The sequence below is a fragment of the Coregonus lavaretus genome (assembly GCF_964263955.1).
Source record: "Coregonus lavaretus genome assembly, chromosome: 29".
NCBI classification, from domain to species: domain Eukaryota; kingdom Metazoa; phylum Chordata; class Actinopteri; order Salmoniformes; family Salmonidae; genus Coregonus; species Coregonus lavaretus.
The window spans coordinates 17,339,539-17,411,627 of NC_140016.1; the positions used below are offsets into that span (position 1 = coordinate 17,339,539).

The following is a 72,089-nucleotide window of genomic DNA, read 5'->3' on the forward strand; positions in this document are numbered from 1 at the left end:
GCGACTTGTGACGGCAGGCCGCCCAACAACCTGCCCGCTTGACCCTATCCCCTCCTCTCTTCTCCAGACCATCTCCGGTGACCTTCTGCCTTACCTCACCTCGCTGATCAACTCATCCTTGACCGCTGGCTATGTCCCTTCCGTCTTCAAGAGAGCGAGAGTTGCACCCCTTCTCAAAAAACCAACACTCGATCCCTCTGATGTCAACAACTACAGACCAGTATCCCTTCTTTCTTTTCTCTCCAAAACTATTGAGCGTGCCGTCTTTAGCCAACTCTCTTGCTATCTCTCTCAGAATGACCTTCTTGATCCAAACCAGTCAGGTTTCAAGACTGGTCATTCAACTGAGACTGCTCTTCTCTGTGTCACGGAGGCTCTCCGCACTGCTAAAGCTAACTCTCTCTCCTCTGCTCTTGTCCTTCTAGACCTGTCTGCTGCCTTTGATACTGTGAACCATCAGATCCTCCTCTCCACCCTCTCCGAGCTGGGCATCTCCGGCGCGGCTCACTCTTGGATTGCGTCCTACCTGACCGGTCGCTCCTACCAAGTGGCGTGGCGAGAAGCTGTCTCCGCACCACGTGCTCTCACCACTGGTGTCCCCCAGGGCTCAGTTCTAGGCCCTCTCCTATTCTCGCTATACACCAAGTCACTTGGCTCTGTCATATCCTCACATGGTCTCTCCTATCATTGCTACGCTGACGACACAGAACTAATCTTCTCCTTTCCCCCTTCTGATAACCAGGTGGCGAATCGCATCTCTGCATGTCTGGCAGACATATCAGTATGGATGACGGATCACCACCTCAAGCTGAACCTTGGCAAGACGGAGCTGCTCTTCCTCCTGGGGAAGGACTGCCTGTTCCATGATCTCGCCATCACGGTTGACAACTCCGTTGTGTCCTCCTCCCAGAGTGCGAAGAGCCTTGGCGTGACCCTGGACAACACCCTGTCGTTCTCCGCTAACATCAAGGCGGTGACCCGATCCTGTAGGTTCATGCTCTACAACATTCGGAGAGTACGACCCTGCCTTACACAGGAAGCGGCACAGGTCCTAATCCAGGCACTTGTCATCTCCCGTCTGGATTACTGCAACTCGCTGTTGGCTGGGCTCCCTGCCTGTGCCATTAAAGCCCTACAACTCATCCAGAATGCCGCAGCCCGTCTGGTGTTCAACCTTCCCAAGTTCTCTCACGTCACCCCGCTCCTCCGCACACTCCACTGGCTTCCAGTTGAAGCTCGCATCTGCTACAAGACCATGGTGCTTGCCTACAGAGCTGTGAGGGGAACGGCACCTCCCGTACCTTCAGCTCTGATCAGTCCCTACACCCAAACGAGGGCACTGCGTTCATCCACCTCTGGCCTGCTGGCTCCCCTACCTCTGCGGAAGCATAGTTCCCGCTCAGCCCAGTCAAAACTGTTCGCTGCCCTGGCACCCCAATGGTGGAACAAGCTCCCTCACGACGCCAGGACAGCGGAGTCACTCACCACCTTCCGGAGACATTTGAAACCCCACCTCTTTATGGAATACCTGGGATAGGATAAAGTAATCCTTCTACCCCCCCCACCCCCCCCCCCCCCACCTTCACTGTATGTGTTTGTGTCTACGCCAAGCAATGACACAAACAGCGAGAGAGAGAGAGAGAGAGAGAGAGAGAGAGAGAGAGAGAGAGAGAGAGAGAGAGAGAGAGAGAGAGAGAGAGAGAGAGAGAGAGAGAAGAGAGAGAGGAGAGAGAGAGAGAGAGAGAGAGAGAGAGAGAGAGAGAGAGAGGGGTGAGAGAGAGAGAGAGAGAGAGAGAGAGAGAGAGAGAGAGAGAGAGAGAGAGAGAGAGGAGAGAGAGAGAGAGAGAGAGAGGGGTGAGAGAAACAGTGAGAGAGAAAGAGAAGATAGGGGTGGAGGGACAGGGAGAAATAAATAGAGAGAAAGAGCAAGATAGAGGGAGAAAGAAAGAAGCAGACGGGCAGTTATATACAGTAAAGCTTCCCAGAAAGTATGTCTGTGTGAGTATGAGTCCATATGAGAGAGAGAGAGAGAGAGAGAGAGAGGAGAGAGAGAGAGAGAGAGAGAGAGAGAGAGAGAGAGAGAGAGAGAGAGAGAGAGAGAGAGAGAGAGAGAGAGAGAGAAACAAAAAATGGTAGTTCACAGACCAGTCTAGAACACTGACATTTTGATAATGAACCCATGGCAGCACACAGTAGGGGAGGCATTAGACATCACACACACAGTACACAGAGACTTAATCACCTGCTTGTTATGACCACTGAGGAGCTGTGAACAGACAGAATGAAAAAATAACGACTAAAAAGAGAGGGGGAACGAGAGAGAGAGAAGACAAACAGGTTGGTTGGACTGAGTTGCCATGTTGGACTGAGTTTCCATGTTGGACTGGGTTGCTCATGTTAGACTGGGTTGACGTGTTGGACTGGGTTGCCATGTTGGACTGGGTTGCCGTGTTGGACTGGGTTGCCATGTTGGACTGGGTTGCCGTGTTGGACTGGATTTCCGTGTTAGACTGGGTTGCCGTGTTGGACTGGGTTGCTCATGTTGGACTGGGTTTCCGTGTTGGACTGGGTTTCCGTGTTGGACTGGGTTGCCGTGTTGGACTAGATTGCCGTGTTAGACTGGGTTGCCGTGTTGGACTGGGTTGCTCATGTTGGACTGGGTTTCCGTGTTGGACTGGGTTTCCGTGTTGGACTGGGTTCCCGTGTTAGACTGGGTTGCCGTGCTGGACTGGGTTGCCGTGTTGGACTGGGGTGCCGTGTTGGACTGGGGTGCCGTGTTGGACAGGGTCGCCGTGTTAGACTGGGTTGTCATGCTGGACTGGGTTGTCATGCTGGACTGGGTTGCCGTGTTGGACTGGGTTGCAGTGTTGGACTGGGTTGCAGTGTTGGACTGGGGTGCCGTGTTGGACTGGGTTGCCATGTTGGCCAGGGTTGCCATAAAGATGTGTCTCTTTTTAAGTGTCTCTAAGTGTCAGAAGTGTCAGAGAACACACCAGTGTTTGACTAATCACTAAATCAACACCTATAGTCTGTGAATGATCAACTCCAACTAATGCTGATGGTGAGAAAACCTGAGAAAATACCAGATAATGAGTTAGAAACATAAATAAATAAACAGCTAGGCCTGTCTGCAGGAGCAGTAAGATGTCTCCAACCCAACATGGGGAGCAGACACCCTATATGAAGAGATACAACTCAGACACCACAGCCATGTCAAGCTTGTGGTTAACTTTTAATTGGTAGATTTGGTGTTGGGTTTATAGGCACAGCACACTAACATTATGGCACATGCGTTAATCCTGGCTCCTTTAGTCGCTGGTGCTGCATGGGGATAGAGGACAGGTATGGAGTATACACAGTACAGCGAGTCTCTACATGTGACTTTCAGATAAACGCATGCACACACACACACAAATGAACACACACACAAACAAACACTCAAAAACATACAAGAGATTGGAGGTCACAGGTCATAGTAAGAGTTGGCCCTTATTGTTTGGGTTCTGGCTATTGGGAAATGGGAAAACAGCGTACAGCTTATTTGAAGGAACAGGATATACACATCATTGAAATAGAATTGCCTTTGTCGTGGGAGGTGGATTCTATTTCTCTGATGCACAAGGTCTCTCTTGTAAAGTCTACAGGGTCTACTGAATATAATCTGAGATATCCAATGTATGTAGAACTTTCTGGATTCATCTTTCTCAAATGTGGATCATACCAGTTATTTACAAATCTGTGTCAGGTGTCTTGTTACACGTAAAAGGTCATCATCATTACAATTCCATATTGTTTAGCCATATAAACTAAGGCGTGTTACTATGATAGATATATAGATGTGGTGTGTTACTATGATAGATATACTGATACGGTGTGTTACTATGATAGATATATAACTACGGTGTGTTACTATGATAGATATATAACTACGGTGTGTTACTATGATAGATATATAACTATGGTGTGTTACTATGATAGATATATAACTACGGTGTGTTACTATGATAGATATATTACTACGGTGCGTTACTATGCTAGATATACTGATACGGTGTGTTACTATGATAGATATATAACTACGGTGTGTTACTATGATAGATATATAACTACGGTGTGTTACTATGATAGATATATAACTACGGTGTGTTACTATGATAGATATATAACTATGGTGTGTTACTATGATAGATATATAACTACGGTGTGTTACTATGATAGATATATAACTATGGTGTGTTACTATGCTAGATATACTGATACGGTGTGTTACTATGATAGATATATAACTATGGTGTGTTACTATGATAGATATATAACTACGGTGTGTTACTATGATAGATATATTACTACGGTGCGTTACTATGCTAGATATACTGATACGGTGTGTTACTATGATAGATATATAACTACGGTGTGTTACTATGATAGATATATAACTATGGTGTGTTACTATGATAGATATATAACTACGGTGTGTTACTATGATAGATATATAACTACGGTGTGTTACTATGATAGATATATAACTATGGTGTGTTACTATGATAGATATATAACTACGGTGTGTTACTATGATAGATATATAACTACGGTGTGTTACTATGCTAGATATACTGATACGGTGTGTTACTATGATAGATATATAACTATGATGTGTTACTATGATAGATATATAACTATGGTGTGTTACTATGATAGATATATAACTACGGTGTGTTACTATGATAGATATATAACTACGGTGTGTTACTATGATAGATATATAGATACGGTGTGTTACTATGATAGATATGTAACTACGGTGTGTTCCTACACACACATGATCCTAGGATCTCTCATTTACAAACATACCTGTCTTGAACATTATCGCCTATTCACCCGCTTCACGTTTCCATGGGAACCAGCAGGAGCAGCAAGGGGGCGTGTGTGTGCATGTGCGTGTTTGTGTGTGTGCATGCGTATGTTGCGTTAGCACCTCAAAGATTCTACATTTTTCATGCTACGTTCTACCCATTTTATCTGGGTTTCTCTCTGCAGATGAGTATCTTCACACAAATAAAACAGTTAGAAAAGTAGGAGTAAAATGTAGGCTTTTGTTATTAACCAAGTTATTATAGCACGACTTACCTAGCTACATTTTAAGCGACATCGTTAAGTTTATATGGTATGAAATGTAGCCAAGGTTTTAGACAATCCTTGACATAAAAGTTAGCGTTAGTCTTTTCCCGGTGACGCACCTATCAACCAAAGTGATTCCCATCGTTTGTTTATGAGCTGCAGAGACAAGGTCTGGTGAATTTTCAATGACAGCAGTGTTTGAAATTTTAAACGAGCTCAAATTGGTTCATGACTTTTTAATGGGCCGTGTGGAAGCCCCAGAATCCGGATAGTTTTCTCGTGGTGAACAAACATGCTCTGTTCTGGATAATGACTCACATTGAAACTTCTAACCACGTCAGCACAGATCAACATGGCAGCTTTTTATACTATAATATCCTGTCCAGACATTCCATCCTATATTAAATGTAATTTGACACCTAGCCAAGCTATATTCTCAGGAGAGTACTAACGAACTGTTAGCAAACACAGAACTGAGCTGGCTACAGCACCTCATCACTCGTCCCAGAGTGGAACTGGACTGAGATTTAGATTGGAAATACCAGCAGCCTCTCTCCAAGGAATGATAACTTCTTTATGTTATGGAAATGTACCCTAACATGGCAAAATAACTTTGATAGCTTTGTCATTCTGCCACACAGAGCTTTGGAACATGGCTCCAAGTGAGCAAGATGAGGTGATGTCATCCTACCAGGTGCTCTAGTAAATCTCTGTAGGAGTTACTGATACAAAATAAAGGAGTTTTATGAAAATATCAATGGTATTGTAAAAGATAGATATTTACAGGGAGTTTGCATGGTGTTTCTGTATGTGTCTCTGTGTGTGTGCCTGTGTGGAAAGAGATTTTTAAAGAGACACAGATCATGTCCTACCTCTTAAATGTCTGAGGAAACCAACAATCTAAACAAAATTCTAAAGAATCAGAATAGTTTCCAGAAAAACATAAAAACATGAGTCACAACAACAATACGTTTTCCCTAAGTCATAAACATTGGATGAGGGCCTCCCGAGTGGCGCAGTGGTCTACCTGTGCCTCTAGAGATCCTGGTTAGAGTCCAGGCTCTGTCATAGCCGGCCGCGACCGGGAGACCCATGGGGTGGCGCACAATTGGCCCAGCATCGTCCAGGGTAGGGGAGGGTTTGGCCGGCAGGGATGTCCTTGTCCCATTGCGCTATAGCGACACCTGTGGCGGGCCGGGCGCAGTGCACGCTGACTCGGTCGCCAGGTGTACAGTGTTTCCTCCGACACATTGGTACGGCTGGCTTCCGGGTTAAGCGGGCACTGTGTCAAGCAGTGCGGCTCAGTTGGGTTGTGTTTCGGAGGACGCACAACTCTCGACCTTCGCCTCTCCCGTGTCCATACGGGGGTTGCAGTGATGGACAGAGACTGTAACTACTACCAATTAGATTCCACGAAATTGGGGAGAAAAAGGGGGTTAAAATACCCCCACAAAAAAAACAGCACAGCGCGACGCAATAATTTATTAATAAAGTAGCTGTGGTTTACGAGACAGGAGTACCAAGTTTCTGAAAGCTCTCTTTATTCTGGAGTCTGTCAGGCCTATAATATAGATATAACATAGATATATAGCTATAATATAGATATAATACAGATATATAGATATATAATAGATATAATACAGACATTTCATTTATATAATATCGATATACTATAGATATAATAGATATATAGATATAATATAGATATAATATATTTATCATATAGATTTACTACAGATATATACACTACCAGTCAAAGGTTTGGACACACCTACTCATTCAAGGGTCTTTCTTTATTTTTACTATTTTTTACTTTGTAGAATAATAGTGAAGACATTAAAACTATGAAATAACACATATGGAATCACGTAGTAACCAAAAAAGTGTTAAACAAATCAAAATATATTTTATATTTGAGATTCTTCAAATAGCCACCCTTTGCAAAGCTGTCAGCTGTGTGCAAAGCTGTCATCAAGGCAAAGGGTGGCTATTTGAAGAATCTCAAATATAAAATATATTTTGATTTGTTTAACACTTTTTTGGTTACTACATGATTCCATATGTGTTATTTCATAGTTTTGATGTCTTCACTATTATTCTACAATAAAGAAAAACCCTGGAATGAGTAGGTGTGTCCAAACTTTTGACTGGTACTGTAGATATAATATAGATCAAAGATCGTGGCCAGGGTATAGATCAAGAGTGTGGGTGGGGATGGAGACATGTAAATGGAGGTCTGTATGAGAGTATGGTTTTTTATTTGTGTTTTTAATCAATACTATATTGTAGATGGTCACTTTGCACATACTGTAAAGACAGAATACAGTCCCTGTTACTACATAGAGCAGATGGAACAGGTGTGGAGAAGGGTTTATAGGAATTGAGGAGAGTAGTTAAGTCATTCTGTAGCATTAAGGAGATATTACATGTTTAGAATGATCATTATCAGAGCATGGGGAAATGACACAGGCATGTCTGTCTAACAGAAGAACTCAGATCTCCCTCTCTCTCACTCTCTCTCTTTCTTTCTCTCTCTCCTGATCTCTCCCTCTCTACTTCCCCTTTGTCTCTAACTCTCCCTCTCTCTTTCAGGAAAACCAACACCAGCACAGTATACTAGCGGTATGATGAACACAAAGGCCACAAACATCAGTCAGAGAGCTGGAAGATATTTCTTCTGCTTCATTCTGAGCAGGGCAGGAACACTATTAGGCTACTTTAAGCCATCCATCACCCTCTCCGCGCCGGGCGGTAGCTCCACGTCTCCTTTCAACTATGTGGAGGTCATAATAACAGACAAGGGGTGAGTGATTGCGATGTTCACTGACATTTCTACTGGGCCCACCAGCCAGACTTAGACTGGCCGTCGGCAGGGAAACTTGACATTTCTGACTGGGGGGACGGGAGGCGACAGGGGGGACACACTCGGGTCAAACCAATAGAGTTCTGACAACCACTGCTGCTCAGGTGTCAGCCAGCCTGGTTAGCAGACGACGGGAGCTACACAGGTGTTACCCGCTCTCAGTTGTCTAACAGTGGGAGGCAGTTCAAAAGCCTGGGTGGTTACGCAACTCACATTACTGTCCGCTACCCTCAGTCGTAATACAGTTCACTGTACATACAGTGGGGAAAAAAAGTATTTAGTCAGCCACCAATTGTGCAAGTTCTCCCACTTAAAAAGATGAGAGAGGCCTGTAATTTTCATCATAGGTACACGTCAACTATGACAGACAAATTGAGGGAAAAAAATCCAGAAAATCACATTGTAGGATTTTTTATGAATTTATTTGCAAATTATGGTGGAAAATAAGTATTTGGTCACCTACAAACAAGCAAGATTTCTGGCTCTCACAGACCTGTAACTTCTTCTTTAAGAGGCTCCTCTGTCCTCCACTCGTTACCTGTATTAATGGCACCTGTTTGAACTTGTTATCAGTATAAAAGTCACACTCCAAACTCCACTATGGCCAAGACCAAAGAGCTGTCAAAGGCACCAGGCTGGGAAGACTGAATCTGCAATAGGTAAGCAGCTTGGTTTGAAGAAATCAACTGTGGGAGCAATTATTAAGAAATGGAAGACATACAAGACCACTGATAATCTCCCTCGATCTGGGGCTCCACGCAAGATCTCACCCCGTGGGGTCAAAATGATCACAAGAACGGTGAGCAAAAATCCCAGAACCACACGGGGGGACCTAGTGAATGACCTGCAGAGAGCTGGGACCAAAGTAACAAAGCCTACCATCAGTAACACACTACGCCGCCAGGGACTCAAATCCTGCAGTGCCAGACGTGTCCCCCTGCTTAAGCCAGTACATGTCCAGGCCCGTCTGAAGTTTGCTAGAGTGCATTTGGATGATCCAGAAGAGGATTGGGAGAATGTCATATGGTCAGATGAAACCAAAATATAACTTTTTGGTAAAAACTCAACTCTTCGTGTTTGGAGGACAAAGAATGCTGAGTTGCATCCAAAGAACACCATACCTACTGTGAAGCATGGGGGTGGAAACATCATGCTTTGGGGCTGTTTTTCTGCAAAGGGACCAGGACGACTGATCCGTGTAAAGCAAAGAATGAATGGGGCCATGTATCGTGAGATTTTGAGTGAAAACCTCCTTCCATCAGCAAGGGCATTGAAGATGAAACGTGGCTGGGTCTTTCAGCATGACAATGATCCCAAACACACCGCCCGGGCAACGAAGGAGTGGCTTCGTAAGAAGCATTTCAAGGTCCTGGAGTGGCCTAGCCAGTCTCCAGATCTCAACCCCATAGAAAATCTTTGGAGGGAGTTGAAAGTCCGTGTTGCCCAGCGACAGCCCCAAAACATCACTGCTCTAGAGGAGATCTGCATGGAGGAATATGCCAAAATACCAGCAACAGTGTGTGAAAACCTTGTGAAGACTTACAGAAAATGTTTGACCTGTGTCATTGCCAACAAAGGGTTTATAACAAAGTATTGAGAAACTTTTGTTATTGACCAAATACTTATTTTCCAACATAATTTGCAAATAAATTCATTAAAAATCCTACAATGTGATTTTATTTTTCTCATTTTGTCTGTCATAGTTGACGTGTACCTATGATGAAAATTACAGGCCTCTCTCATATTTTTAAGTGGGAGAACTTGCACAATTGGTGGCTGACTAAATACTTTTTTTCCCCACTGTAAGAACGTGCATTAGGAAGTAAGAACGTTGCAAAACAATTTTTCCCCGTTTTTCCTGTGTTACTGGTGGTCACTCACATTAAGTATAGGCCCACTGATTCTCTGTGTGTCTCTGTGTTCAGTCTGAGGGCCACAACTACCACATTACAAAGACTTGATCAGACAGCAGACAGATGGAAAAACAGACAGCCAAACATAGGCACAAACATACATGCATATAGACAGGCAGATAGTTGCCAGACATATTATGTTTTTCTGTCTAAGGCACAAGTGAGTGAAGAAAACAATATTATACTAATCAAAACACTGTGAGCTTCTGTTACCAGAACTCTTGACCTTGGTTGCCATTACAATAGAATATCGTCATGTGATTGCCACCTCGGGACACAAGAACGCTTTACCAGCATCCTAGGGAGCTCACATGCCAGCTGCGTCATTATTTTTCTTCCTCAGCTATCTTCTCTCTCTCGTTCCACAACAACCGTGTTTCGGTGATGCATTCTTTAACCAACTGTTTTGTCAGTGGATGCTAAACAAAAGGCTGAGCCCTTGAACCAAGAGTGGATGAAACAATGTGAATAAGATGATGGAATCTGCATGGCTGTCTATAATAACTGTCATATCTTTTTGGGTTTGTCTTTTGTTTTCTTCATGGGTGTGATTGGTTAGGCTCTTTTGTTGTGCAAGGCCTTCTCAATGTTTCATTATCTTGAGATCTAAAGATTACCATGTTATTATAATCTTATCGTCCTTTTAGATCAATAGCTAGTCATGGAAAAAAGGCAAGGGAATTAAGCTGCTCATGAGAATTGGGACGAGGCCTTTTGTGTGAGCAACAGGTATAGTTACTTTGTAAGCCACTTGGCTGGTGCAGATCATGATAATTTCATCACCTATTAGTCTTCAGATCAGTGGCCATGAAAGAAACATTTCCTCAGTAAGCAACAGACACTTATAGGAAACACTTATCTCCATCTATATTTTTTACTACAAAACATAGAAATTCGCAATTTTAACATATGTTGATGTTGGGGTCGTGCTTGAGATGATGAATATGAAGTTGACATTTTTTGAAATGTCCCTTTAAAGAATTGGGACAAGGCCATATTCATATAGACGGTACATCTCCTGTGTGTGTCTCCACACCACGGACTGGAACAGAGAAGTGGGCCAGGGTGAGAGTAGATGTATCAGTGTGGCGCCAGTAAGACTGGCAATGCCCACTTAGGCTTAGCCCACACGCAGGCACACACACGCACTCACCACTCACTCTCTTTTTCCTTCTCTCTCTCTCTCGCTCTCTCTCTCTCCCTCTCCCTCTCTTTTTCTCTCTATAGGGCCCTACCTGGCAGCATACCACACCTGCCTCGTCAGTCACAACCCTGGCAGTGAAGCCCAGGATTAAGCCCAGGATTGTCAACTGGCATTAAATAACCTTCTGCTGATTCCAGGTAAATGGGTGTCTTTTGGACCTGTATGAAGGGTGTGGTTGTTAGAATTATGTCAATCAATGACATATGATGTAATGGAAGCTCTTTGCTTTCAGCTCGTTGTGAAGAGACTGGGGAAAAACAACAGAGGTATGTGATGCGTTATGAGTTTCAGTTGACCCCAGCCAGGGGTCAGTGTCTGTGGAGTGTACAAAACACATGAGTGCACATATACACCTCTACACCCCTCTACACATACACCTCTACACCTACACCTCTACACCCCTCTACACCTCTACACATACACCTCTACACATACACACACACACCTACACACCTCTACACATACACACCTCTACACATAAACCTCTACACACACACACACACCTACACACCTCTACACATACACACCTCTACAAATATACATACACACCTCTACACCAGTCTCCCCTTATGCACAAACACACACACGCACGCATACACACACACATACAAGGAATCTGTACATCCATCTGCCATCACACACACACACACACACACACACACTACTCTATGTGGGGAGAATCAGTGAAATTGCCTTGGTATAATGGAGTTCCAGTAATGAGAAGTGATGTGAAGCCTAAATAATGAAATAAACCTGCTACTGGTTTAATCAAATTGAAAAACAATCTCCTATCCGTCTGACTAACACAGAGGAACAGTCCTGTATCCTCAGTTCACATCTAGAGTTGTTGTTCTCCTGTCAGAGCCCCACTGACCCAGTACGGTGTCAGAAGGGCATGGTGTTTTGATAACGTGTCTTCGTGCATTACTATGAAAGTATGCTGATAACATCTGCCATGCACGTGTCATCATTCCTTCCTTCCTTCCCTCCATCCACCCCTCCGTCGGCCCTGTCTAAAGATCTGTAGTGAGTTAGTGCTGCAGCTGATTGACTGTAGCTCTCCGTGTTCCAGCTCGGGGACAGATTTGGAATACACTGTTCTTTAAAGACACACACACCCCCACGCAACACACAACGTGGTAGTGTTCATACACACACACACACACACACACAACCAAGGAAGACAGACAACTAGACCAATGTTCAAAAGTGTATTACCACGCACCAGTAGCCTTTTACACTCGTATCCGTATTTGGGTTGAAAATGGCAGATTTTGACATTGATAGCGCCTAAATTGGAACGCAGTGGCTGTACAGTAACATGCTATACATGACGTCAGAGCTCTGGCTGTGCGCCTCACAGCGTTGTATGGGTTTTGACTGACAGCCATTCTGAACTTGAGCACCGTGCGACAAGAAGTTGCCCCCATCCCTCCTGGTAATTGGGCAACTTTTGCACAAAACAATCAGACTGAGGGAATTGTTGTAAATTACGAGGACTTGATGTAGTTTGAAAGGTGACACGTTGAGGATAATACATAAATACCGCTTTGATGTCATAAGCATGAGCAAGCCAAACACCGTCCAAATGTGCACTTACATTTCCATATCACAAAACGCATGTCATATACAGTGTCAACGTTTATGATCACTATGTTTGATGTACAGTTACAAGATGACATGGTGTTATACCCTGGGTTGTCCTCAACAGAATGAGCCTGTTTGTTGTATTGTGAAGACAATTTCCCGTGGACCACGCATCTGAATGCCCTCATGGCTCCATTTTATGCATGCCAAAATTAGACCTGCTTCTCTGAATTGCCTTGTGAAAACCTAATACTAAGATTGTATTTTATAATTTAGCTAGTCATGTTGGCAATAGAACAAGCTTTGAAATTATGCCCACCTGACCCAGATTGCGATTTATAATGGACTGTTTTTGGATTGCGTAAACAACAGTAATTGTGTAAATGCAGGGATATGTTCCAAACAAAACAAGTACAAGTGTTCTTGCTCTAGTTCATCAACGGTACAGCTAGGAAAGCTAAAAAAAGCACGTTATAGTTGAAGACTCTTCTTTGAGTCATGTTACTGAAAGTATACAGCGTATTTTCAGATTTCGTTATCAACAAATGCGGCAAAAAGTACAGTAAATGTAAAATGCACATAAAATCAACAGTGTAATGTTTGGATTCAGTCTTGTGTCAGGTGAACTGTTGTGTCCTCACCTTTGGTCTATTAATTGCTACCATGGTTATGCATATGCTTTTCATATTTCTTCTGTAAGAAACATTTCAATTTTGCCCTCTCCAAATAGGCCAATTACCACGAGTGTAAGGGGTTATCCCCATCATGACCGTACTAGACACATTGATGTGTAGGCATGCAGACAGACAGAAGAGCAGCCGTGAATCTAATTTACAGTGGAGCATTAGACACTTAGGAGAAAGAGGACAAGGTAATAAGTTCAGGACTTAATACTTAACTAAGTCCCAAATTGCACCCTATTCCCTATATAGTGCACTACTTTTGACCCTGCCACAGTCTGAACCTAAGAAGGATTATTATAACTGACCTAGGAGCAGCTCTGCCTGGAGCTGTAATTAAAGGTCAACTGCCACTTAGAACCAACTTATCTGGTTTTAAACGGCCAATATGGCATCAATATGAGTCAAAAACATTCATTCTAGTGTCAAAATGTATTACAAAGTGTAAATAGGATAATTTTGGTCATGAAGTCAGTCTCATCCAAAACTGAGTTTGGAAATGACTGTGTCATGACTTACTTGAGGGTTTGGTTTGGATTACAATTAAGTCAACAATTCATGCCCCCTTTTGCTTATTAACACGTGGTGGTAACGTGTTTTCTGGGAAAAGATTGGGCGAGCACAGTTTGCATAGCCCTGTGCCCCGGGTGGGCGGAGACCTCTCCTTAGGAGGATCAATGGAATGGTTGAAAATGAGCAAACCCGGGCCAAGCAAAACGAAGTCACCAGACAACACAGTGTATATTTGGCAGTAGCTTGATGTGCAATGCACATATCGATCAGAAAATAGCTACTCTAGTGAAAATGGGCTTCCATAAAGTTGTTCAACAATGAGATGGCCAGGATATGGATTACATCCAACACTAGATACAAGCTCTGCGGGCTGTCAACCGTCAAATGTGAGACTGTCTGTTGTTGGTTACCTAGCTAGCTAGCTACATTATTTGATAATGCTTGCGAGTAGCAAGCTGTTGTAGAATGAGTGTCTCTTGAAACACATTCCAAACACTGGTTCTTGTCATAACTGTGATTTGACAGAGAAATGTCAGCTAGCTAACATTGGGATAGGCTAACCAGCTGCAGATAGCTATCCCCTAAGCTATGCTAGCTAGCTGCTGTCAGCTTGGCTACATTTTACATTTTAGTCATTTAGCAGACGCTCTTATCCAGAGCGACTTACAGTTAGTGAGTGCATCCTATATATATATATATATATATATATATATATATATATATATATATATATATATATATATATATATATATATATATATATACATATATTATATTTTTTTCATACTAACCACAATAATATTTAATTGAATCCTCACATCCTCCCTCCTTCTCAAAGCACATTGGAGTAGATATTAGGTTCCTCTCCTCTGATCTTCTCCTCCAATGCATTTTGAGAAGGAGGCAAGAAGAGGATGCGAGGAATCAAGGAAATACAATTGACATACACACCAGGAATTGGACTACTGTGAGGTCATCCTAGAGAACAAGGCTGGCTGACTATCTGTCCTGCTGCTGGATGAAGGGGTTGGGGATGGCTTCCATGCCGTCCTGAGGACAGATGAGCACCACGGACGTCCCTCTACAAACCACCAGGCCCAGCTGCCGCGTGTCCTCGGCTAAACACAAGTTAAGGCCCAAGCTATGCTGACTAGCTGCTGTCAGCTTGGCTAAACACAAGGTCAGGGCCAAGCTATGCTGGCTAGCTGCTGTCAGCTTGGCTAAACACAAGGTCAGGGCAAAGCTATGCTAGCTAGCTGCTGTCAGCTTGGCTAGACACAAGGTCAGAGTCAAGCTATGCTAACTAGCTGCTGTCAGCTTGCCTAAACACAAGTTCAGGGCCAAGCTATGCTAACTAGCTGTGGTCAGCTTGGCTAAACGCAAGGTCAGGGCCAAGCTATGCTAGCTAGCTGATACTGTCAGTTTGGCTAAACACAAGGTCAGGGCCAAGCTATGCTAACTAGCTGCTGTCAGCTTAGCTAAACACAAGGTCAGGGCCAAGCTATGCTAGCTAGCTGCTGCTGCTGTCAGCTTGGCTAAACACAAGGTCAGGGCCAAGCTATGTTAGCTAGCTGCTGTCAGCTTGGCTAAACACAAGGTCAGGGACAAGCTATGCTGACTAGCTGCTGTCAGCTTGGCTAAACACAAGGACAAGGCCAAGCTATGCTAGCTAGCTGCTGCTGTCAGCTTGGCTAAACACAAGGTCAGGGCCAAGCTATGCTGACTAGCTGCTGTCAGCTTGGCTAAACACAAGGTCAGGGCCAAGCTATGCTAGCTAGCTGCTGTCAGCTTGGCTAAACACAAGGTCAGGGGCAAGCTATGCTGACTAGCTGCTGTCAGCTTGGCTAAACACAAGGACAAGGCCAAGCTATGCTAGCTAGCTGCTGCTGTCAGCTTGGCTAAACACAAGGTCAGGGCCAAGCTATGCTGACTAGCTGCTGTCAGCTTGGCTAAACACAAGGTCAGGGGCAAGCTATGCTGACTAGCTGCTGTCAGCTTGCCTAAACACAGGGTCAGGGCCAAGCTATGCTAGCTAGCTGCTGTCAGCTTGCCTAAACACAGGGTCAGGGCCAAGCTATGCTAGCTAGCTGCTGTCAGCTTGCCTAAACACAGGGTCAGGGCCAAGCTATGCTAACTAGCTGCTGTCAGCTTGGCTAAACACAAGGTGACAACAGCTGGTGCGATTATTCGCTTCAATTTATAACATTTTTGACATGCGTTTTTCTGGATTTTTGTTGTTATTCTGTCTCTCACTATTAAAATTAACCTACCATTAAAATTATAGACTGATCATTTCTTTGTCAGTGGGCAAACGTACAAAATCAGCAGGGGATCAAATACTTTTTTCCCTCACTGTAGCTAGGTCCCAGAACAACAGTCTCTCATAGGGAACTGGAACCCACTCCCAGACTTACTGTGCCACATAGCTAGGTCACAGAACATCAGTCTCTCATTGGGAACTGGAACCCACTCCCAGACTTACTGTGCCACATAGCTAGGTCACAGAACATCAGTCTCTCATTGGGAACTGGAACCCACTCCCAGACTTACTGTGCCACATAGCTAGGTCACAGAACATCAGTCTCTCATTGGGAACTGGAACCCACTCCCAGACTTACTGTGCCACATAGCTAGGTGACAGAAAAACAGTCTCTCATTGGGAACTGGAACCCACTCCCAGACTTACTGTGCCACATAACTAGGTCCAAGAACAACTGTCCCTCTCTGCAGAAACAGCCAGAGGACCCTTTTTTCTCTCTTCAATTCGCTCTTATTTCTCCTTTTCCCTGTGTCTGTGTCAACAATCTTCTATCTCTCTTTGTCTATCCCTCTCTCTCCCTTTTGCTCTCTCTGGTTGTCTCTCAATTCAATTCAATTCAATTCAATTTCAATTCAATTTAAGGGCTTTATTGGCATGAGAAACTTATGTTAACATTGCCAAAGCAAGTGAAGTAGATAGTAAACAAAAGTGAAATAAACAATAAATATTAACAGTAAACATTACACTCAGAAGTTCCAAAAGAATAAAGACATTTCAAATGTCATATTACAGTGGGGGAAAAAAGTATTTAGTCAGCCACCAATTGTGCAAGTTCTCCCACTTAAAAATATGAGAGAGGCCTGTAATTTTCATCATAGGTACACGTCAACTATGACAGACAAAATGAGAAAATAAAATCCAGAAAATCACATTGTAGGATTTTTAATGAATGTATTTGCAAATTATGGTGGAAAATAAGTATTTGGTCAATAACAAAAGTTTCTCAATACTTTGTTATATACCCTTTGTTGGCAATGACACAGGTCAAACATTTTCTGTAAGTCTTCACAAGGTTTTCACACACTTTTGCTGGTATTTTGGCCCATTCCTCCATGCAGATCTCCTCTAGAGCCGTGATGTTTTGGGGCTGTCGCTGGGCAACACGGACTTTCAACTCCCTCCAAAGATTTTCTATGGGGTTGAGATCTGGAGACTGGCTAAGCCAGTCCAGGACCTTGAAATGCTTCTTACGAAGCCTCTCCTTCGTTGCCCGGGCGGTGTGTTTGGGATCATTGTCATGCTGAAAGACCCAGCCACGTTTCATCTTCAATGCCCTTGCTGATGGAAGGAGGTTTTCACTGAAAATCTCACGATACATGGCCCCATTCATTATTTCCTTTACACGGATCAGTCGTCCTGGTCCCTTTGCAGAAAAACAGCCCCAAAGCATGATGTTTCCACCCCCATGCTTCACAGTAGGTATGGTGTTCTTTGGATGCAACTCAGCATTCTTTGTCCTCCAAATACGACGAGTTGAGTTTTTACCAAAAAGTTCTATTTTGGTTTCATCTGACCATATGGCATTCTCCCAATCCTCTTCTGGATCATCCAAATGCACTCTAGCAAACTTCAGACGGGCCTGGACATGTACTGGCTTAAGCAGGGGACACGTCTGGCACTGCAGGATTTGAGTCCCTGGCGGCGTAGTGTGTTACTGATGGTAGGCTTTGTTACTTTGGTCCCAGCTCTCTGCAGGTCATTCACTAGGTCCCCCCGTGTGGTTCTGGGATTTTTGCTCACCGTTCTTGTGATCATTTTGACCCCACGGGGTGAGATCTTGCGTGGAGCCCCAGATCGAGGGAGATTATCAGTGGTCTTGTATGTCTTCCATTTCCTAATAATTGCTCCCACAGTTGATTTCTTCAAACCAAGCTGCTTACCTATTGCAGATTCAGTCTTCCCAGCCTGGTGCAGGTCTACAATTTTGTTTCTGGTGTCCTTTGACAGCTCTTTGGTCTTGGCCATAGTGGAGTTTGGAGTGTGACTGTTTGAGGTTGTGGACAGGTGTACTGATACTGATAACAAGTTCAAACAGGTGCCATTAATACAGGTAACGAGTGGAGGACAGAGGAGCCTCTTAAAGAAGAAGTTACAGGTCTGTGAGAGCCAGAAATCTTGCTTGTTTGTAGGTGACCAAATACTTATTTTCCACCATAATTTGCAAATAAATTCATTAAAAATCCTACAATGTCATTTTCTTGATTTTTTTCTCTTAATTTGTCTGTCATAGTTGACGTGTAACTATGATGAAAATTACAGGCCTCTCTCATCTTTTTAAGTGGGAGAACTTGCACAATTGGTGGCTGACTAAATACTTTTTTCCCCACTGTATGTATATATATACAGTGTTGTAACAATGTGCAAATAGTTAAAGTACAAATGGGAAAATAAGTATAAATAAATAAGTGAGTCTGTACATAGTCAAAGCTTTCCTTAAGTTTGGGTCAGTCACAGTGGGCAGGTATTTTGCCACTGTGTACTCTCTGTTTAGGGCCAAATAGCATTCTAGATTGCTCTGTTTTTTGGTTTGTTCTCTCTCTCTCTGTGTGTCTCTCTTTCACTCTCGCTCTGTGTCTCTCTCTCTCTGTGTCTCTCTCTCTCTGTGTCTCTCTCGCTCTGTGTGTGTGTCTCTCTCTCTCTCTGTGTCTCTCTGTCTGTCTCTGTCTGTGTCTATCCCCCTCTCTCCCTCCATTTCTCTAACACACACAATCTCAGTATTGCCATCATGTCATCCCGCTCCCCGTGTTGGATCTATTCATGGCCGTCTACCCTCATACTCATTAGTCTGTGAGGAGTGTAGGACCTGTCATCCTCTTTCCCGCGCCACCCCCCCCCCCCCCACACACACACACACACACACACACACACACAGTGAAGAATGTAGGACCTGTCATCCACTCACCCAGGCGTCTCTGGAGCCTGTGACCCGCGGACACACAGCCTAGCCGGCCACTCCCAGCCCCAATGACAATTAGCACGGCCAGTGCCTAGACAGGAGAAAGAGAGTGACAGAGGGAGAGAGCAAGGAGGGGAGAGAGGGAGAGAGAAAGAGTGTTTCTACTTGACTGTCATGGTGAGGCAACAGCGACAGCTCCCTTAGGAGAGACGAGAGCTGCGACCCCGGAGGCTCCCAGAGGAGAGACGAGAGCTGCGACCCCGGTGGCTCCCTGAGGAGAGACGAGAGCTGCGACCCCGGTGGCTCCCAGAGGACAGACGAGAGCTGCGACCCCGGTGGCTCCCAGAGGAGAGACGAGAGCTGCGACCCTGGTGCCTCCCTGAGGAGAGATGAACACTGCGACCGCGGTGGCTCCCTGAGGAGAAATGAGAGCTGCGACCCCGGTGGCTCCCTGAGGAGAGACGAGAGCTGTGACCCCGATGGCGTTTCTCCTCTCCTCCTCTTGTTCAGGGGAAATCTAACCGGCTAAGAGCGATTATTCTCCCGTCAACTAGTGATCCCTGTGCATGAGTATGTGTTTGCCTGCGTGTCTGCCTGCGTGTCTGCCTGTGTGCATGTGTGGTGGTAGGTAGAGCAGCAGGCTGGTACAGTGTGACCTGCTGAGCAGTGTGGCTGATGACTTATCATTAAATACACAGACCTTTAGATCAGCCTGACACTCATTAGTTCCTCTAATAAATAGAGAGCCATGCCCTCCGAGACCTGCTCCGTTACCTAACTGACAATATATAGATACAGACACGCCGCTCTACTTCATTTTATGTGTTTCATGTGGAAATATGAAGAACAGACCACAACAAACACACCAGAGGGCTAAAACCATGTTCCACAAGACAAGGTCAAACTCAAACAACAGATCCTTTAGACAGGTCAATTAGGCAGACCCAATTAGAAATTTAAGAGCAATATGAAATAACACCTTAGTCTTCCACCTTTCACATCCCCCCTTATCTTCTAAACATCCTAGTTGACCAGTGAGCAGACCACAGGTGACTTGTCTAGTTCATACATTCCACATGGTCTACCACCTGACCACCCAGCTCTGCTCTCCTCTCACAGGGAAAACCCCTCTGCTCTGTTAAAGACCTGCATCCCTTCCCTTCCAAACACACATGCAAGAACGCACGCTCACACACACAGAATGTTCACGGCACTCACACACCACACACACAGTAGGTTATGAGAGAGTCAGCCATGTGAGTTGGCCGCCAGTCATAACTCACGCATCTCACCTTTCTCGTTAATATGCTAAATGATGAAAATGTAAATGTAAATGTAATAAACAGTATACAGCTCACACCCCAGCTTTAACAGGAGCGTGACAGTTTGCAGGTCTACAGCTCAGGTGTCATTCCTCCCACAACTCTTCGAACACGTGTAAAAAACCTTCACAAAGTTAGCATTTGGCGACAGCAAGTCAGAACATTACAAACAGGACTTTTGTTGTAACAATACCCGCTAAGTAATCTACCATTGATAATGTCAACCATCGGCTCAAATCCAGTGCTATTTCTCCACGTCACTAGATTGCTTTATGAACCCTGCTGTCCATCATAAGTGTTTACATCTGGCTTGGTGTTCCATTCTGGAGCTTTACTAATGGAACCCACAACAGTAGAACCAACAACAGTAGAACCCACAACAGTAGAACCCATAACTATTGTATGTCAGTAGGAGAGCTGACAGCGCTTCACACACACAGACACTTAGCCAGGCCTCTCCGTTCTCCTCTCCTGCTCTCCTTTCCTGCTCCGTTCTCCTCTCCTCTCCTGCGCCGTTCTACTCTCCTCTCCTGCTCCGTTCTCCTCTCCATTCCCCTCCCCCCCTCCGTGGAGAGACGCTACATCAGCACCCAAATATATATACAAGCATATAAGGACAAGTATGCACGCATACGCATGCACGCGCACACACACAGTGATGTGCCAATGACAGAGAGCACAAGGCAGGCATGTTTACTGATCCTCATGTGATCGGTCGGTCATGTAGAGTTTCTCTTGTAAAGAGGGGGAAAAGGAGGAGGAAAGAAGCTACATCTGCAAGCACTTTACAGGCTTCTGGACTCCAGCTGCCACGTCAGCATCACACTGATGGACCGCCAGCACTGGAGTCAACCAAGCAGGATCACACACACACACACACACACACACACGCATGCACAGACATCCGCTTCAACATCAAATTCCACATTTACGGGAAAAGGTTTATGACCTAAGGCTCTCAAAAGCCTAATTTTCAACAAATTAACTCCATTGAATCCGAAAACATGTTTTAAAAGCTCTGGCTGAACGGCGAACGATAGAAGCCTGATATAAATGAAAAAGGTGTTTACTTTCACAGGTAATTTCAGTGAGAATAACTTCACAGCCATTTCTTTTAGGGCTTAAAGGCCCATTGCAGTCAAAAACATGATTTTCCTGTGTTTTATATATATTTCTACTCTGAGGTTGGAATAATACTGTGAAATTGTGAAAAGTATGATAACTCCCTTTTAGTGTAAGAGCTGTTTGAAAAGACTGCCTGAAATTTCAGCCTGTTTTGGTGGGATGGAGTTTTGGCCTTCCATGGTGACATCACCATGCAGTAAATTAGTTAATAGGCCAATAAGAAAACAGTTCCAAACCTATCTGCCAATTACAGATGGTTTTCCCCTCCCCACTCAGACCACTCCCATTGCTAAGAAGCTATTTTTATTTATTTAAAATTTATAAAAATTGTAAGTTAAAACAATCACAGTAAGGTTCTTAACTGTTACCCAGAAATGATTTGATATTGAGATACAAGCGGCTGCATTTGGCCTTTAAAGAATACACCGGAGCTCAATAAACTAGACAGGCTCAGTATACACCAGACATGACTGTATTGCACTTTTCACCAGATGAACAGTATAGAGTAAGAACCTGTACATATTGTACCTATGATGTTAGGGAAAGCATTTCCCTCCTAATTTCCTGTCTTAACACCTCCTATAGTGCCAGGAAGGTAGGCTGGCTATCCTTCTGGCTCTTTGGCTACAAGAGCTGTGTGTTTCACAGATCCTGAGGCTCAGTGTGCGTGTGTGGCTCTAAATTCCTCTAATCAATAAGCACCTCATCATCAGTGTTAGTTCTGGATGCAAGGTGAGCTCACCCCACCGTCTGTTTCTGACTCTAAGGTGTCTATGGTTGTTCGACCCTAACCAATACTCATTTTAAGGGTAAACACCTGCCCTACCTCAGCAGAAATGTCCCTTTTCATCCCAGAAGCCACCCTGTGACTCAGTATGTTGGATTGTACTGCAGTACATACGTTTTACAGTATATGTTCACTGAATACCCCTACAGCATGTAAATGTACCACAACAGGTCTGTGTTCAACCCACATCATCCTTATACAACTCTCAGTACAACTGTGTTTTGGTGATCTTAAAGCGCCACCTTGTGGTCGTAAAAATAATATCTGCTTAGTGGTCTTCAACACACTTGGGACATCAGGCTGCAACAATCTTCTGTCACTGGAGTCAGTCTTCTACCTATTGAATAATAAAACCGGTAGATAGATATAATACATCAGGGAACAATATTATGTAAGATCCACTGCAAAGAATCAGAGGGAGACAGATTCAAACAGTGTTAGAATTTATTTTCAACCAGAAGTAGGAAAATACATAGGTAGGTAGGAGCAAAGAAAACAAGCCAAATGTGTTAAACAGAAAATAGTCAAAAGACAGTCAAACAAAGAACGGTAAAGAATACAGAAAAAAAACCTTGTTTACCATTCAGTCGCTTAAATGTGTTGTTTAAAAACAGCTGCCTTGATTTTATTATCTCTTTTGAACATTCTTTGAACATTGTGCCAGTGTTTTTTGCTGGTATTCCATGAATGGTAAACAAGTAGTTGGTCCAGTGTGTATGTACAGTGTATGTACTACTCTGCTAGCTACGGATTGACAATCCTGACCATCAAACTACCACCACTATCGGCAGGGAGGAGGGTGAAGCATAAATATACAAGATGGAGAGAGAAAATACTGGAATGGGGTGCTGGTTAGTGAGGTGGAAGGAATCAGCGGAAATTGCCCTCGGTTTAACAGGAAAAGTAGTTGAAAAATGGGTGACAAAAAGGTATTAGGTACGTTCCCAGATAAAACATTTTCTTAATGACTTTCTGGGGTATTATTGCCAACTTTCTGGGAAATGGAAATGACCTGTCTGAAATTAGGACTATTGAAAGCCAAACTCATTTTGACATGGACAAATGCAACGGTCATGTTGTTTAAGGGAAGTACTTCCTTTCCTTACAGCCCTACAAGTCATGCCAGTGGTATTTGGATGTACTGTATAGAAGGTTAAATAGGGTGCTTTACATTTGACAGGGAAAGCAGCTTTGGTGTGCACCTAGACAGGAAGCACAGTAAGAGTCCTATACAACACCTAGAAGCAAACAGTAAAAACACCTAGACAGGAAGCACAGTCAGAGTCCTATACAACACCAAGAAGCCAACAGTAAAAACAGTACAGCGTTCTAGAGTGATCACTAACTAACCAAAGCTCATGGAGACATCAAGCTGTGTTCTTCCCCCTACTTTCTCCAGTCATAGAAACCAATGCTGGGAGTTCACTAAGTGAGGGTTAGGAGGCTTGGCGAACTACTACGTTTAACCACTGTGAAACAAGAACACAGTGAGCTGGACCAAATAGTACTCTCATCACAGGACCAGTCCATCTACCAGCACAACGTCTTTAGCTTAGTTTTACACTCGTTTCACACCAGTCAACAATAGTGCGGTCTACAACTGAATCATCGGCTAGTAAGACAAGAAAGGCTACCCTGGTCTAAGACAATAGCCTAAGCGACAATCCCAAAAAAGAAGCGGGGGAATATTTTTTTCTCAATATTCACATTTGGAAAGGTATATTACTCTTAGGAATTTTTCCTTCAATAAGCATTCTGAATCCAGTTTTAGAGCGACTCAAAGTCGACCAAGTCTACAGTATTTGTCCAAAAAAAAAGAAATCTACCAAAAAGAGAATAATTTGGTTGTTGGAGGTTGGAGGAGGTATGGAAAAGCAATGAGTAAAAGTGAAAACAATGTAGCAATCGTAGAATATACACATTAAAAACACAATTCAACATTTTAGAAAGGAAACATGATACATATTTTATTCACACTTTACAAAAAAGCTAAGTCTTTAAATCTACTACAATACTATCAGCAATTCAGGGGTATCAAACCAGACACATTGGTTTCTGTTCAAAACAAATAAAACAACATATCAAGGGGGGAAAGTAGGGACAGAAAAAAGCTTTTAAACAAGGACACATTTATATTTCCTATTTCAACCTTTTCCCCTCTGTAAAAATACATAAAATTCTAACTTTAGCACGGTGGCTTAAGTATCAAATTTACTTTAAAAGGCGATCATATTTTATTTCATTGACAAATAATTGTGGGATAGAAGGGGAAACTATCATAAGTGTGCATCATTACATTTCCTGTTAAAAAAACAGTTGCAACAGTCACCCACCATTGACATATTTCATGTTTTGGTCCCGGCGGTAACAAAACAGGGATAGATAATAGCAACATGTCTGTCTGTGTGGGCCACCTCACAGGCTGCCCTACAGATGGTATCAGAGTGGATGGAACCATACAGAGGCTTCAGTAGAGGGGTTAAAAAGACAGGACTAAAGTAATACACTTGACTGTTGTGTTTAGGGGGTAAGACATGGGGCTGGGGGGGGGGGTTTATAGGGGAACATGCTTTTGTAGATTCAGAATTCAGATCAGCGGTGGAGGCCGGGGCAGGGTCAAGAGAGAGGCTCAGGGCTAGAGTACAAGGAGGGTGCAAAACATTATGGAACTGAGGGGGTTTACAAGAGGTCTTAGTTTGCCCCCCCCCCCCAAAAAAAAAAAACTCAATCTCAACAAATATTCCATACCTGATTACTAGATCGCTCACCAAGGAGGTATATACACACATCATAACACAGCTCATACAAAAAAAGAAAATCCCAAACATAACAAACCAAAAGGACATAAAATTTTCACAAATGTCTCGACAGTATTTAAAAATAAACAGAAGAGGTTGCTCCGGCGTTCACCGATTGTAAATAGTGCAAGACGACAACCTGCGATGGTGAGGCACAATGTTGCGGTTGTACAACACTGGAATTATGGGATAGTTGAGGTGCTAAATGACTAAAATGTAAAAATGTAAATAATCACTTAGGAGAACTCTGAAATGACACCTTAATTCCCATGTAATGCACTCTTGCCCAGAGCCACATAGGACTGGTCAAAAGCAGTGCACTGAAGGGAATAAGGTGTTTTTGGAGACCTGGGCCGGTATCCACAAAGTATCTCAGTGCAAGAGGGCTGATCTAGGATCAGTTTTGCCTTATAGATGGAAATGAATAACATATGGACAGATCCTAGATCAGCACTCCTACTATGAGGCTTTGTGGATACGGACCCTGGTCTTACTTTGGCCTGAACTGTGAATGGATGAATGGTAGGTTGGGTTGGTGGCAGGCTGGCTTGTTAATAGACTGGGTGAGAAGCATCAGGAGGTTTAGTCAGTCAGTAGATCTATTTACAATCTGAGCAACATGGTCTCAATCATGAACGACAGTAGGAAAACGATCAATATTGACAGTTAACCTAGGGCGGGAGTGCTAAGTAGCGGCAGCGAACGCACGGAACAACCCCTCACGTCTTTTGTACAAGCTGGTAATTTGAATTCATCTTAACATTTCCTGGATAAAAATTTAGTCATAGTTTACAATACAATCCTGTCTTTTCCTCAAATTGGATCATAATTTACTCGAAGTACAAAAACCGCCAGAAAACAGGTCTTTAGTGGCTCATATACAATCATGTAAAGACTGAATCTACATTTATATTCTGTACAAACACTTGTGAAAAAAAAAACACTGCTGTAGAGTACGGAATTTATGGCTGGGGGAAGTCACTACTGGCCTCAAGAGACAGTGCTACAAGATGTGTGTGTCAGACTGTGAGAGGATTGCTGGTTTAAATTCCTGTAAACCCTCTGCTTAAAAAGCATCAAACTATGTGAAAAAATAAAGTTGAAAAATTCTCCCCCCCCCCACATATTGCCTTGCCCCTCAGCCAAAACCCCATTCCCTATTACGAAAGGTGGTAACTGGTCCAAATGAAGTCATTAACAAGACAAAGTTCACGACTGTCGCGTACGCATACAGGAGGTAACAGTGTGCAAAAGGGGATGGCCACTAACATGTTATGCAACTAAAAATAATTACATTTGGTTTCAGTCCAGAGAACCCAGATGTTTCTAGCACTATGCCTGACCGGCAAGCCTAGAGCTAAGCTTGCCACACGTGGGTCCAGACAAGTGTATTTGGTGGTTGCAGTAGTCCTAAAGGATAACAATACGTCTAAAAACCTCAGCAGTGGCTGAGTCTTAATGCACCAGTGGGGTTGGTTTCAATTGCACCACTTGGACAGGGAGACAACAGACAGTTCTATTAGTCAACGCAGTGGACTGGTAGCACCAGGTGAGCACCACAGTCTTGGACCCACAGAGATGGGCCCTGTAGCACAGAGGAGGAGCGCTACTCTCTCCTACGGGATGCTATATGGTAGATATCTACCATAGATATCTAAGCACCATCACATTGAGCCCAGGGGAGAGAGAAAAGCGAAGGACCACCCCGAGCCTTGGCTGGTAGGGTGAGTCAGACAGACCGGTCTAATGCCGTTTTTGCTGGTTTGAGATTGGTATAGGACAGACCATCAGCTGGGAGCTTTAGAAGTGGTGTCCTTTCTCTCCTTGCATCATTAAGTGTGTCCAGCTCTCAAGTGATACAGGGTTTTTCTTGTGTCATCGTTCAAGACTGCACAGGTCATGTCAAAGACAACAAGAGTCTGGTGGTATTGCTAAAAGTAAATCTCAAAATATCTATAATGGGCCAAGGGGATATTGTGATATTGGATGCTACCATCCTTTCTATCTGTTAAAGAGTTACAAAAGCATTATGGGTAAGAATGACAGGGGAGGGGGATCCAAAACACAAGATAATATAATGGACAGACAGGATTTACTTTAGCATTATCAAAATCAAAACGACAATGAGGAAAATAAAAATATATATCTATAATAACAGAAATCCCTGTCGGCCAGACCTCACTGTATGGCTGATTCTTATTTTACAGGATGGTGCCTGTTGTCTTCCTCCCTCAGATTGAAGATGAGGGGAGAGGCTGAAGACCAGACCACAGCGCACCCTGGTGGTGCCTCACCACTACCTGCGGCCTCCAGGCAGGTGGATGCCGTTGACCTGGTTGTTGACCTGCCCATGGGGCAGGGTGCTGGGCAGCAGCAGCTCCAGCTGGGTGAACAGGGAGAAGTGGTCAGAGGGGATGTGGGGGTGCGGACAGCCGCTGATATTGTTCTCATGGAGCCAGTTGGAGTCCAGTGGACCCAGGATGCCCAACACGTTGAGCTGAGGCTTGGAGTAGAAGATGTAGTCAATCACACCCTGAGGAGACAGAGAAGAGGGGGATGAGTGAGGAGCAGCATTTCCTTTAGGGAAAATGTGTGCCAGTCAATTGTCAGACACCATAGAGATTTACTGGCCATATCTAACAGAAACCCAAATAAATCCAATCATGTGACTAATGCTGTTTTAGGAGTGCCCAGATAACATTACATTTTAGTCATTTAGCAGACATTCTTATCCAGAGCGACTTACAGTTAGTGAGTGCATACATTTTTCATTCTGGCCCCCCGTGGGAATCGAACCCACAACCCTGGCATTGCAAGCACCATTCTCTACCAACTGAGCTACAGGAGGCCTGGTAGTGACTGCAATGAATATTGATCTATACAAGCAGGAATGATAATCAATAATCCAAAGGACAAACTGCTACTCCTACTACATGTAACAGAAAGCCTACATGTCCAACATGATTTGTACTGGCAGTTTAGACCCCAAACAGACTCACGTTCACCGCACACTACCATCTCAGACTGTTTGCTAACCTTAGTATGTCAGCACAGAGTTTCTAAACCCAGCGGGCCAACAGCGCAATACTTCCGGGAACGCTTGCGACTCGACAGACCAGTCAATGAGCTGAAAAAGTATTCCTTAGGTTGTCCATTTGGAGCCAATGTCTTTAGTTGAAAGTGACAAACTGACGCATTACCATTCGTCAAAACACCTTTATACGGAAGGAGTGCCTTTGATTTGATGGCCTGCACATGTGCAGCTCTGCCAGAGATGACCATTAGACACGATGACGTGTTACTGCGCATGAATTTAGCTAGCCAACATCGCCATGACATCGCCTACAAGTGTGATCGGGGATTTTTATTGGAGAAGCAGTTTCTACACATCTTCATACTAAACCATCATTAGCAAACTATTTCCTTTCTGAACGCACCCGCAGGCATTCGATGACAGGAAAAGAGAGAAAGATAAATTATACTCTTCCTTAATGGACTGATATGACATTTCTGTACAACGTCATAAAATACCGGAACACTTCTCCCTGCAGGCATACAGCCGTGTCTGTCAACCTCACTGGTGCGGGCCGGTACCAGTGGATTCAATGTTGCAAGTTTGACCTCAAAACAGGCCGGCAGGGGAGACTGAGTAGGCTACAGAGATGATGCAATTGAAAGACAACATGCACCAACCTCCATGGAATGTGATTTACAGAATACATTTTCATCAGGATATGTTCTGCCAGACATTGTCCACCAATGTTGTTGTATTTTGTATTTTTATTGGCCAAAAGCAGTCTATTATTTTATTGCACACAATGTCAGATTAGATTAAACCTTCACAACGCAGGTGTACGTTGCAGTAAAGACCGCCGACAACAGTGGGGGTTAGGTCAATTTCAATGTCGGAAAAACAGGAATTCCTGATCAATCAGGACAAGATCAAAGTAACCTGTAATACTGTCAGAAGGCCTCAGATTTGCCTGTAGGCACGCGCCTCCCTCACCTTGAAGTCAAAGGTGTAATTGGTGTAAGGCATCAGGCTGTCCTCGTAGGCGCTCTTCAGCTTGAAGCCGTGGGTGATCCTGGAATTGGATGTGGAGTTGCCGTTCTTGCCGTTGCAGTTGAAGTTGGTGAGGCTGTCGAGGTAGCGCAGCTCCTTGAAGTCCTTGTGGGTGCAGTCCACTCCACCTTGACTCAAATACTCCACCACACCTGGGGGGGAGGGATAGACGGTAGGGGTTTACATTGTCCTGTTCAATATAGGGGAATTAGCCATCTAAACATCCAATAAGACAGATGTTCATTCCCCATTGCCCTACTGAACACAACCATGGTGGTCAAGTGTCTATTCATTCCTTCATTCACAGTAACCGTCACCTACCAGGCAGCTAGTGGGCCCATCACTACACTGCTTGCTTATACCTTTCGCTTCCTTTCCACCACAGTCACTCACCAGAGTCTGGTAGAGAGTTGAGGTCGGCACAAAGCACTAGAGGGATGCTGTTGGTCTCCCCAGAGACAGAGGAGAGTTTGAGGCTGCGCGTGGCCTTGTCCACGATGTTCTTCACCTCAGACAGGAACATCATGGTCTGGACCAGCTTGACGTCGGAGTACTCCGGGTCCCAGTGCATGTGAGCGTTGGCCACCAGTAGGAGCTGTTTTTCCATGCCGTGCAGAGACTTCCCCGCTAGAGAGGAGAGATGGAGGGAGAGAAAGAAGTTTGGGGGTTACTTTAAAGGCAGAGCACAGCCAAGGGAACCTCTAGCCAGAGAAGTGCAGCAGCAGTCGCTCCCCTTTTGAAGTTCTAGGATTTAAGTAAAAATGAGTTGTGGAACACACAGGGCCCTGGGGCTTTGGCTACTCGGACACTAACAAACAGATCAATCTGGTCTTGAATTCAAACAAACAATAGCCCAGGCCAATGAAGCAACAGATTGTACAATCAAAAATATATACATAGTGAATTTGGAAAGTATTCACACCCCTTGACTTTTTCCACTTTGTTACATTACAGCCTTATTATTTTTAAGAGAAAAAAAATCCTCAATCTACACACAATACCCCATAATGACAAAGCGAAAACAGGTTGAAATGTTTGCAAATTTATTTTTAAAAATACATTTAAAAAACCTTATTCAGACCCTTTGCTATGAGACTCAAAATTGAGCTCAGGTGCATCCTGTTTCCATTGATCCTCCTTGAGCTGTTTCTGCAACTTGGGAGTCCACCTGTGGTAAATTCAATTGAATGGACATGATTTGGAAAAAGCACATCTATCTATATAAGGTCTATATGGTCCCACAGTTGACAGTGCATGTCAGAGCAAAAACCAAGCCATGAGGTTGAAGGAATTGTCTGTAGAGCTTCGTGACAGGATTGTGTGTGTCGAGGTCCCCAAGAACACAGTGGCCTCCATCATTCTTAAATGGAAGACGTTTGGAACCACCAAGACTCTCCCTAGAGCTGGCCGCCTGGCCAAACTGAGCAATCGGGGGAGAAGGGCCTTGGTCAGGGAGGTGACCAAGAGCCCGATGGTCACTCTTGACAGAGCTCCTCTGTAGAGATGGAAGAACCTTCCAGAAGGACAACCATCTCTACAGCACTCCACCAATCAGGCCTTTATGGTAGAGTGGCCAGACAGAAGCCACTCAGTAAAAGGCACAACAGCCCGCTTGTAGTTTGCCAAAAGGTACCTAAAAAAGGACTCTGACCATGAGAAACAAGATTCTCTGGTCTAACGAAACCAAGATTGAAATCTTTAGCCTGAATGCCAAGTGTCACGTCTGGAGGAAACCTGGCACCATCCCTACGGTGAAGAATGGTGGTGGCAGAATCATGCTGTGGGGATGCTTTTCAGTGGCAGGGACTGGGAGACTAGGCAGGATCAAGGCAAAGATGAAAGGAGAAAGTACAGAGAGATCCTTGATGAAAACCTGCTCCAGAGTGCTCAGGACCTCAGACTCGGGTGAAACAACAACCCTAAGCACACAGTCAAGACAATGCATGAGTGGCTTCGGGACAAGTCTCTGAATGTCCTTGAGTTGCACAGCCAGAGCCCGGACTTGAACCCAATCCAACATCTCTGGTGAGACCTGAAAATAGCGGAGCACTGATGGCAATTTGCATATACTCCAGAATGTTATGAAGAGTGATCAGATGAATTGCAATTAATTGCAAAGTCCCTCTTTGCCATGAAAATTAACTTAATCCCCAAAAACATTTCCACTGCATTTCAGCCCTGCCACAAAAGGACCAGCTGCCATCATGTCAGTGATTCTCTCGTTAACACAGGTGAGAGTGTTGACGAGGACAAGGCTGGAGATCACTCTGTCATGCTGATTGAGTTAGAATAACAGACTGGAAGCTTTAAAAGGAGGGTGGTGCTTGAAATCATTGTTCTTCCTCTGTTAACCATGGTTACCTGTAAGGAAACACGTGCCGTCATCATTGCTTTGCACAAAAAGGGCTTCACAGGCAAGGATATTGCTGCTAGTAAGATCGCACCTAAATCAACCATTTATCGGATCATCAAGAACTTCAAGGAGAGAGGTTCAATTGTTGTGAAGGCGTCAGGGCGCCCAAGAAAGTCCAGCAAGCGCCAGGACCGTCTCCTAAAGTTGATTCAGCTGCGGGATCGGGGGACCACAAGTGCAGAGCTTGCTCAGGAATGGCAGCAGGCAGGTGTGAGTGCATCTGCACGCACAGTGAGGCGAAGACTTTTGGAGGATGGCCTGGTGTCAAGAAGGGCAGCGAGGAAGCCACATCTCTCCAGGAAAAACATTCTGCAAAAGGTACAGGGATTGGACTGCTGAGGACTGGGGTAAAGTCATTTTCTCTGATGAATCCCCTTTCCGATTGTTTGGGGCATCCGGAAAAAAGCTTGTCCAGAGAAGACAAGGTGAGCGCTACCATCAGTCCTGTGTCATGCCAACAGTAAAACATCCTGAGACCATTCATGTGTGGGGTTGCTTCTCAGCCAAGGGAGTGGGCTCACTCACAATTTTGCCTAAGAACACAGCCATGAATAAAGAATGGTACCAACACATCTCCCAATCATCCAAGAACAGTTTAGTGACGACCAATGCCTTTTCCAGCATGATGGAGCACCTTGCCATAAGGCAAGTGACAACTAAGTGGCTCAGGGAACAAAACATCAACATTTTGGGTCCATGGCCAGGAAACTCCCCAGACCTTAATCCCATTGAGAACTTGTGGTCAATCCTCAAGAGGCGGGTGGACAAACAAAAACCCACAAATTCTGACAAACTCCAAGCATTGATTATGCAAGAATGGGCTGCCATCAGTCAGGATGTGGCCCAGAAGTTAATTGACAGCATGCCAAGGCGGATTGCAGAGGTCTTGAAAAAGAAGGGTCAACACTGCAAATATTGACTCTTTGCATAAACTTAATGTAATTGTCAATAAAAGCCTTTGACACTTATGGAATGCTTGTAATTATACTTCAGTATACCATAGTAACATCTGACAAAAATATCTAAAAACACTGAAGCAGCAAACTTTGTGAAGACCAATACTTGTGTGATTCTCAACTTTTGACCACGACTGTAGACCTCTCACAAAGACACGGCGGTTGGAACCAAAAATCTCCAATTTGGACTCCAGACCAAAGGACACATTTCCACAGGTCTAATTTCCATTGTTCGTGTTTAAAGCCCAAGCAAGTCTCTTATTATTATTGGTGTCCTTTAGTAGTGGTTTCTTTGCAGAAATTTGACCATGAGACTGATTCACAGAGTCTCCTCTGAACAGTTGATGTTGAGATGTGTGTTACTTGAACTCTGAAGCATTTATTTGGCCTGCAATTTCTGAGGCTGGTAACTGTAATGAACTGATCCTCCGCAGCAGAGTTAACTCTGGGTCTTCCATTCCTGTCGCAGTCCTCATAGCGCTTGATAGTTTCTTCAAGTGCAGTCGCAAAAACCATCAAAGTTCTTACATTTCCCATATTGACTGACCTTCATGTCTTGAAGTAATGATGGACTGTCGTTTCTCTTTGCTTATTTGAGCCGTTCTTGCAATAATATGGACTTGGTCTTTTACCAAATAGGGCTATCTTCTGTATACAACCCCTACCTTGTCGTCACAACACAACTGATGGGCTCAAACGCTTTGAGGAAATACATTCCACAAATTAACTTTCAAGAAGGCACACCTGTTAATTGAAATGCATTCCAGGTGGGCAGGGGCGCAGCCATAGGCTCACCCACTTGTGAGCCAGGCCCAGCCAATCAGAATGAGTTTTTCCCCAAAAGGGCTTTATTACAGACAGAAATACGCCGTATTCATCAGCTGTCCAGGTGGCTGGTCTCAGACTATCCTGAATTTTGAGGTCCTGGTCTGGCGTGAGTACACATGGTCTGTGGTTTTGAGGCCGGTTGGATGTACTGCCAAATTCTCTAAAACAACGTTGGAGGCGGCTTACGGTAGAAAGATTAACATTGAATTCTGGTAACAGCTCTGGTGGACATTCCTGCAGTCAGCATGCCAATTGCGTTGTGTGAAAAAAACTGCACATTTTAGTGTGGCCTTTTGTCCCCAGCACAAGGTGCACCTGTGTAATGAGCATGCTGTTTAGTCAGCTTCTTGATAAACCACACCTGTCAGGTGGATGGATTATCTTGGTGATGGAGAAATGCTCACTAACAGGGATGTATACACATTTGTGCACAACATTTGAGAGAAATAAGCTTTTTGTGCATATGGAACATTTCTGGGATCTATAATTTCAGCTCAAGAAACATGGGACCAACAATTTACATGTTACATTTCTATTTGAGATAAGATATAAGGCTACAGTAGACTACTAAATCAAATGTCCAGTGGCACACTGACTCACCTAATGAAGAAGCCATAGGCTACTCACGGTGATAGCCGATGAGCTACTTTGAAAAACAGTGCTGTTGTTCGCAAAATAAATTGGGAGTTGAGATTTTTTCGATTGGTTTTACAGACAGATTAGTCTTCTCTCTTCAGCAGTAGGCATTTGCTTTCCAAACTGTGCGTTCTCGCGGTTGTATTTTTAAATGTGTAAAAGGCAAGCAACCAACCATAGAAATAAAATCCATAGATGGCCAAACCCATTCAAATAAGGACTGCCAGATTATGTTTTATTATGCAGTTAACTTCTCTCATTAACCTCTTAAGGATCAACCCTTTTTTTCAATTTTCAACTAAAATGATATACCCAAATCTAACTGCCTGTAGCTCAGGACCTGAAGCAAGGACATGCATATTCTGGATACCATTTGAAAGGAAACACTTTGAAGTATGTGGAAATGTGAAATTAATGTAGGAGAAGTAAAACACATTAGATCTGGTAAAAAACATGCATTATTTTTGTTCCATTTTTGAAATGCAAGAGGAAGGCCACAATATAATATTGCAGTTTAGGCGCAGTTTAGATTTTGGCCACTAGAAGGCAGCAGTGTGTGTGCAAAGTTTCAGATTGTGAAACATTGCAATACTGGACCATTTCGTATCAAGTCTCCCCAAATGTGCCGAATTGGTCAATTGATACATTTTCAAGTACATAACTATAGAGACCATACAAAAATGATATGGTAATACAAAATGTAAGTTTACACACTCCCAGGAATGTCATACATGATGGATCATTAGAGTTTATACACATCTAGATGGCCGGGTGGGTGTGGAGCAAGAGACCGCAAGGGTTCAAACTGTAGAACCCAGTTCCTACATTTGAATATAAAAATGGATTTTATCAAACTAAACTATGCAACATTTTATCTCTGGGACCCTCAGGATGACAACTCAGAGCAAGATTACTTAATGTAAGTACATTATTTACCTTCAGAGGTGAATGTATCAAACCATGTCCTTGATAATTTTGTTGTTGTGCACTCTCCTCAAACAATAGCATGGTATTTTTTCACTGTAATAGCTACTGTAAATTGGACAGTGCTGTTAGATTAACAAGAATTGAAGCTTTCTGCCAATATAAGACATGTCTATGTCCTGGAAAGTTTGCTGTTACTTACAACAGCCATGCTAATCACATTAGCGCACGTTAGCTCAACCGTCCCGTATTCGGGACACCGATCCCGTAGAGGTTAATCAGTTACCCAATCAAGGCAGGGCCCCCCAGTTACACACGGGGGCTTCCTACCTCTTCTCCTCAGCCCTGGTAAGCCCCTATATTAACCCAGCCCTGGGTACACATTTAAAACAGTTTGGGAGACAGACCATTCCTAAGCATCGAGGATAAAGACACTACTACCCCCCCCCCCATTTAGTTACAAAATTGTTACCCCATATTACTTACACTTTTCAGTCCTTTCAGTTTTATGAACTCCAAAGGAGTAAGAACCAGATGAAGAGGCAGATGCTAGGTGTAGGGTCTAGGGTGAGAAATAGGACAGGGCCATGGGCAGGGGCTAGAGTGAGAAATAGGACAGGGCCATAAGTACTCACAGGATTCCTCCATCATCTCCTTGCGGACCTCCAGCAGTACAGCCACCCCGATGTTGTCCTTGGTCATGACCCTGTTGAGCATGGCCTCAGAGCCCTCAGAGTTAGCCATGGCCAGCTGGTTAAACTCCACCGTATGTTTCTGCACCACGCTGAACCTGAGAGAGGGAGGAGAGAGCAAGAAGTCGACAAAACACGCTGGACAAGGTGGGATATTTGTGTCTAAAATTAATTATGAGAGAAATGGCAGTCGAAACCCCTTTATGCGCAAATATTGATAACCATCATATTGAAGTAAACTTTGAGTCAGGCGATGACATGTTGTCCTCCCACTACAACTCGGAAAAGCATGCAGTTTATTAGGCTACAGATTAATTAAGTTATGAACTTCACAGGGTGGTGAAAGTACACGGTGATGAGCTTGATGTTCCTTTTCAATAAATATCAAGGGTGTTATTCTGGTGACATGATGATCGATGCTTAGCTGCAGTTTGACAAATAAAAATTATTGCTCTTATCCATAATAAGCTCATCATGTAGGTAGCGAGCTGTTAGCTAGAGAGCATGTGTCAAGACCAGAGTGGGCACATTTGCTATATAACCCAATATGTGACAAAACCATCAGCAGAGTTGAAAATGCAATGGAAACCAATTTAACTTGCATTTTTTAATAGGTGCATGGGAATTTAAAACGCAAAAGGTATTTTATGTGCACTACGTTATCACGCACAGCCTTTTATCAGCAACTAGTCAATTTGATGGAAACATATCTGGTAGGAAAATGTGCATTGTTTTTATGCAGATTTTTGAATATTCACATGAAAATATTTCGCCAACTGGCTGGAAACCTAGCTATTGAGCATTGTGGAAAGGGAAATTTTTTTTTGACAGAACCTCTCAGCTGCACTCACTTTTCTGTCCTGTAGAATACTGCGCACCCGTCAACATGTTTGCGGTCTGACTCATGCATGGTTCTGGCTCGAGACTTGGGGCTGAAGAAGCCCTCGTAGCCCTGCTCCTTCAGCTCTGGCAGGAAGTACTGGTAGTACTGCTCTGTCTCCACTTCCTGTTGAAAACAAATCAATAAAATCCATAACATGTAAGTGGACAAATATGACTGAATGCACACATGTACCAGGGAAATCCGGTGTGCGCACTCTCAGGGCAATCAGTTACATTAATTGATCAGAGAGAAACCAAAACCAATAGGACAGAAGCTGTTTATCCCTGGTTGAGGTTAACACATGTACCTGTAGGCTGATGATGTCAGCGCTGCAGTTCATGATCTCCTGCATGATGGACTTCTTCCTGTACTCCCAGTTGAGGGCCCAGGAGGGGCAGTAGCCATAGAGCTGGCGTGTGGCGTACTTATCACACAACACGTTGTAGCACATTACAGAGAACAATGCTGAGAGGGCGGAACAGGGAGAGAGAAATAGGATATAGCATCTTATTCACCGTAATGATTTTTTCCCTCATTTACACTGGTATTGAATTGTGGTTTTGTGTGAAGTGCTGGGTTACTGTGTGTGTGTACAGGGACTGTATGCTGGTTTCTCACCAGAAGGCCTCGTCTGGTCAGGCTCCTGGAGTGCGATCCACGACCGGGACGGGGGCTGCTCTGTGGGGGCTGGGGAGAGGAGGGTTGTCATGTTAGCCATCGGTACTTTTTTATAATATCAAAAACGGTGTGTGAGAGGCAGAGAGGGTGACTTACTGCATTTGATTGAACCTGCCAGATTGTCCAGCAGGTAGTTGAGCAGTTTCCTGGTGCCATCATGCTCCTGGTACAGGCTCATGATTTCTTGTGCAAGTGGGTTTCCTGTTAGGAGTGACGATTACAATGTTGAACGACATCAAATAAACGCCACGGGATCAACAATGGGGTCTCCAGGACAGAATGGTTACCAAGACGATAAGCCACACTCACCTTTCAACCCCAGTGTTTGTAACTGAAACAGTTTCCCCAATTCGAATGGCAGAACCCGCAACTGGTTGTTATTTAAAAGCAGTTCCCTGTTGACGGACACATGGAAACGCAGGTGTCAGAGACTAGCATCCCTGACAATACTGCCCCTTCCTCAACCTTCCCATAAACAATGAACACATTGACCAGTCATCAATACAGGCAAAAGTAAATCCTCTGTGAGCCAAACAGGCTTTTTAAAATGGGACAATGGTTACTTTCAGGCACCAACCAGTTACAAGCCCAGTTTAGAACAAAGTGAATTGTGGGAAACATGGTTCCCAGCGAATCACCTGAGAGACACCATGTTGCCGAGCTCTGCAGGCAGGCTCCTGATCTTATTGGACGATAGATCCAGGTACAACAGGTTGTGTAGTTTGGCAATGTCGGGTGGGATGCGTGACAGACAGTTGTCAGCGATGTGTAGGGCAGTGAGGTGGGTCAGAGTCCACAGAGACGGACTCAGGCTCCTGACATTACCTGGAGACAGAGAGAGAGATATGGAGGGGGTGACCGGTAGATAAACATACACTGGTGAGTCATGTCTCTCTGTGTGATGGCTTTCCATGCAAAGCAGATACAGGTTTATTTCTACCCAATTTGAATGGACATAAGTACATGAGTAAACACACATGCTGGACTTCTCAGTCTACCTGGTCGAGCCAAAATAAAGACCTATAACATAGAGGCTCTTATCCTCTAAGGATGACTAGAATGCTGGTCACTGAACAAAAAAGGTTGAGAAAAACGGGCCTAGACCATCCCCACATGCTGATTCCTAATATGAGAACAGCTACCCCCCCACAGCCTCCAGGCCACCCCCTGCCATGCTCACCAGTGATTTCCAGCTCAGGCCAGTAAGACTTCTTTCCATTGGCTGCCTCCTCAGTTGACATGATGGTGTACATCCGCCTGGGGTCTGGCGGGTCATATTTTTCTTTGGGCATTCCTGCTGTAACACTGTGTAGAAAATGTTTTTGTTTTTTTGTAACTATGAACAGTATCTACTTTTAAAATACATGTCAAACACATTGAGGTATACATTGCCCAAAACTGACATTTTTTAAGTATGACTGTTCACTAGTGCTACTTTACAAACATGCACAGACCATTCAGAACATCCTTGTTAACTTTTCAAGAGGGCGTCACTAGAGTTTCTGACAACTTCTGGAAATGAGGCTCAAGAAAGATGTGGCCATATTATTGGTTGGCGATAGTTACTAATTGCAGAAATAAGTCAGTTTCAATGTCTTGAGGAATGTATTGCTTTACAGATTAACACCGAGTGATTTCAATAAAGTTGAATTTATATAATACTCACGTCATGACATAACAGTTCAGTTAACTAACTAGCCAATTAGCTTGCTACACACCAGGCCACACAAAGCAATAACAACCATCACTAACTAACTATAACACAAATTGGCTGGCTAACTAGCTAATTGAGTTGCGCGTTTAAGCCATCAAGTCAGGAAAACAATAGCTAAATAGCCTAGCATGTTAGCTAGGGGCTAGCTAGCAAGTTAGCCAACGGCCATTAATACCGAATAACTTCGCGAGAATGATAGTTAGCTAACCAATTAATTCTGAAGATATTAACGTTTGCGTACTTACTTTATAACTGATCATAACACATTAACTAGGCTGACTGAGCAACAGCTAACGTTAACTAGCTAACTCACTTATGTTATGGCTAACTAGCTAGCAAACCCTCGCTGAAAGCTAGCTAGCCACATTTTTCTAACCTTTCCGACTTCATATGACTAGGTAAGAAATATCCATGCAGTAGTAATATGAATCATGAGTTGTGGATCGGTTTCAACCAAGTAAACTCGTCGCCAGCGTTGATGATTTTTACCTGCAAACGCATACCAAATCGCGAGAACGTGTGCGTGCTCTCTTTTGTGTCTACTTGCTTCACTCGTTTCCGCTGCTGTATCACAGGGACAAAACAAGCATCATGGCGACTGTCAGGAATTTTTTCTTCTTCTGTGATGACAACGCTTGATGCTATTGGCTGGCTCGTGGACGGACCGCACCACTTATGGGACTGCAACATCTGCTGTTGAACCAGAACGTTGAACATTTATGAACCATGCGCAACTTCCAAGGGTGTTCAAGAATAAACAGCTGTTAATCAAACTGCTATGATATTACATGTCTCTGCGCTTATTAAGAGGTGAACCATTCATTGGTCATTGTAATGAGCAAATCATGGACACTGTAATCCAACCCCTAATGAAGGAGTAGGCTGAGCTATACACTACGTTCTTCATACACTTGTTTCTTTGCTTGACTGGAGACCATGCAACCTATCAGCATATGGGTCTTGAATTACTGGCTTACTTCATATGGTGCAGGAAAAAGAAACAGAGCCTTAGATGCAGTCAGACTGTCTACACAGGTCCCACCAATACTAAGTCATAGCAAACACAGATAAAAGACCATTACTTAAAAAACAATAAATATTTATTTAAAACAATTAATTGGTGGAAAATTTGAAAAATGAATCAATCATTACAAAAATAAATAGAAATCAATTAACGGCCGCTTGAACCCAAGCGCTGAGCTTATCGTCAATGCGAGGAGGCCAGCAGGTGATCCTGCAGGTAGGTGAGGGACTCGTGGACGTGTGGAGGCAGGTCTTGGCCCAGGTCAGCCTGGGCTCTGGACAGGATGGCCTCTATAGCCTCCTGGACCGCCAACCGCGACAAAGAATCATTCACCGTCTGGATCGGAGCGCGACCGTAGCCCCATCGCTCGGTGACTGCAGAGCGCAGGTGACCTAGAGGTTTCAAGGGGTCAAAGAGCAGATGGGTTAGGACAGGGTTTCCCAAACTAGGGGTCGCCTGATTTGAAAATAGGGTTGCGAGAGAAAAATCGTGCTTGGTTCATAGAACCGGGGTAACGTCAGTAACCTCCGGTAGCCGCTAGATGCGGTTGTAATAAACAGAGTGGTTTCTGTTTTCTTCCTACAAATGTGGTTCTATCTTTTGAACGGTTTAAGCAACAAAATATATATATATTTTTTTACATTTATGACCCCATCACTGAAAGATAAGACTCTCAGGAACACGTATGTATCTTCTGTTTCCCTTTACAATGCCCAGAAGGCTCACTAGAACAGAGTGGACAAGACCAGGCACTAAATCAGACTGGAGAAAAATAACATCAATGATGATCTTCTGAACTTCCTAATACCTTTCTGTTGCATTTCAGTCACTTCAAACCATACTTCCTTCACACTGAAATACTGTTAAAACTACTGTCAGACTGATTTGTAATAGCCTGTCATAGACACAATTATAAAAGTAAACATTGGCCGTTAATTACATCACTTTTTTTTTTTTTTTTATATGGTAGGGTCGCAAATTCTTTTAAATATCAAAATGGGGTCGCGGGCCAAAAAAGTTTTGGAACCCCTGGGTTAGGAGGACAAAACTAAGGGGAAAGCCTAAGAGGCTGTGACCAATGTAAACTATGTTCAATAAGTTGTTTTGATGGGTGAATCGTTCAGTGGCCCACCTTTCATCACTTCCTCGTAGCTCAGCAACAACATCCATAGTAGTTGGACCAACTCCTCCCACTTTTTCCAGCTCTCAGCTCCATCCTGAAGAACAATAGAGACGGACTGAGCCTTTGCTACATTCCTTTGACTTTTCTTAATATTTGAGTAAAGAAATTGGTCTGTGTACTGTTTTTCAGATGCCATAGAAATGAACATGACTTCCTTCATCAATTCTAAATAGTTTCTAGCGCTAGTACTCACCGTAGGGTCAGGTGGGAGGGTGGTGTTGTGCAGTGCTAGTACTCACCGTAGGGTCAGGTGGGAGGGTGGTGTTGTGCAGTGCTAGTACTCACCGTAGGGTCAGGTGGGAGGGTGGTGTTGTGCAGTGCTAGTACTCACCGTAGGGTCAGGTGGGAGGGTGGTGTTGTGCAGTGCTAGTACTCACCGTAGGGTCAGGTGGGAGGGTGGCGTTGTGTAGGAAGTGTAGCAGCAGACTCAGAGACATGGGCAGAGGGGTCTTCTGTGGACTTGCATGGTGCAGCAGGTGCTCTATCAGCTTACACCTCAGTAGTCTGCTCTCCAGGGTCTCCAGCAACAGCAGCCTGGGCAAGAGAGGAGAGGTGAAGCGTTGATGCCGTCTGTCTCTACACAGCAAGCATAGTCCTCCTGACACTTCCATCCATCTCAACATCCCCTCCATCCTCCAAACTACACCCACCCCCCCCTCCCTTCCTCCATCCCTGACCTGTGTTGTCTCAGACAGACAGTGCTGATAAGCATGTGGAAGAGTTCCCCGGAGAGTTTGCTGGAGTTGAGAGCTGGGGAGCGATCCACCTCCAAGGCCAAGGACAGCATCTTCTGGAGGAGGAACACCATTCTGACACACAACAAGGCAGAGGACACACACACACACACATATTGGCTGTGTGTACTCTGTTTCTATTCTGTATCCTTCAAACTGATCTGATATGACGGATGGGGTGCTATATTTTCAGTCTCAAAACAACGAGTTAAGGGGTGTGGAATGTTGTATGCAGATGTAATTTTTAACTCACTTTAGATGTTCATCTTTTTCCTTCTGTGTTTTCACCTCGATGACAGCAGACATGTTGTCTTTGTCCCCTGTTGATTTCACAATAGCAGCAAAGAGCCAATTGATAACATCTCTGATGGAAGGGAGGGAAAAGATTAACAAAACAATTAAACACTAATTCATTGTCATACAAACCTCAACATAACGCACCTCCATCTCGTTTTTCAGGAACTTATTGAGACAAATATATATTTTTTTTTCATTCTCCTGGACACACAATGCTCACCTGACCTGGGTGAACCGTACATCACATGACAGGGTTGCCTTGGCGATGGAATGGTGGAGATCACGGAAGGAGAGTTTGACCCGGAAGTCATCCTCCATGGTCTGGACGACGTACTGCAGCAGCATACGCACCACCTCACAGCAGAGCCTCCTACCACGGCTCTAAGGAAGAGGAGAATGGAGGGGAAGGGCATGTGGTCAGTTATTACATTTACGTCATTTAGCAGACGCTCTTATCCAGAGCGACTTACAAATTGGTGCATTCACCTTATAGCCAGTGGGATAACCACTTTACAATTGTTTTTATTTATTATTATTTTATTTTTTTTGGGGGGGGGGGGGGGGGGTAGAAGGATTACTTTATCCTATCCCAGGTATTCCTTAAAGAGGTGGGGTTTCAAATGTCTCCGGAAGGTGGTGAGTGACTCCGCTGTCCTGGCGTCGTGAGGGAGCTTGTTCCACCATTGGGGTGCCAGAGCAGCGAACAGTTTTGACTGGGCTGAGCGGGAACTATGCTTCCGCAGAGGAAGGGGAGCCAGCAGGCCAGAGGTGGATGAACGCAATGCCCTCGTTTGGGTGTAGGGACTGATCAGAGCCTGAAGGTACGGAGGTGCCATTCCCCTCACAGCTCCATAGGCAAGCACCATGGTCTTGTAACAGATGCGAGCTTCAACTGGAAGCCAGTGGAGTGTGCGGAGGAGCGGGGTGACGTGAGAGAACTTGGGAAGGTTGAACACCAGATGGGCTGCGGCATTCTGGATGAGTTGTAGGGGTTTAATGGTTATCCTAGTGAAAGCATAATGCCCCTGTAACCCTGATGCTTGTGGAAACGTTGATTCTCTCACTGCTCTAATAACAACTGGGTGTATAATCATAATCAATTGTTCAGGTGCTGAGAGAGGCCTGTCACTCTCCTTACCTGTTCAGCATCCATGACTGACGTCAGCAGCTCCCAGTCCCATGGGATAGTGGTCTGATCGGTGTGATTGTGCCTCTGGGTCCTCATGAGGAGAGTGTAAGCTTCCAGACAGAGAAAGTTGGGACACTGGGGGTCCAGCAGGATGCCTCTGAGGAGGTGGGTGGTGATGTCGATGGGGGGGAAGAAGCGGGGCTGCAGCAGGTCAGACAGCAGCTGCAGGGTACCCTCTGGGTAGTTCTCCTCCATGGTGCTGTACACCAGGCTCAGGCTCTGTCTGCACAGAGGCTCCGGGTCGCCGAAACCATTGTCCTCCTCTTCCTCATCCTCCTGGAGAAGGAGAGAGAGAAACAACATGAGAGAAAGAGAGAGAAACCACATAGAAGAGGGGAACATGTCTCACCTACTTACCAGGTCCTGAACAGGTCCAGCCATCAGCTGCCTCAGTTTCCTGAGCTGGATTGGACACACATAGCGCCTGTCCTCTCTGCTGACCTCCATGTCATCCTCACCACCTCCTCTCTCTCCACCCATCTCCTCTCCTTCACTGCCATCCCTCCATGCAATAGTCATCAAGCCCTCAGCCCCCAAACCAGCCTGGCTGGTCTCAGGAGATCTGGGCCCTGCCTCCACATCCATGTCCTCAGACTGCAAAAACATGGGAGGGTCACTGGGGATACTACTACACATGTACGGGGGGCTATCCATAACCAGGTCCGCCTCAGTCTCATCCACAGGCCAGTCTGGGGACTCCCCAGCTAGGATGACTGTGGACGTAGGGCTGGGGGTCCGGTTGGGCTGGCTCTCATTATTGCTATGAGTTCCTCCCATGCAGGGGCCAGGGGAGGTAGATCCAGTGGTTAGCTGTGGAGGGAGGGGGGGAGCCTGCTGGTCTGGTTCTATGGAAGGAGAGCAGGGCCTGGAGTTGGTGCGGTGTAAGGCCTCAAGTTGATTTATTTCCACCAACAGCGCTGATCCGGTGCCATTGGTAGGGGAGGTATAGGGGTAGACTGGATCCTGTTTGAGACTGTGTGTACTGGTGGGGTAGTTATCTGGGTCACTCTGGTTGAGACACACTGTCTGATCATCAGGTAGAGGTGGAGAGAGAGAACTCTCAAAGGGGATGTGTGTAGGGGAATAACAGGTGTCGTTGTGCTGCGTTTCATGTGCACCCCAATCCTCTGAGAACCTGAAAGGGTCCGGGTCTACATCATCAGGGACGTAATAGGGGCTGTCTAGGCTTTGGGGGGAGAGGGAGAGAGTAGCATCAAGTAGTGATTGTGGGGACCCTGGTTCTTCCCTTTCCTCTACGAGAAGAGGTTTGTCCGTTGTAAACATAGATTCTATTTCCTGCTCTTCGAATGCATGCTTTTCTACTTTTCCAGTGCAGCTTGTCTGAGCTTTATTTGGAATGGTTATAGAGGTTTGGGTCTTGGACTTGAGGCATTCTGGCTCTTCTTTCCCTTCACACAGTGGTTGAGAAGTTATACCCGAGCACTGTTGTGACTCCCAAGTTATCTGGTAAGAGGAAGACCCTGAGGCTCCTGCCTCCTCTGCAGGCGGTTCAGATTTAGGCACACTTGGTGATTTGACAGGACATTTTGGATTGTCTGCGTCTGAGCTTTTCACAGCGTTCTTGACATCTGGTGGTCCAGTTGAAGAAGAATCCCTGAGAGAACTCTGATTGGACTCAAGGATGTCACTTTCTTCTGCTTTTAAAACAGCTTTGTTCTCCAACTCTTGTTCAGTTGGGGAGCAGGACAGAGAACATGGACTTATGGTATGTGGTCCTTCGTGTTTTGAAAGTCCCTCAGTCTTTTTCTCTCCCTGAGGTAGTGGACTCACCGGCCCTGGATCCGAGTGATCAGAGAGGTTGTTGTCACTCAAGTCCACCACTTCTACAGGCCCACCTGGGTCCCTCCTCCTGCGCCTCCTTGGTGGTGTTAGAGCCCACCTCCGACCAGTAATGTCAATCACAAACTGAAAGAGACAGGTGAACCACAGAACTAGAATGAGATTCTAATTACTATGAGGTAATATCAACATAAAGTATATTACATTTAAGTGTTTGCATAAATTTGCATTGACTGATCTAAGGTCGCTGAATATGTATGCCATCGACTGCAGACGACATTATTTAATATTGACAATATCATTAAAAAAACAAAAACATTATCTCTGGCTTGACCAGTCACGTCGTTATAAAGGCTAGCTTCCTAGCTAGCTAGCTGTACAAAGATTTGGTCTACTCTCAAACTATTACCAGGTAAACGTGGTCAAGTCAAGTGGTCCAGTGGCTACACCACATTGAATATCTTCAACAAAAATGTAGTTATAATTTTCCCAATTTTATAAGAAAAGTTAGGTCGGGTCAACGATTTCGGTAAATCCCAAACTGCACCTGAGGAGTTAGTGAGTGAGTGAAGTGGATCAACCAATGACAGTAACAGTATCGACAGTGTATGGCACGCGCCCCGCCCTCAACTAGTTTTGCATTACATTAACTATAATTTGCAGCTAATTAGCTAACTGTCAGTGCCAACAAAATTTTTCTAAACAACGACATAATTTGGGCCTGCAAACTACCTACTCTTGTGTTTCCACACATGCCATGTGTCAAACATACCTCCCCTGTTGTAGCCTCCTGGTAGCCCTTGCAACTTCACGGGGAACACTTACCGGTGTGTAGGCAGCCAGATTGACCCATCCTCCTCTGATAAATGGTCTTGCCTCGGCCTTGTTCTCGGTGTCATTGTAAACACCTACAACTTCAACATCCGAGTCCTCTCCGCTCCCCGAGCTGAGCGAAATTACATCCTCCATCTCTGTCAACTTCTCAAGTTAGCTAGCCATTTAGCTAGCACCTAGCCAGCGAACCAGCTGGAAGCACTCATTTGAGTCTGATGGTCCGATAGCTATCTAACGTTACTAAAACAAAGCGAGCAAATTATATCCATTTTATGAAATCGATGCAGTAAATAAAGAGATGATTCACAATATTTAGCAAGTAGCCACAGAACAAAGCAAATCGGTAAACTTTCGTTTCGTTTTTGCGGTCACGCGATACTTTAGCTAACGTTACATGGACTTCTTCCGTTTGTGACACCTGCCGCCGCTCCGCTGTGTACGTTACTTATTCTAAGTATTTTGATAATAGCAGTTTCTAAATAAGAGATTTCACGCCTAATCAAGTTTCTTTACCATAACTAGCCAATTCTAATTACAAAGTGTAACGGTGATTGAAACTGTGCATCTAGCTAGCTACATTTTTCCATGTCCTTGTTTTGAGCTGGATCATACTGGAGGAAGCTCTACCAGTAGAGGGAGCTGCAGGTCATGAACTAGTAAAGTAGAAGTAGCGCAAAGAGGAGACCTTACATATTCTGTGCCAGGCCACAAGACTGCATCTTTCTGTAATGCATGTTTGTGTGGGGAAATATGATTAATCTTTCCCTGCAATACTATGTTTAAAAAATATATATAATGGTACCACCAATTATGTTATGTAAAGGCCAGTAATGTGTGTGTGTGAGCTGTGTAGTTAATGTGACTCCAGGGTGATGGAGACTACAAGAGAGGTATCTCACTCAAAACAAAACATTGTGACATGTCACGCACTGCCCTCTCCTCCCTGGTCCCTGGGATTTACTTCTGACACTTGACGGCCCCTGACGAACATGATAAAAGAGGCCAATTATCAGTGACCTTCAAAGCCTTGGGCCATAATGGCACAAACCACACTGTGACAGAGAGGGGAAACAGCAATCAGGAAACAGCTGTAATTAGCTGTGAGCAGCAGGGGCACAACTTTGGTTTTAGAAGTGGGGGGGCATAACCTGGTGGGGAGGTCTTGGAGTCCTTCCCCACAATTTGTTTTGGGATCTAAAACAAATTTCCTGCATGTCTACACAATCTATATAATATGACGCATGGCCCTTCTAGCCATCTCTATTTAGAACAACAAAAAGTAAGCAAAAATGCCCACGGTCATCAAGCTAGGTAAGAGACCATTATTAAATATGTTTAAGTGATTGAAAAGACTGAACTAGATCAAAGGTAATTCAATAATCAGTATTGTGTTGCACCTTTAACCAATAGCCTAACAAATGAACAACTCTTTAAAAAATAAAGTACAAAGACTTAACTTTTGATTTCGTTATCAAGACATCCTCTATATCAAATTTCATCCAGACCGCCCAGCCAGCCTGAGCCACCTGCACGCCCGACCCCCACCAGTCTAGTCAATAAATCAACTCTCTCCCCAACACAACTACCTTCCCATCTTAAAAAAACAAACAAAAAACAGGTTTGGAAACAAAAAACACACAAAAAAACTCCACCTACACATATATATTAACACACAGAAACAGCACATCCTCCATATAATTAATCTCATAGGCCTAATAGTACTGTAGAGCTGTTTTTACTTGCACACAATATAGCTGGGTCGCCCTGTCCTGCCCCTAGGGGTCCACCACCCTGCAGCCTCCAACCCAACACACCCCACTCAGCTTGAGGGTCTTAGTGAAACATTCATTATTGGTTTCAGCCTCCGGTGTGTTAGGCCAAGGCCAGAGTGACAACCCACAGGACGGCAGACCCCCAGGGCCAGGACTGAGCAGCCCATCAGCAAGGGATTGCTTAAATAGGTATCTCCCCTGATGTGGGCATGTTTTCAATACAGACTCCTTTTGTCGAATTCCCTATATGGCATCCAGACCTTATGAAAGTTGCCCAGTATACACATAATCTTGTAATAAATCAAATCTAGTGATAAATAACTTGACATTTCTGCCATCCATTGTGACATTGTGGGAGGATAACCAACCTTACAATGAATGGCAATGCATTTCTTAGCCGCTATAGATGCTAGGTTACACAGTTTCTTCTGATAACAGTCTCCAGTATCAACATTTCCAAGCAAACAAAAATGAGGAGAATCTGTAGACATGCTGATATAAAAGAACATACTCTTTGCCAGAATTCAGACAGCCTTCACAAGACCATAACATATGCAAATATGTCCCCTTTTGTGTTTTACACCTCCAACAGAGGAATTACATTTCTGAGTGCATGTTATTCAGTTTCACTGGCACATAGTATGTTCTATGGATGGTCTTAAACTGCAGTCATTTATGTCTGAGATTATACATTATATACATGACTGGGCATTCAAACATAGCTGTATCCATTCATCATCATCAATAGCTTCTCCCAGGTCTTTCTCACATTTTTCTTTTACATGTTTTGTGTCATTGGGAAAAGCCTCTGTCAACCCTTGATGCAGTTTGGAAATCTACTTTGGAGGTTTGTCAGACTTCCTTAAAGTAGTTTAAATCTTTGAAGTTTCTGGCTTGTCCAGTGTTTGCTGCACATAGAGAATAAAGTATTGTACAGTGGGGAAAAAAAGTATTTAGTCAGCCACCAATTGTGCAAGTTCTCCCACTTAAAAAGATGAGAGAGGCCTGTAATTTTCATCATAGGTACACATCAACTATGACAGACAAAATGAGGAGAAAAAAATCCAGATTTTCACATTGTAGGATTTTTTATGAATTTATTTGCAAATTATGGTGGAAAATAAGTATTTGGTCACCTACAAACAAGCAAGATTTCTGGCTCTCACAGACCTGTAACTTCTTCTTTAAGAGGCTCCTCTGTCCTCCACTCGTTACCTGTATGAATGGCACCTGTTTGAACTTGTTATCAGTATAAAAGACACCTGTCCACAACCTCAAACAGTCACACTCCAAACTCCACTATGGCCAAGACCAAAGAGCTGTCAAAGGACACCAGAAACAAAATTGTAGACCTGCACCAGGCTGGGAAGACTGAATCTGCAATAGGTAAGCAGCTTGGTTTGAAGAAATCAACTGTGGGAGCAATTATTAGGAAATGGAAGACATACAAGACCACTGATAATCTCCCTCAATCTGGGGCTCCACGCAAGATCTCACCCCGTGGGGTCAAAATGATCACAAGAACGGTGAGCAAAAATCCCAGAACCACACGGGGGGACCTAGTGAATGACCTGCACAGAGCTGGGACCAAAGTAACAAAGCCTACCATCAGTAACACACTACGCCGCCAGGGACTCAAATCCTGCAGTGCAGACGTGTCCCCCTGCTTAAGCCAGTACATGTCCAGGCCCGTCTGAAGTTTGCTAGAGTGCATTTGGATGATCCAGAAGAGGATTGGGAGAATGTTATATGGTCAGATGAAACCAAAATATAACTTTTTGGTAAAAACTCAACTCCTCGTGTTTGGAGGACAAAGAATGCTGAGTTGCATCCAAAGAACACCATACCTACTGTGAAGCATGGGGGTGGAAACATCATGCTTTGGGGCTGTTTTTCTGCAAAGGGACCAGGACGACTGATCCGTGTAAAGGAAAGAATGAATGGGGCCATGTATAGTGAGATTTTGAGTGAAAACCTCCTTCCATCAGCAAGGGCATTGAAGATGAAACGTGGCTGGGTCTTTCAGCATGACAATGATCCCAAACACACCACCCGGGCAACGAAGGAGTGGCTTCGTAAGAAGCATTTCAAGGTCCTGGAGTGGTCTAGCCAGTCTCCAGATCTCAACCCCATAGAAAATCTTTGGAGGGAGTTGAAAGTCCGTGTTGCCCAGCGACAGCCCCAAAACGTCACTGCTCTAGAGGAGATCTGCATGGAGGAATGGGCAAAAATACCAGCAACAGTGTGTGAAAACCTTGTGAAGACTTACAGAAAACGTTTGACCTGTGTCATTGCCAACAAAGGGTATATATCAAAGTATTGAGAAACTTTTGTTATTGACCAAATACTTATTTTCCACCATAATATGCAAATAAATTCATAAAAAATCCTACAATGTGATTTTCTGGATTTTTCTTTCTCATTTTGTCTGTCATATTTGACGTGTACCTATGATGAAAATTACAGGCCTCCCTCATCTTTTTAAGTGGGAGAACTTGCACAATTGGTGGCTGACTAAATACTTTTTTTCCCCACTGTATCTGCAAAAATTCACCTCATTCCATGAATATCAGTCTGAAAGAAGTCGCTGTAAAAAATACACAATAGTCTATAAATTATATTTAAACAGAATTTACCAGTTGTCCGTGTTGTTGGTCCTTTTGGCGGTAAGAAGTGGAGATCAGCATTGAAAATACCGGAAAAAAAGGAAATACAAACCAATATAAAGACCAGCGTACTGAAAGTCGGGTTAATAATACTACTCACAGGTGGGGTAGTTGAGTAGTGTTATTAACCCGACTTTCAGTACGCTGGTCTTTCTATCACAACTCACAGGAGGCTGCTGAGGGGAGGACAGCTCATAATAATGGCCGGAACGGAGCAAATAGAATAGCATCAAACACCTGGAAACCCTCTGTTTGGTGTATTTGATACCATTCCACTGATTCTGCTCCAGTCATAAACACGAGCCCGTTCTTCCCAATTAAGGTGCCACCAACCTCCTGTGCTCAGATTACCTCCTACATAAGGACAAAATCAGCGTACAACAGGTAAAGTACATTCAAATTAAGATTATTCAGTAGTCTGACTTGTGATGGGACTGTTCACAAAAAGTGATCCTACATGTTAGAGACGAGAGAGGAGTCTTCCACTCTCGGATTCATAGAGGCTATCTCTAACGGTACATCAACAGGTGAAAACTAGCCAGGTTCCTTTACTTATTTTGAAATGGGACAAAACAAAGGCTACAAAACATTTCCATACACACAACAGCTGTTAGATAGCGATATGAGGTGGCTATTATTGCCCTATCTGACAGATAGCTAGAGCTGAACTGACTGTGGTAGCTACTAGCTAGCTAATTAACCTCAGTCGAGCGGGGATGAAACATTAGCTAACGTTACATTTTATTTTCTGTTAAGTCAAACAGCAGTTACCTTGCCAGCTACATCAGTCAACTAAATAGTAGCCAGTTTCTGCTCTGCTTGCTTTTACAACTCGGAGAAAGAGTGCAACACATGCACACTGACAGCAACTGCCTCTGTTCAATTCTCCCATGCTGGTCTAGCCTCTACGACTCGTCTCTAACATGTAGGCTCACTTTTTGTGAACCATCTCAAGTCAGACTGTTGAATAAACTTCACTTGAACATACTTTACCTCATGTCCGCTGATTTTGTCCTTATGTAGGAGGCACAGGTGGCCAGTGGGACCTTAATTGGGGAGGACGGGCTCATAGTAATGGCTGGAACAGAAATAAATGGAATGGTTTCCATGTGTTTGATATCATTCCATTCACTTCATTCCAGCCATTATTATTATTATGATCCGTCCTCCCCTCAGCAGCTTCCTGTGGTAGGAGGTCATCTGAGACAAAATATCCACAGAGTAATGTTATTAACCCGACTTTCAGTACGCTGGTCTGTATATCGGTTTTCTATTTCTGGTATGTATTTTCAATGCTGATGCAATTCACATGCGACTTGCACAATATGTCAACAATGGACCAGTTTAACCAAAGCACAAACTAAACGTTATCCAATGCAATCAGCTGGCAAATTTCACAAGCACTTCCAGCTGATTGCGAGGCAACACGCTTTGCTCAACAACGTTCGATTACATTCGGCTATTGTTTACATATTGTGCATCACGTGAAATGCGTCAGGAGATGGAAAATACAAGCAACATAACCTACAGAGGCCGCAAAATGTCGGGTAAACAACACTTTCCTGTGGATACCCTATTTCCATCTCCTACTGCCAAAAGAACCAACAGCACAGACAACCTGTAAAATATATTTAAATATAATTGTATTCAACATTCTAGCTTGTAGAGACTATTGCGTCTTTTTTACAGCAACTTCTTTCAGACTTACAGTGGGGGAAAAAAGTATTTAGTCAGCCACCAATTGTGCAAGTTCTCCCACTTAAAAAGATGAGAGAGGCCTGTAATTTTCATCATAGGTACACGTCAACTATGACAGACAAAATGAGAAAGAAAAATCCAGAAAATCACATTGTAGGATTTTTTATGAATTTATTTGCAAATTATGGTGGAAAATAAGTATTTGGTGAATAACAAAAGTTTCTCAATACTTTGTTATATACCCTTTGTTGGCAATGACACAGGTCAAACGTTTTCTGTAATCTTCACAAGGTTTTCACACACTGTTGCTGGTATTTTGGCCCATTCCTCCATGCAGATCTCCTCTAGAGCAGTGATGTTTTGGGGCTGTAGCTGGGCAACACGGACTTTCAACTCCCTCCAAAGATTTTCTATGGGGTTGAGATCTGGAGACTGGCTAGGCCACTCCAGGACCTTGAAATGCTTCTTACGAAGCCACTCCTTCGTTGCCCGGGCGGTGTGTTTGGGATCATTGTCATGCTGAAAGACCCAGCCACGTTTCATCTTCAATGCCCTTGCTGATGGAAGGAGGTTTTCACTCAAAATCTCACGATACATGGCCCCATTCATTCTTTCCTTTACACGGATCAGTCGTCCTGGTCCCTTTGCAGAAAAACAGCCCCAAAGCATGACATTTCCACCCCCATGCTTCACAGTAGGTATGGTGTTCTTTGGATGCAACTCAGCATTCTTTGTCCTCCAAACACGACGAGTTGAGTTTTTACCAAAAAGTTATATTTTGGTTTCATCTGACCATATGACATTCTCCCAATCCTCTTCTGGATCATCCAAATGCACTCTAGCAAACTTCAGACGGGCCTGGACATGTACTGGCTTAAGCAGGGGGACACGTCTTGCACTGCAGGATTTGAGTCCCTGGCGGCGTAGTGTGTTACTGATGGTAGGCTTTGTTACTTTGGTCCCAGCTCTCTGCAGGTCATTCACTAGGTCCCCCCGTGTGGTTCTGGGATTTTTGCTCACCGTTCTTGTGATCATTTTGACAACACGGGGTGAGATCATGCGTGGAGCCCCAGATCGAGGGAGATTATCAGTGGTCTTGTATGTCTTCCATTTCCTAATAATTGCTCCCACAGTTGATTTCTTCAAACCAAGCTGCTTACCTATTGCAGATTCAGTCTTCCCAGCCTGGTGCAGGTCTACAATTTTGTTTCTGGTGTCCTTTGACAGCTCTTTGGTCTTGGCCATAGTGGAGTTTGGAGTGTGACTGTTTGAGGTTGTGGACAGGTGTCTTTTATACTGATAACAAGTTAAAACAGGTGCCATTAATACAGGTAACGAGTGGAGGACAGAGGAGCCTCTTAAAGAAGAAGTTACAGGTCTGTGAGAGCCAGAAATCTTGCTTGTTTGTAGGTGACCAAATACTTATTTTCCACCATAATTTGCAAATAAATTCATAAAAAATCCTACAATGTGATTTTTTGGATTTTTTTCCCTCAATTTGTCTGTCATAGTTGACGTGTACCTATGATGAAAATTACAGGCCTCTCTCATCTTTTTAAGTGGGAGAACTTGCACAATTGGTGGCTGACTAAATACTTTTTTTCCCCACTGTATATCCATGGAGTAACCATGTTAACAGTCTGATGTTTTGTCACGGCCTGGCCTACAGTACTCTAGCTAGTTTGGTCAGGGTGTGAATATTCTAGATTTGTATTTCTATGTTGGCCGGTGTGGTTCCCAATCAGAGGCAGCTGTCGCTCGTTGTCTCTGATTGGGAATCATACTTAGGCAGCCTTTTGGCACGGTCTAGTTGTGGGTTCTTGTTCCGTGTAAGGTTTGTTGTGTTGTACCTTTGGACTTCACGTTTCGGTTCCTTTGTCGAGTGTTTATCGTTAAATAAACATGTACGCATATCACGCTGCGCCTTGGTCCGACCCTTCTTTAAACGAACGTGACATGTTTAGATGAGTGCTGGTCCTAACCCAGACTTTCAAAAGCTTTGCCTTCACACAGCCTGTCCGCACGCACTCTGGTGTCCGTGCAGTCGTAAATCCAGCAGTCTGAAACTGCCAAACAGCCTACCAGACCACTCTGAGGCGTCTGTATGGTCCTAAAGCACACCGGGGCCGCTGCATCACAGTGAAATGATAAAACTAGGGAGGGGAACAAAAATGCAATTTGAGAATGTTAACAGTGCTAGTGCTTCTGTGTTAACATGATAATATTATGATTGTGTATATTTTGAGGACATGTTACATCACAGGATGTAGAGTGTGCACTAAGCCATTGATTCAGTGTGATAACAAATGGCATGAAAAATATGACCTTTTAAGAGAATATTCACATTTCCAGGTTTCCAAAGTGATGGCTATGCAAAAGGGGAATTGTCCTGTATACATTGCCTGCGTCAGGGGCTACACAGCCTATGTAGTGTTGGATATTAAGCTTCCAACCACTGATGCAACCTTAGTCTGTTTTCTCCGGAAGGAGTCAAGCCTAACCCATTGTGAGGCGCTTTAAGAAATGATGATAGGCAACAAAAGCCATTTGTTGTATATCAGTACTCAGTACATTTCTTTCAGCATGACCTTGAATGACAATCATTAGAACACACTTCCAAATATTGTTGAAGGATAAATCATCATCAGATAATCTACACAGAAACATATCTATTCAGTCAGTGTTCTGTACATAACATGGTTGTGAGGGTACTGACAGACTACCTGTGCTTTTAGAGTTGAATACGAGGAATAATAATATTGTGTGTGTGTCTGTGTGCCTGAGGTGCAGTGAATCAGGCTGTTACACCGAGAGAACAGAAGCTGCTGCCTGGTAAAGCATCGTCACCTTGGTAGATATGTCTTTATTCGGGAAGTCAATGCTGCTCACGGCTGCATAGCTGGCTTAGAAAAACAAAAATGTACTTTTATACATTTTGATACACGTTTATATCTAATATTGTAGATATTCTTACTAGCTGATCAGGACAGATTCCACACCAAGATGTAGGAGTTTGTAAGAGCAGCACTTTGTCTAGCATAAAGTGGATATTGGCAAGCTAATTACTTCAATTGTTTATCCAATGAATTGTGTTTAATTTGTTAGCTTTGGAAATCGCCACAAAACTCCAACTACTAAACCTGATGAGGACTGCCATTCAAAACCCCACAAGAGACAGATGGCGCCGACAGACATGGCAGCTCTGCTTCTAGCTCCTAAGCAACTTTGCAGTATTTTGTTTCTGTGATGGGTGCGTTGAAGGAGTCAGGCGCAGGAGGGTAAATCACAGAATAACAGGATTTATTCCGGAAAACAGAGTTACGCAGTAATGCATCAAAACAGTCCAGTGCGCAAAACAGGAACCAACAAGGCACAAAATACAAGGCGCTCCACTGAGTTTCACTATCCTCACAATAAACAATCACACACAAAGACAAGGGGGCAGAGGGAACACTTATACAGGTACTGATGAGGGGATATGAACCAGGTGTGTGTAATTAACAAGACAAAACCAATGGAATGATGAAATGAGGAGCGGCAGCAGCTAGAAGGCCGGTGACGACGAACGCCGAAGCCTTCCCGAACAAGGAGAGGTGGCAGCTTTGGAGGGAGTCGTGACAGTTTCACAAGCATTTCGCTACACCCACAATAACATCTGCTAAATATGTGTATGTGTACAATAACATTTAATTTGATTTGAACAGCATCAATTCTGCAGACCAAGGTGATCCAAATTCACCTGGATAGGGAAACAGAATAGAGTTGTGGTCTGCTCTCATTCCTAAAACCCAGACAAACCCCTTACACCACAACCCCTCTGCTCAATCACCCTATACAAGGACATTAAACAAGCAACATCAAGCACAGCATAAACAACAAGGTCTATGCAGGGTTCTTCAATTCCGGTCCTGGAGGGCCGAAACACTTCTGTTTTTTATTTCTACCTGGTAGTTAATTGCACTCACCTGGTGTCCCAGGTCTGAATTAGCCCCTGATTAGAAGGAGAGGATGAAAAACAGAGGTGTTTCGGCCCTCCAGGACCGGAATTGAAGAACCCTGGTCTATGTCCTTACTTCTCCCTACAGTCACACCATATATTCAGACTAATCGTAGTCATTGAAATGAATAGTTCAATATTATATTCAAAAGGTGGAGATCAAAAGGTCAACAACATATTTTCAAGGTTGTCACGCCCTGACATAGAGTTCACTGGTTGGTTTAGTCAGGGTGTGAATATCTATGTGTGTGAATTTCTATGTGGACATTCTATGTCATTGTATTTCTATGTTGGCCGGGTGTGGTTCCCAATCAGAGGCAGCTGTCGATCGTTGTCTCTGATTGGGGATCATACTTAGGTAGCCATTTTGCCTACCTATGTTGTGGGATCTTGACGTTTGTTTGTTTGTTTGTTTGTTTGTTTGTTTGTTTGTTTGTTTGTTTGTTTGTTTGTTTGTTTGTTTGTTTGTTTGTTTGTTTGTTTGTTTGTTTGTTTGTTTGTTTGTTTGTTTGTTTGTGTGTTTGTGTGTGTGTGTGTGTGTGTGTGTGTTTCACGTTACGTTGTTTTGTCGTGTGTTTACTTTTTAAATAAACATGTATGCATTCCATGCTGCACCTTGGTCCAATCCTGTACTCAACGAACGTGACAAAGGTTTACTCCATTACTTTCACATTTAATCAATAGCCAATGCTTCATAATGAGAGGTGACACAATGTTCTGTTGTTTAAATATCATTCAAATATGAATGTTAGTCTTTACCAAATTAGGTATAGTTTGGTGCTTGTTTAGGAGCCAGACATACATCTTTGAGTTTGAGGTAAATGGCAATTACAATTTGGGAACAAAGTGAATTGACCTGACCTCAATTCCAATCTAAAAGCTGCATTTGACCTTTTATGCTTCAAACTTTGCAAACAGAAAATACTGTCAGATATTGAATATGTTTCCAAATATATTCATCCCTTTGGGCTGTGAACGCTCAGTAAACGACTTCATTATCCAGAGGGTCGTTCCATGTCATTTCAGCAAGCTAAGACACCCACCATCTCAGATTTCTCTGAAATAATTTATGTAGTTAGAAACAAATAAGATTAGCATTCCTTCAACATTTGTCACGAATTCCGCCGAGACTGCTCCTCCTCCTTGCTCGGGCAGGCTTCGGCGTTCGTCGTCCCCGGAGTACTAGCTACTACCGCTTGATGTCTCGATGTTTGTTTGGTCTTGTCTTGTTAGTGCACCTGTTTCGTGTTATGTATTGATTAGGTCACCTATAAGTTTCCTTTAGTTTTGTTTGCAGTTGTGTGTGATTGTCCGCCTGTCCGTTGATGTAAGATATTTGTTCTCATGTTGATAGTGTCTTTACGCACTGTATGCGTAATCGCTCGCCTCCAGTGTTTGAGGCCCGTTTATTTTGTATTATATTGTTGACTAGTAAAGTCTTTTTGACTGAGCTTCTGTGTCCTGCGCCTGACTCCAACACCGCATCCACATCAGCTTGTGACAGAATCACACACCTTTACTATGGAGTCAGCAGGAGCAGCGGCGGCGACCAAGTCGCTGGAGGATCGGGTCAGCTGCCAGGACGCCAGGATCCAGCAACTCGGCTCCGCCATGCAAGAGGTGATGAACACCCTGCGCCGATGGGAAAGGGGAGGCGTGCCCACACCTCCTCCTACCTTACCACCACCATCGGCCAGCCCCACCAGACCAGCTCCGGAGTCCAGTGGGATTCGGCTCTCACTCCCGAGGGCGTATGATGGCACCGCAGCCGGGTGTCAGGGGTTCCTCCTTCAGGTGGAACTCTACCTGGCCACCATACACCCGGCGCCCTCGGGATACGAGAGCGTTTCCGCCCTCATCTCCTGTCTCTCCAGCAAGGCGTTGGAGTGGGCCAACGCCGAATGGAGGGGAATAGACACCGCCACCATCAGCTACACAGAGTTCTCCCGCCGCTTCAGGGCTGTGTTCGATCACCCTCCTGAGGCTAAAGCGGCGGGGGAGCGTCTGTTCCACCTCCGACAGGGGAAGAGGAGCGCACAGGAGTTCGCCCTGGATTTCCGGACTCTAGCGGCGGATGCGGGGTGGAATGAGAGGGCCCTCATCGACCACTATCGGTGTAGCCTACGTGAGTACGTTCGACGAGAGCTGGCCTGCAGGGACACCACTCTATCCTTCGACCAGCTGGTGGACATGTCCATCCGTCTGGATACCCTGCTGGCCACCCGCGGACGTCCCGAGTTGGGGCCGTCCATTCCATCCCCCAGCATCTCTGAGCCTAGCCCTATGGAGCTCGGGGGTGCTGGCGCTAGAGAGAGGAGGAGAGAGAGCCCGAGGGGGGCCGTCCCCTACACCAACTGTGGCCGTGGAGGACACACTGCGGCTAGGTGCTGGGGAGGGTCTCCAGGGAGTCGGGGCAACAGGTCACGCACTGGGGAGTCATTCCAGGTGAGTAGGCGCCCCACTCACCCAGAGCTCTCTGTTGTTCACTTGTGTCTACCTGTGGTATTTCCTCAGGTTGCATCTCATTCCCAGCATAAGGCGCTAGTCGATTCAGGCGCAGCTGGGAATTTTATTGATCGGAAATGTTGTATTAAGTTAGGGATTCCCCTCCTGCCCATTGATGCACCCTTCCCTGTCCATGCCCTAGATAGCCGCCCGTTGGGATCTGGGTTGATTAGGGAGGTCACAGCGCCACTAAAGATGAAGACACAGGGGGGTCATGAGGAGATCATTCAGTTGTACCTGATCGACTCTCCTGCGTATCCTGTGGTGCTGGGGCTTCCTTGGTTAATCACCCATGACCCCACCATTTCGTGGCAACAGAGGGCTCTCAAGGAGTGGTCTGACCAGTGTGTTGGGCGATGTTTAGGTGTTTCCGTTGGGGCGACCACGGTGGAGAGTCCGAACCAAGTGCCCGCAATGCACATTCCCCCTGAGTATGAGGATTTGGCACTCGTGTTTAGCAAGACTAGGGCGACGCGATTGCCACCTCATAGACAGGGAGATTGTGCGATAAACCTCCAGACAGGTGTGGCACTCCCGCGGAGCCATGTGTATCCTCTGTCTCAAGAGGAGACGGCGGCTATGGAGACAAGGCTATAGACAAGGATACATACGGTCCTCCACTTCTCCTGCGTCCTCGAGTTTCTTTTTTGTGAAGAAGAAGGATGGAGGGTTGCGCCCGTGTATTGATTATCGTAGTCTCAATCAGATCACTGTTAAATACAGTTACCCTCTTCCTCTGATTGCGAGTATGACTGAATCATTACGCGGAGCGCGTTTCTTCACAAAACTGGATCTCAGGAGCGCCTATAACTTGGTGCGTATTAGGGAGGGAGATGAATGGAAGACGGCATTTAGTACCACCTCAGGTCATTATGAGTATCTCGTCATGCCATACGGGTTAATGAATGCTCCTTCAGTCTTCCAATCATTTGTGGACGAGATCTTCCGGGACCTGCATGGGCAGGGTGTGGTAGTGTACATTGACGACATCCTAGTGTACTCTTCTACACGAGCCGAGCATGTAGCCCTGGTGCGCCGAGTGTTGGGTAGGCTGTTGGAGCATGACTTGTATGTCAAGGCAGAGAAATGTCTGTTTTTCCAGGAGTCCATCTCCTTCTTGGGTCATCGGTTGTCCGCGTCAGGGGTGAAGATGGAGATTGACCGTGTGTCAGCCGTGCGTAACTGGCAAACCCCAACCACTGTTAAAGAGGTGCAGCAGTTTTTGGGGTTTGCCAATTACTACCGGAGGTTTATCCGGGGTTTTGGACAGGTAGCAGCTCCCATTACTTCCCTGCTGAAGGGGGGCCCGGTGCGTTTGCAGTGGTCGGCTGAAGCGGACAGGGCGTTTGGTAAACTGAAGGACCTGTTCACTTCAGCTCTGGTGCTGGCGCACCCGGACCCCGCTTTAGCATTCCAGGTAGAGGTGGACGCGTCAGAGGCCGGGATTGGGGCAGTACTGTCGCAACGCTCAGGCACGCCTCCTAAGCTCCGTCCCTGCGCTTTTTATTCTAAAAAGCTCAGCCCGGCGGAACGTAATTATGACGTAGGGGACAGGGAGCTGTTAGCCGTGGTTCAAGCTCTAAAGGTGTGGAGGCATTGGCTTGAGGGGGCTCAACACCCTTTTCTCATTCTGACTGATCACCGTAACCTGGAGTACATCCGGGCAGCTAGGAGATTGAACCCTCGTCAGGCTAGGTGGAACATGTTTCTGACCCGGTTCGTGTTTAAGATAACCTACATCCCAGGGTCCCAGAACGGTAAGGCAGACGCCCTGTCCAGGCGGTATGACACAGAGGAGAGGTCCATTGAGCCCACTCCCCTACTGCCGGAGTCTTGTCTGGTGGCACCGGTGGTATGGGTGGTCGATACGGAAATTGTGCGGGCGTTACGCACCGACCCTACTCCCCCAGAGTGTCCAGTGGGTCGGACGTACGTGCTGCTCGAGGTCCGTGATCGTCTCATTTATTGGGCTCATACGTCACCCTCCTCTGGACATCCAGGTATTGGCCGGACAGTGCACTGCCTTAGTGTTAAGTACTGATGGCCAACATTGGCTAGGGACGCGAGGGTTTATGTCTCCTCCTGCTCGGTGTGCGCTCAGTGTAAGGTGCCTAGACACCTGCCCAGGGGGAAGTTACAACCCCTGCCCGTTCCACAACGGCCGTGGTCTCACCTCTCGGTGGACTTTGTTACGGACCTTCCCCCCTCTCAGGGGAATACCACTATTCTGGTCGTTGTGGATCGGTTCTCTAAGGCCTGTCGTCTCATCCCAATGCCGGGTCTCCCTACTGCCCTACAGACTGCTGAGGCTTTGTTTACCCACGTCTTCCGGCACTACGGGGTTCCCGAGGATATAGTGTCTGATCGGGGTCCCCAATTCACCTCTAGAGTCTGGAGGGCGTTCATGGTACGCTTGGGGGTCTCGGTTAGCCTTACCTCGGGGTTCCACCCTGAGAGTAATGGGCAGGTGGAGAGAGTGAACCAGGATGTGGGTAGGATTCTGAGATCATATTGCCAGGGCCGGCAGGAGGAGTGGTCGGGGTATATCCCCTGGGCAGAGATGGCTCAGAACTCTCTTCGCCACTCCTCTACTAACCTGACCCCTTTCCAGTGTGTGTTAGGGTATCAGCCGGTTCTGGCACCATGGCATCAGAGCCAGATCGAGGCTCCTGCGGTGGATGAGTGGTTTCGGCGCTCGGAGGAGACGTGCAACGCTGCACACGTCCATCTGCAGCGGGCCATCCGTCGGCAGAAGGCAAACGCCGATCTCCACCGCAGTGAGGGTCCAGTATACGCCCCTGGAGATCGAGTCTGGCTCTCGACTCGAAACCTGCCCCTTCGCCTGCCCTGCCGGAAGCTGGGTCGGTGGTTTGTGGGGCCATTCAAAGTCCTGAGGAGATTGAACGAGGTTTGCTACAAGTTACAACTGCCTAATGATTATCACATTAACCCCTCGTTCCATGTGTCTCTCCTCAGGCCGGTGGTAGCTGGTCCACTCCAGGACAATGAGATAAGAGAGACACCTCCGCCCCCACTGGACATCGAGGGGGCTCCGGCGTACTCGATCCGGTCCATCGTGGATTCGAGAGGTCGGATGGGGGGTCTACAATATCTCGTGGAGTGGGAGGGGTACGGCCCGGAGGAACGGTGCTGGGTGCCTAGGAGGGACATTTTAGATCCATCCCTCCTGACTGAGTTCCACCGTAGTCATCCCACGCGCCCTGCTCCGCGTCCTCCTGGCCGTCCCCGAGCCCGGGGTCAGCGCACGGCTGGAGCCACGCGTCAAGGGGGGGGGGTACTGTCACGAATTCCGCCGAGACTGCTCCTCCTCCTTGCTCGGGCAGGCTTCGGCGTTCGTCGTCCCCGGAGTACTAGCTACTACCGCTTGATGTCTCGATGTTTGTTTGGTCTTGTCTTGTTAGTGCACCTGTTTCGTGTTATGTAATGATTAGGTCACCTATAAGTTTCCTTTAGTTTTGTTTGCAGTTGTGTGTGATTGTCCGCCTGTCCGTTGATGTAAGATATTTGTTCTCATGTTGATAGTGTCTTTACGCACTGTATGCGTAATCGCTCGCCTCCAGTGTTTGAGGCCCGTTTATTTTGTATTATATTGTTGACTAGTAAAGTATTTTTGACTGAGCTTCTGTGTCCTGCGCCTGACTCCAACACCGCATCCACATTAGCTTGTGACAACATTATTTTGTTGAAATATAATATGATCTCTGAGAAATTAAGCTAATTGATTGCACCCAAATTGGCCATTTTAAATGATAGGATTTATATAATATTCAATAAATATAGTACCTAACACCCCATATTATAACAATGAGTAAGACATGAGGATTCCAAAGCCACCCACGGAACCCCCCACCACACACCAATCCCATCCCAACAACGAGTACACAGTATCAGTTCTCTATGTCTGATAAGTAGTATGGAGCTGCGGATCAGAGTATTGTTTCTTAATTGAATGTAATGAATTTGGTGATGTTTTTTTTCTTCCCCTGTTCAGAGAAATTAGTTATTGAAGTTGTTATGTTTATGTCCCATCCTACATCCTGATATTACCAGGGTCTGAACACTAGATGGTGTTGTTCCTGCTATTGGGTGATAAAAAAAATGCATAATCCCCCTCTCAATTTTATTGGGATAGTTCAACAAATTACAAAATGACATATTGGTTTCCTTAGCCTGTAAGTAGTCTATGGACAAGGTACAACAGCAACCCATGCTTTGGTTTTGTTTACCTGGCCACTGTTTCAAATTTGTGGCACAAATCCAATGCAAGTCAATGGTACCTATATTAGCATTTTCACACTTTATGTTCTAATCATCATAAAGTATCCAATCATTTATTGTGTAATTCAATTATGTTACTTGAAATTATTTAGATATGAAGCGCAAAAATGCTAATATAGGTACCATTGACTTGCATTGGATTTGTGCAACAAATGCTGAAAGTTAGTATTTGAAAAAAGTAGAACTGCAGAAATGATTTCAGAACAATCTGAGTGTCGAAATCCTTGTTCTTGTGCTTTTTGTGGTGGAACGACCCCATAGAGATATTTAATAAAAATATTGTTCATTTCACAGACCTTGAACATAAAACATTCACTGACTAGCTTATAATCACAGCAGGTCTGTGGAAGAAATAAAACATCAGAAAGATCCCCTCATCCAAACCCTAATATCTTGCATAACCAGGAATTAGCGTAAGGAGGGAGGACAGTGTGCCCACTAAATTCCTGGCTTGACTTAATGGCTGAGGCTGAATGGGAATGCATTAGTGGTACTTCAGAAGTACTGGTTCCCTTCGAGTTTCTCTGTTATTCAGTAACACATATTTTCACTTGGTATTGATTTTCACCTCTCTCTCTTACTTAGCCTGTAAACACATCTCGCTGTGACCGTCTGTGAGATAAGCCTGGGTGCCTCAGACTGGTGTCGGAGTTGGCAGTAGTCATACCACGCAAGCCGACTCCAGATCAACTGACACTAAAGATCTAATTAACCCTTGGAAGGAAAAATCTATCTTCCCATGAATCTAACAGGTAGAATAAACCTATTCAGAATTGCATGGCTCAGAAGGTTTTTATACTTAGTCTTGGTAATACCAATTACCCCACAGAAGACATTCTTTAAAAACGTATACTTGATCATAACAGACTTTCTATGGGCAAATAAAACTCATAGAATAATAAGGACATTTTTACATCATCCTAAGTCTGAGGGTGGTTTTAACCTTCCAGACTTGGAATTGTATCAACTCAACACTTTCAGGCTTTTACTTGCGACATATAGTTAAACGCACTAAAGAGGAACAATGGGTACATATTGAAGATGCACATGCTCATCCCCAGAATCTTTTGATATGTCTATTTTCTAAGGATAAAGCTAAGAACATTAACAACTTCATAGTTAAGAACACTACAACAACATGGAAGAAAATGTTACGTATTCTACAATAACTAATATCACGCCCTAAAACACAACTCTATGCAGCAATCCATGGATAGCTTTTCAGAATTCACAGATAAATTGGTCCACATGGAAAACAAATGGCATAGAAACCATAAATTACTTGGTAATAGGAAATAAATGTATTTCCATGACAGCATTAAAGCTGACAGTCCCTGAAATCCGGCACTAGAATTACTTAGAAAATATATGTACTGTATATGTTTACATTACTTATTTTATTGATTTCCCACCTTTTTATAAGTCAGAAGACAGCCATCCTGACCTTCCTAGGATCATGTAAATGTCCTCTGTCGAATAAACGTGTATTTGCCTCCCTCTGGTGGTCAGCCGCATCATTACATCAATTTATATCACTTCACTTCAACGTTACATCAAATGGGCAGTCCTTAGAAAAACATTTATCCAGCAAAGACATGGCAAAGCAGTCACTGTACGATAAAGAATGCGACCTACACACTTCCTTAAACCTAAAATAAGTAAATAATTAATTTTGTGAGGAAGTCAAACAATTGTTTTACGTTGGAGGCAGACACATTGCATATGCTCAGAATGACAAAATTGAGCCCTTTACATAGCCCTTCTCTCCTTGTCTATAGCAGGGACGCACGCTGTTTAAATGGCCCAAATGTTGATTTAGACATTAACAAATTTAACAGATTATGACTATCACTAATGTCATGATATGTTTGGTAAAGTACTAAAGAAGGTGAAATATTGTGGGTAGATGTTCATGAAACAGATTATAATGAAAAGGCTTATTCATTCACTTTTGTAATTTTTAAAAAATCACATCATCATATGTGTATATGTTTTATTATATTTTTATTGTGTAATAGATCATATGGGTTGAAAAGTGTAAACAATTCCAGGTGAAAGCCAAAGGTCATAGCTTTCTAGTAGGGGGGAAACATTACTACATTAATAAAATGTTGCCCTTTTGCTAGATTAATGACGGCTGTCAGCTCAAGTGGTTAAAAAGCAATTTTGGATTGACCAATGTAGATATTTTCAAATACATGCAACTTAAAAATCCTATTTGAGTCAGAAAATGCTATAAATATGATAGGTAAGCTATACAAAACCTTGCAGAGAGCCTATCCAACTGACATTCTCTTCGAAAAAAATAAACCGTGTGGTCCTCTGTAGCTCAGCTGGTAGAGCACGGCGCTTGTAACGCCAAGGTAGTGGGTTCGAACCCCGGGACCACCCATACACAAAAATGTATGCACGCATGACTGTAAGTCGCTTTTGATAAAAGCGTCTGCTAAATGGCATATTATTATATAAACTACTGGAACCTAGACTTAAAATGAACTGATGTTGGCACAAGATGGAGGGAATGTTGGAACATAACTAACAAAATTACAGTTAACAAAAATGTACGCTTAATCCAATATAAACTAATGTATAGAATGTATTATACAAGAGACAGAATTCCCAAATTCTACAGCACAATGGCAGAGTCATGTCTTAAGTGTAAAACTGAAAATGACTCAATAATTCATGCCTTCTGGGAATACTATAAAGTCCAAAAGTTATGGGCGGAGTTAGACATTTTGTTGTCAGAAGTATTACAATGTAAACTTACTTTTAATCTGCATATTTCAAGACATGGCATATGAGGATGTAGTGAGATACACAATGGGTTGGATGATACTTTTCTCATCAATCATCTTGACAAAAGGTATACTTAAAAACTGTAAATCAACCAATCCGTCATTAACACCATGGAAAGGTAAAATGCTTTATTATCTAAATGTTGAAAGTGCGTGGGTGACGGAGAGAATAAAAATGGTGCAGTATGAGGCCATGTGGCGGATAGTGATGCGGGTGCTGGAGATGGGGGTGTGAGCAGGTGCGTCTGGGCAGGTGTGATGTACAGTGGGGAAAAAAAGTATTTAGTCAGCCACCAATTGTGCAAGTTCTCCCACTTAAAAAGATGAGAGAGGCCTGTAATTTTCATCATATGTACACGTCAACTATGACAGACAAATTGAGAAAAGAAAATCCAGAAAATCACATTGTATGATTTTTAATAAATTTATTTGCAAATTATGGTGGAAAATAAGTATTTGGTCACCTACAAACAAGCAAGATTTCTGGCTCTCACAGACCTGTAACTTCTTCTTTAAGAGGCTCCTCTGTCCTCCACTCGTTACCTGTATTAATGGCACCTGTTTGAACTTGTTATCAGTATAAAAGACACCTGTCCACAACCTCAAACAGTCACACTCCAAACTCCACTATGGCCAAGACCAAAGAGCTGTCAAAGGACACCAGAAACAAAATTGTAGACCTGCACCAGGCTGGGAAGACTGAATCTGCAATAGGTAAGCAGCTTGGTTTGAAGAAATCAACTGTGGGAGCAATTATTAGGAAATGGAAGACATACAAGACCACTGATTATCTCCCTCGATCTGGGGCTCCACGCAAGATCTCACCCCGTGGGGTCAAAATGATCAAAAGAACGGTGAGCAAAAATCCCAGAACCACACGGGGGGACCTAGTGAATGACCTGCAGAGAGCTGGGACCAAAGTAACAAAGCCTACCATCAGTAACACACTACGCAGCCAGGGACTCAAATCCTGCAGTGCCAGACGTGTCCCCCTGCTTAAGCCAATGCATGTCCAGGCCCGTCTGAAGTTTGCTAGAGTGCATTTGGATGATCCAGAAGAGGATTGGGAGAATGTCATATGGTCAGATGAAACCAAAATATAACTTTTTGGTAAAAATTCAACTCGTCGTGTTTGGAGGACAAAGAATGCTGAGTTGCATCCAAAGAACACCATACCTACTATGAAGCATGAGGGTGGAAACATCATGCTTTGGGGCTGTTTTTCTGCAAAGGGACCAGGACAACTGATCCGTGAAAAGGAAAGAATGAATGGGGCCATGTATCGTGAGATTTTGAGTGAAAACCTCCTTCCATCAGCAAGGGCATTGAAGATGAAACGTGGCTGGGTCTTTCAGCATGACAATGATCCCAAACACACCGCCCGGGCAACGAAGGAGTGGCTTTGTAAGAAGCATTACAAGGTCCTGGAGTGGCCTAGCCAGTCTCCAGATCTCAACCCCATAGAAAATCTTTGGAGGGAGTTGAAAGTCCGTGTTGCCCAGCTACAGCCCCAAAACATCACTGCTCTAGAGGAGATCTGCATGGAGGAATGGGCCAAAATACCAGCAACAGTGTGTGAAAACCTTGTGAAGATTACAGAAAACGTTTGACCTGTGTCATTGCCAACAAAGGGTATATAACAAAGTATTGAGAAACTTTTGTTATTGACCAAATACTTATTTTCCACCATAATTTGCAAATAAATTCATTAAAAATCCTACAATGTGATTTTCTGGATTTTCTTTCCTCATTTTGTCTGTCATGGTTGACGTGTACCGATGATGAAAATTACAGGCCTCTCTCATCTTTTTAAGTGGGAGAACTTGCACAATTGGTGGCTGACTAAATACTTTTTTTCCCCACTGTAGTTGATGTGTGTGTGAGGTTGTCGTTTGTATGTGTATGTTTTGTATTGTAAAAAAAATAAAAAAATCTTACAACAACAAACGAATAAAGAAAAATATATCCTCTACAATTGATTGAAACACATAACTTTATTAATCTCCGTCTTAGAATGGCAACCTCTTTTTGTAGTTCACTTTATGGCCAACCTCCATTTGACTTTGGTTCTAAAGACAATATATGCCTGTGTCTTCCTCCCTATTCAGACAGCAGCAGTGTCCAGTTGATAAGAAGCCCAGAGGATGCTGGGAACAAGGGGTGACAGCAAGGCATGATGGGGTCGGGGGTAAGTTGAAGGAAGGGCTGTGTCTCATTCCAAAAATGATATTCCCTTCCCTTCTTCCCTCACTCACTCTCCTTCCTTCTCCCCTCACCCACTCCCCCATCACAGATCTGATAGGACTGGATAGGCTAAAGATATATTTCAGAAACTAGATGGAGTATTTGCTCAGTTTCACCCAGTCATTACAGATCCATTAATGGGAGTGAACATGGGACAGCTCTTTTGGATTGAGATGCAGCCCTGAGGCTGAGTCACTATACGCATCTGCTGGGGGACACCAGACAACAGAGGGCCAAAGCAGAGAGGAGATAGATAACTCTATTTACCTCTCAGCATCCTTGTCTGACTCCTCAGAGCAGAGATAGCCCAGTGGACACACACCCACACACATCTTTCTCGTCAGACCGTCACATAGACAGCAGAGTTTAGTTTACACAGCCAGTGGCTGAGCTCGGGTCATATTCATATGAAATTAAATTAATAAATAATGGAAACCAGTTCATAGGATGAATCTGAATTTATTTATAGATGGAAAGTTACGCTTTGCACAGTGTAGTGAACATCGCACAGAGTACATGCTTTTAGCTTTACGCTCTGCTCAGTTTAGTGAACAACACCACAGAGTACATACTATTAGTTTTACGCTCTGCTCAGTGTAGTGAACTCACAGAGTACATGCTATTAGTTTTACGCTGTGCTCAGTGTAGTGAACATAAATCCCACAGTACATACTATTAATTTTACGCTGTGCTCAGTGTAGTGAACAACATCACAGAGTACAGTACATACTGTACTCTCAGCCAACCCTTTCCATCTATTCTGTAAATTAACTTATTATAATATTATATCATACTATGGTATAAATACTATAGGATTACTATATTTATATACTATAGTATTCACAGTTTTTACAGACTTTGCTGTAGTATTTACTGTAGTGGTTTTGCTGACTTTACTGTAGTATACTGTAGAATTTACTGTAGGGTTTTTGGGTACATTACTGTACCTTTTACTATAGTGTTTTAGTTTTATTATCTTTATAAAATTAGTGTGTTGTATAGTATTCTACAGCACACTATAAAATGCTTTAGTAAGTACTACACATGATCGTGGGATACAACAGAGTGGAGTATAGTATTCTACAGTATACAGTACTATCGTTTACTACATAATACTATAAGTGCTATAAGTAAGTACTATAGTATTCTATAGTAAACTGTAGTATTCTTTATGTGGGTGTAGACTTTTTGTAAGTCTATATGAGTGTATTGATTAAGTTGGATATTTAAGCTATGGATTATTTGTCAAGGCCTTGTAAATGTCTTGGGGCCGTTTTTAGTGAATACAGCAGTATGTGAAAAAATAAAGATGAACAAACAGGAGACTTTGCTTACTGCAGCACTTCCCAACTCTGCTGGCCAACAAGGCCATATCCTCATACATTCTCATAACACAGATGAAGTTGGCTCTATGAGTTTTTGACATCACTGTAAAAATGTTATTAAATATTCAACAAGGTAATATTCCCTTTTGTGTCTGGCAAGGACTTTTAGATATTGCTGTTGGATGCTCACAGAAACAATACAAAATGTGCTTACAGCATAATTCAACACTGAATGCAACAGAATAACAACTCTAACTCAGAATTATGGAAGGTCATTCTTGTGCAAACAGAGAACAAATGGGTCGAGAATTCCATATAATTCTCCTGCATTAGAAGATGACTGTTCCGATAAGGCAGTAAGGACCATGGCACTTTGCATCATTGTGAGTTTGCCTGCCTGCCTGGTCCTCAGATGTGGCTGTTGGCTTGTCACTGATGTCGTTCTGGCCATGGTCAGAGTGGCGTTTTGGAGTGGTGCACCTGTGGCCCCTGGTATTGGTACGGTGATGACGGTTGGCGTGACAATGAACTGTGTCATTACCAGTGACTGCTGTGGCCGGGATAAGAGCTAAGTGCTGGACAAGCTGGGCCAGATGACTCATGAACACACACGAGAGAGGGATAGAGAGAGAGAGAGAGAGAGAGAGAGAGAGAGAGAGAGAGAGAGAGAGAGAGAGAGAGAGAGAGAGAGAGAGAGAGAGAGAGAGAGAGAGAGAGAGAGAAAGAAAGAAAGAAGGAACGAGAGAAAGAAGTACAGGGAGAAAGAGAAACTAAATGAGAGAGACATGTACAAATGAGAGTTTGTACAAACCCTTAAACTTACCTAACTCCTCAAAATCCAACCCGTCTCTGACCCCCATCCGCCAGCTATACGGTCCAGTACAGACTAAAAGAGCCAGCAGCCTGGAACCACAACACACCTGTCATGCATCCTGCCATGCTCTGTCATTAACACCCCCGGCTCTGTTCTGTTAGTGGCCCCACTCTCTGGCGACTAATACCCCCTAACCATGGTCCATCTGAGTGGCAGAGCATGCCAGGGACAGAGGCAGGAAGTCTTGATGGCTGACCAGGGCTCTAGTGAGTCACACACCAGGCTGCCTGGCGCAACCCACCCGACACTGTCCACAGTGTCTGACAAGCGTCTGACAAGCGCCAACTTCCAACTGAGAGGAAATAACCTGTCATGATTCGCAAACTGTTATGAAAAGGGTTATACAGCCGCAAACTGTGTTGTTGGACGGCCTACTTTAGCTTCAGGATTCAGGATGTTATGTTACTTTGTTGAAAGAGTAAAGCAATTTAAGTTCTTAAGTTCCTAAACTAAATGATGTAATGGAGTAATGTCCATTGCAACTGACATAAAGAGCTTTCATATCTTACTTTCCTTTTATAGGGAAGAAATGTTTACTTGAAAACTGTTGCCTCTGTTAATGTGTTGGGTGGATAGAGAGAGAGTTGACATTCAACTAATTGGAAGGACAAGGATAAATTAATCATGCAGTGAAATAAAGCTGAAAAAACTACACAATGATTGCGTCATCTCTCCAATTTTTCATTTGCTGAATTATCTGGAGTATCAAGGAGAGCGGTGTTCGCACCAAGGTAAACATGCGCTTGTGGATATTTAGGGGATATGTTTTCTGCGATAATAAAAGGCACAAACAAACTCACTGCCGCCTGACACAAAAATAACAGGGAAAGAGGCCAACGTCAAATGAGATGAATGTTCTAATGAACACTTGGCACCGGGTAGAGATTCAGATGGATGCCTCGAATTTCACAGGTCTCCGCTGTAAGATCCAGGAATGGCTGGGCCATATGCAGTGCCTTCAGAAAGTATTCATACCCCTTGACTTATTGCTTATTTTGTTGTGTTACAGCCTGAGTTCAGAATTGATTAAATGTAGGTTTTTTTCTTACCCATCTACACACAGTACCCCATAACGACAAAGTGAAAACATGTATTTAGAAATGTTTGCAAATTGATTGAAAATTAAATACAGAAATATCTCATTTACATAAGTATTCACACCCCTGTGTCAATACTTTGTAGAAACACCTTTGGCAGTGATTACAGCTATGAGTATTTTCAGGTCTTTTTTCAAAACTGTAAGTCGGCCACTCAGGTACATTTACTGTCTTCTTGGTAAGCAACTCCAGTGTAGATTTGGCCTTGCGTTTTAGGTTATTGTCCAGGTGAAAGGTGAATTAATCTCCCAGTGTCTAGTGGAAAGCAGACTGAACCAGGTTTTCCTCTAGGATTTTGCCTGAGCTTAGCTCTATTCCGTTTCTTTTTTATCCTGAAAACCCCCCCCTGGTTCTTAACATTTTTAAAAACATTTTTAGTCATTTAGCAGACGCTCTTATCCAGAGCGACTTACAGGAGCAATTAGGGTTAAGTGCCTTGCTCAAGGGCACATTGACAGATTTTTCACCTAGTCGGCTCAGGGATTAGAACCAGCGACCTTTCGGTTACTGGCACAACGCTCTTACCCACTAAGCTACCTGCCGCCCTACGATTACAAGCATAGTCATAACATGATGCAGCCACCCCTATGCTTGAAAATATGGAGAGTGGTACTCAGTAATGTGTTGTATTGGATTTGCCCCAAACATAACAATTTGTATTTAGGACAAAAAGTTCATTCCTTTGCCACATTGTTTTGCAGTATTACTTTAGTGCTTGTTGCAAACAAGATGCATGTTTTGGAATATTTTTATTCTGTACAGGCTTCCTTCTTTTCACTCTGTCAATTAGGTTAGTATTATGGAGTAACTACAATGTTGTTGATCCATCCTCAGTTTTCT

At 44.1% G+C, this 72,089-nt stretch overlaps 2 protein-coding genes across 2 annotated transcripts; both read right to left on the reverse strand.

The window, feature by feature from the left end:
- Positions 1-27,332: 27,332 nt before the first annotated feature.
- On the reverse strand, positions 27,333-39,486 carry LOC311105068 (CCR4-NOT transcription complex subunit 6-like). The gene is made up of 12 exons (XM_084147060.1): positions 39,403-39,486; positions 38,380-38,504; positions 37,838-38,024; positions 37,509-37,594; positions 37,296-37,400; positions 37,140-37,208; positions 36,829-36,986; positions 36,490-36,644; positions 35,582-35,736; positions 29,583-29,816; positions 29,133-29,341; positions 27,333-27,659 (listed from the first exon to the last, which is right to left on the reverse strand). The coding sequence occupies exons 2-12, from the start codon at positions 38,489-38,491 to the stop codon at positions 27,423-27,425; spliced, it is 1,707 nt and encodes a 568-aa protein (XP_084003186.1). The 5' UTR covers positions 38,492-38,504; positions 39,403-39,486; the 3' UTR covers positions 27,333-27,422.
- A 515-nt stretch (positions 39,487-40,001) lies between these two features.
- simc1 (SUMO interacting motifs containing 1) lies at positions 40,002-46,340 on the reverse strand. The gene is made up of 9 exons (XM_084147041.1): positions 45,966-46,340; positions 43,698-45,266; positions 43,290-43,616; positions 42,372-42,532; positions 42,108-42,218; positions 41,798-41,929; positions 41,498-41,654; positions 41,070-41,154; positions 40,002-40,329 (listed from the first exon to the last, which is right to left on the reverse strand). Exons 1-9 carry the CDS (start codon positions 46,107-46,109, stop codon positions 40,121-40,123), a joined length of 2,895 nt encoding a protein of 964 aa, XP_084003167.1. The 5' UTR covers positions 46,110-46,340; the 3' UTR covers positions 40,002-40,120.
- Positions 46,341-72,089: the final 25,749 nt, after the last annotated feature.

Bases quoted from the DNA above. Each gene is read 5' to 3' on its own strand.
- LOC311105068 (XM_084147060.1), bottom strand. From the start codon at position 38,491: ATGCCCAAAGAAAAATATGACCCGCCAGACCCCAGGCGGATGTACACC. The intron at 36,645-36,828 runs GTACATGTGTTA...TGTTTTCAACAG, and splicing joins CTGACATCATCAGCCTACAG to GAAGTGGAGACAGAGCAGTA. The intron at 35,737-36,489 runs GTGAGTGCAGCT...TCCCTCTCTCAG, and splicing joins GTATTCTACAGGACAGAAAA to GTTCAGCGTGGTGCAGAAAC.
- simc1 (XM_084147041.1), bottom strand. From the start codon at position 46,109: ATGGAGGATGTAATTTCGCTCAGCTCGGGGAGCGGAGAGGACTCGGAT. The intron at 45,267-45,965 runs GTAAGTGTTCCC...TGTCTCTTTCAG, and splicing joins ATCTGGCTGCCTACACACCG to TTTGTGATTGACATTACTGG. The intron at 41,655-41,797 runs GTCAGGGATGGA...TCTCTTGCCCAG, and splicing joins GTCTGTCTGAGACAACACAG to GCTGCTGTTGCTGGAGACCC.